At 40.8% G+C, this 72,089-nt stretch overlaps 8 protein-coding genes across 8 annotated transcripts; 4 read left to right on the top strand and 4 right to left on the bottom strand.

Moving 5' to 3' along the window:
* Positions 1–3,828: 3,828 nt before the first annotated feature.
* MELLADRAFT_86012 (uncharacterized protein) lies at positions 3,829–4,533 on the top strand (the record flags this gene model as incomplete). Its single annotated transcript, XM_007409565.1, has 4 exons — positions 3,829–3,875; positions 3,980–4,080; positions 4,187–4,278; positions 4,384–4,533. 4 exons carry the CDS (start codon positions 3,829–3,831, stop codon positions 4,531–4,533), a joined length of 390 nt encoding a protein of 129 aa, XP_007409627.1.
* A 967-nt stretch (positions 4,534–5,500) lies between these two features.
* On the bottom strand, positions 5,501–7,035 carry MELLADRAFT_116363 (uncharacterized protein; the record flags this gene model as incomplete). The annotated part of the gene is made up of 2 exons (XM_007409472.1): positions 5,501–6,481; positions 6,562–7,035. The coding sequence occupies 2 exons, from the start codon at positions 6,874–6,876 to the stop codon at positions 5,501–5,503; spliced, it is 1,296 nt and encodes a 431-aa protein (XP_007409534.1).
* Positions 7,036–15,134: 8,099 nt separating this feature from the next.
* Positions 15,135–15,835, top strand: MELLADRAFT_62841 (uncharacterized protein; the record flags this gene model as incomplete). Its single annotated transcript, XM_007409566.1, has 3 exons — positions 15,135–15,496; positions 15,602–15,689; positions 15,773–15,835. The coding sequence occupies 3 exons, from the start codon at positions 15,135–15,137 to the stop codon at positions 15,833–15,835; spliced, it is 513 nt and encodes a 170-aa protein (XP_007409628.1).
* A 5,129-nt stretch (positions 15,836–20,964) lies between these two features.
* On the bottom strand, positions 20,965–22,550 carry MELLADRAFT_116362 (uncharacterized protein; the record flags this gene model as incomplete). The annotated part of the gene is made up of 3 exons (XM_007409471.1): positions 20,965–21,408; positions 21,491–21,968; positions 22,174–22,550. The coding sequence occupies 3 exons, from the start codon at positions 22,447–22,449 to the stop codon at positions 21,224–21,226; spliced, it is 939 nt and encodes a 312-aa protein (XP_007409533.1).
* A 17,868-nt stretch (positions 22,551–40,418) lies between these two features.
* Positions 40,419–42,901, bottom strand: MELLADRAFT_77672 (uncharacterized protein; the record flags this gene model as incomplete). The annotated part of the gene is made up of 10 exons (XM_007409470.1): positions 40,419–40,691; positions 40,790–41,045; positions 41,151–41,176; positions 41,252–41,413; positions 41,492–41,570; positions 41,604–41,691; positions 41,783–42,008; positions 42,076–42,147; positions 42,213–42,293; positions 42,396–42,901. 10 exons carry the CDS (start codon positions 42,891–42,893, stop codon positions 40,581–40,583), a joined length of 1,599 nt encoding a protein of 532 aa, XP_007409532.1.
* An 11,869-nt stretch (positions 42,902–54,770) lies between these two features.
* MELLADRAFT_116360 (putative carboxypeptidase KEX1 precursor) lies at positions 54,771–57,608 on the top strand (the record flags this gene model as incomplete). Its single annotated transcript, XM_007409567.1, has 7 exons — positions 54,771–55,471; positions 55,554–55,830; positions 55,928–56,215; positions 56,298–56,367; positions 56,438–56,533; positions 56,605–56,651; positions 56,748–57,608. The coding sequence occupies 7 exons, from the start codon at positions 54,817–54,819 to the stop codon at positions 57,307–57,309; spliced, it is 1,995 nt and encodes a 664-aa protein (XP_007409629.1).
* Positions 57,609–57,765: 157 nt separating this feature from the next.
* MELLADRAFT_48189 (uncharacterized protein) lies at positions 57,766–59,192 on the bottom strand (the record flags this gene model as incomplete). Its single annotated transcript, XM_007409469.1, has 9 exons — positions 57,766–58,049; positions 58,126–58,179; positions 58,264–58,325; positions 58,402–58,447; positions 58,536–58,645; positions 58,722–58,760; positions 58,889–58,926; positions 59,011–59,029; positions 59,121–59,192. The coding sequence occupies 9 exons, from the start codon at positions 59,137–59,139 to the stop codon at positions 58,026–58,028; spliced, it is 411 nt and encodes a 136-aa protein (XP_007409531.1).
* Positions 59,193–64,326: 5,134 nt separating this feature from the next.
* Positions 64,327–65,866, top strand: MELLADRAFT_55975 (uncharacterized protein; the record flags this gene model as incomplete). Its single annotated transcript, XM_007409568.1, has 5 exons — positions 64,327–64,724; positions 64,805–64,965; positions 65,063–65,075; positions 65,162–65,562; positions 65,748–65,866. One exon carries the CDS (start codon positions 64,351–64,353, stop codon positions 64,567–64,569), a length of 219 nt encoding a protein of 72 aa, XP_007409630.1.
* Positions 65,867–72,089: the final 6,223 nt, after the last annotated feature.

Below are 72,089 nucleotides of genomic sequence, written 5' to 3'. Positions count from 1 at the left end.
AAAATATTGCGCCTCATCCGCACCACAACATCAAGAGAAAAAATTTCATGTACTGTTGCGGTACATTTTGCAGTGTAATATTGCACCAAAAGCGCAACACAATGGGATTTGGTTGTATGTTGTTGTGTTGCACAGCGGTTTTGGTATTGACTTGGCCACTCTTTATTGATGCCTGTCAGGATCCATATCAACATTTGTAACTGTGAAATTAATCTGATGACATGTGGTTTTTCATAAACCCCTTTAGATTAGATTCCCACAAAACATATCTGTTTTCCATACATACATATAGATCTTAAGATCCAATATGTGACTGGCTTATATGCATATCAGATCTCCTCATCTCAGTCCTCCTTCAAGGACATTTACCCAAGGATCAAACTTCTTTTGATGAAGTTGTATGAAGTATGAATCACATGAAGCAGGAGTTACAAATTCTAGATTGAACACTTTTATAGTACATCAAGACATTCAAAAATCTTGGAAAATTGAAAAACTCTTGAAAAAGCCTTTACTTTTGTGAAATTTGACTCAGTTAACTTACTAAACATTTAGAATAGAAATTCTAAGCAGCACGTGGTTTGGGCGTATTCCTAGGCTGAGTGCCCTAGGGTTCTGAATTACTTGACTAATAATAAAAAAAATGTCCCTACGGGGAGGTAGCGGAAAAACAGCGCTACAAGATAAAAAGATATAAAAAATGAACAATAACTAACACCACTACAGAGACAAACATATCAAACATACTTCACAAAGATCAAATAACACAAAAGAGAATATGGTCTTTAACAAAACAAGTTCTTCAACAGAACACAACATAATAAAGGAAAAACACATAAAAAAGAATCTCCAACCGAATACATAACATGACTGGGAACTAAAGGGTGGGTGGGTTGATAAAAACTAACTAAAGATCTAATACGATGATAGGATATCAGATCAAGAGAAACGGAAGTGAACGCAATGGGAATAATCGAATAAGTTGGTTTGATGGAGGAAAACAACCAATGACATCATAGCTGTAACCACTACAAAAGGAACAAGAAAGACCAACCCGTCAGTAACCTGACATGTATAGTTACAGACCAACTTATCACATTCTATCATCTTTTCAGACCTTCACAAATGTACAGTCTACAGAGATTGGGATGATTTACCTTTTTTTTTTTTAAAAAAAGTGCTTTTGGCTTTATTGCATACAACACTATCAACACATGTAATTTTAGGTAACTAGTACACCTTAGAAGAGCAGCCATCTAGTCAATAACAGGAAACTTGGTGACAATGAGAGAGAAATTTCATACTTTGCGTTCTCGAGATTAGAAAAAGGATTTTGTTGCTCTTGTTTTTTAAAAAAAAAACCATCTTTAGGCATTTAGCCCACCCGCAGGAAAGCAATGGTCCCCTATCAAACTTCCAGAGTGATATTTGGGTCATTAGTCTCAAGAAACTTCTTGTGTATCCTTGTAGGAATACTGTCCAAGTGGTTGTTTAGAGCTAGAAAAGCAGGACCCTTTGAGATGTGTCTCAAACGCCTTTTTCCCAAGGCGGAACTTGGAGGTTGCCAAACCCTTAATGGGATTGAACACAAAACCTTATGTACTACTTGTGTTTTAGAGTCCACTGCGACTTTTGAATATATGTCTCAATAACCTATGTGCCCAGGGCATTACCTGGAGGTTATCGAACCCTCAGTGGATTGAACATAATTCAGTACATAACGGGTGGTAGTTTTTTATAGTCCGGAGACTGTTGATCTTGATGTCTCGGAAGGCTATGAACCCAATCCGTAGAGAGGAGCCAACCAAACCCTGATGGGATTGAACATCGATCCAATGAGCTTTTTTTTTCTTCTTTGAGAGACACTAAGTTTGATTTCCTTCTCTTGTCACTTCGTAAGCCTGCCTCGTGATCGTCTTCTTCGGGACCTTGTCCTTAAGATATGAGTGAAAATGGATAAAACGTCTTGTTTTGAGAATGAAATCGCCTAGTAATGGGAAGAACTTTGGAGTGTCTAGGAGCTTCTTTGCATTTGACCAATTGACCTTGATTTTCTCTTCCCGTATGTTGTTTCGTAGTGTTTTTCTCGCCCTAGAAAACTGTTTACAATACAACAAAAAGTGTTCAGTGGTTTCTTTAACAAGGCATTTGGGACATAGAGGGGAATCTGATAGGTTTTGTTTAAATAAGTGGTCGCTTAAGGGACTGTATCTGGCCTTCAATTGGAAGATCACAGCTGTACTTCCTTTTTCCATGCTCATCAGCTCTTTGGAAATTTCCTTTGGGTGAGTTGAGTACGGATTTTTACTAGGTTCAAGAATGATGTTCTTGATGTTGACTTGTTCATCAGTTCTCTTTTTAAAGCTTCCTAAACTGTTGGAATAAATGATGTATGGTCAAGCTCTTCAAGTTACTCAATTAAATGATATCAAGTTCTTTCTTTCTCGAAGTGTTTCTTTTCTCGTCACGTCTGTTCACTACACTATGATGATTCTAAATCTTATTGATCTTCATGTAGTTAAGTGGCCGGAGGAAGGTGAAGTGGTTCATTGTAATCAAGGTTCTAGTTGATCAAGTGTGAGAGAGAAGGAGGAGGAGTCGATGGTGACGTGAGAAGAAGGAGGACTTAGTTTATTTGTGATTCTCATTGTTCAGTTGTTTTGTGTGAATGCGTGATGCCTGTTTTTCTCTTATATACCTGATCAATCTGTACCTTCAGAATCTTTTTCCTCCTGTTGAAGAAAAATATTCTAAGGTAAGGTCTTTTGTTAAATTCTCTTATTAGCCTTATACTAAATGTCTTCATTGAGTGTGATTACTCTTTCTTTGTTTTCAGTTTCTCTTTTATCATCTTTGTCAGGTCTGTCGAGCTTAGAGCTCCAGTTGTTTCCTCAGCAAGTGTCTCGTCAACACTCAAAGCTGAAACCTTTTGTTTCACCTTTCTAAAGGTGTGTTGTGAAGTGTTTAAATGCTGTCGAAGAAAAAGATTCTAAGTTTCTCTTTTATCATCTTCGTCAGGTCTGTCAAGCTTAGAGCTCCAGTTGTTTCCTCAGCAAGTGTCTCGTCAACACTCAAAGCTGAAACCTTTTGTTTCACCTTTCTAAAGGTCTGTCGAGCTTAGAGCTCCAGTTGTTTCCTCAGCAAGTGTCTTGTCAACACTCAAAGCTGAAACCTTTTGTTTCACCTTTCTAAAGGTGTTTGTAGTCAAAATCCTACATAAACTTGTTGGAATGTTGATTTGGTTGGTTGTGTCAGTTGCTGCCTTTTTGCTAGTTTGTCTGCTTTCTTGTTGAGCTCAATACCTGTGTGACCTGGTGTCCAATGAAATCTCACCTTTGCGTTAGTAGGTAGTTTTTGGAGGTTAGTGCGTATCTTAATTACTAGATGCTGTCCTGAGGATTGTCTTGGGGCATCATGAATCAATCTTAATACTCCCTGGTTATCACTGAAGATCGCGAGGTCAGTTAAAGGTGGGCGGTGGCTCCTGAAGAGGGTGTTTGCTAGCTCCGTCGCCTCTACAATTCCTAAGAGCTCAGCTTCATGATTCGAGAAGTTGGATTTATAATTTATTGAAATGATGATTTACCATACCCGGTCATCTTTTCAAAAAGAAACCCAAGAGTCCGAGTCCGAGCCCGATTCGATCATCAATACGTAACAGTTATATTGCCTTTTATGTAAAAGTAACTTATTCAAAGATTACGTCATCTTCTCAACTCAACTCAACTCAACTCTCGTCATCAAACTCGAACCTGAAAGTTAAACACAAAACCGCTCGGGCGCAAGAAAGAAAAAACCAAAACCCATCCAAGAAATCTACCAGAAAGAATGTCACCTACTATCAACAAAGTGATTTATAAACCAGACTCAATGTCGTAAGTCTAATGATCCAGATTTCTAAACTTCTTTAGGTTTTTGATTGTATGAGAAACGATTGATTGATTGATTGATAAACTATTGATGAATGGTTGGGTTTTAGTACAGATGAATTTATTGCAATTATTTCGGATGTACCTGCTTATAAGAAATGGTTAGGTACAGAAGGAGATAAATCGATTCCATTAGTGGAAATTGTAGACTGTAAGTCATGATCCAGACTGTCTTACTTCATAAACCGAATCTTGCAACTTGTTTAATTTATAAATCACCATGGTAATTTTTGTATTTTTTTTTGGGTGGTTTATAGCTTTTGATGTGTTTCATAGTGGTCAAGGTGCTCAAGGTTTATTAAATAGACCAAGTAAACAAGAACTAGAAACCGTTTTCGGTACATCCAATGTAAACCCCATCTCTCTTTCCATTTCATTCTACTCTCAAACCCATCTTCCAGTCATTAATGTCTGTTTCTCGAATCTTTTCTTTTGGGGGGGTTCGGGGGTTTAGGATACAGAAGTGATTACCATTGTTTTAGAAAAAGGTAGATTAGAATCATCTGATGGTCAACCTTTAAAGTTTGCATCTAAGAATGATAATCGTGGTGGAAGTAATAACATTAACCGTGGTGGTCATGCTGCTGGTCATGCTGGTCGTTAAAAACTATCACCACGACTGGTTTCTTACCTCATCCAAATGAATGAAAATTGAGGTTTAGTTGTATTTGAAAAATCCCAATGTTGTTGTGTGATCTTGTTGTTTTGATGTACAAGAGGATCTCAAGTTTTTGAAAAGGTTTTTGAAGAATTGAAACTCGTTTACCGTTTTGTTCAAAACCTTGATTTTAAACTTATAAGAAAGAATGAGAAGAGATGAAAATTCAATCAAATCAAATTGATGATTTGATTTGAAATTGATCTTGATTGTTGAAGACTTTTCCAAAGACTCAAAGACCAAATCTAATGAGCATTTCATTTGTCTTTCTGGAGAATTTCTTTTCAGTGATTAAATCTCATGATTTCAAAGTCTTAAAATGTTACAATCTTCATCTGGAAAAAAAGATGAAAACAACAAATCAAGAAATGATAAGAATACAATGGTAATACAAAACGAAACAAAACAAACATAAAAGAAAATCAATAAAATTCATACAAGCTAAGAAGAAAAAGAAAAAAGAAAATTTTACATCAAGAAATCATGATGATGATGATGATCTGATCAACTAGATGAAAGATAGAATTAAAAAATTAAAAAAGGTTTCGAAAAGGATTAATTTACAAGTTTTTAAAAAGAAAGCTTTACAAGTGTTTTGATTAAAATTCAAAATGAATGAATGATCAGTTTAGTCAAATCAAGATAAGCCAAGGAAGTTGGTTTAGTGAGATTCAAGAAGATTATACATTTGGAATGAGTGTGATTAATCGAGTTAAAATGAAATGGTTTGAAAGAGGGTGATACATTAAGATAAAGAGAAAGGTAAAGAAGGAAAAGTAAAGGCTACAAAGTGATAGGAATTAAGAAAGTTTTGAAATTCCAAAAACCAATTTCAAGAGTTTCAAAGGGATCTTGAAACCCAAATCTAAAAAAAACGAAGACGGTCTTGAAGAAAATTAAATCTTGAAATCATTTAGACGCCATTATGAGTAGTAGTAGTAGGATTCAAATTCGATTTATTAAAGATCACATAATCTTCTTTTGCAATCTTAACTCTACCAGATTTAGGACGAGAAAGTGAAGGATTGGATTCTTGAATCGACGAAGTTCTAACCGGTAATCTTTCCAAAATCACTTGTTTATATTCTTGATCTTTAGCTTCTTGTCCCATTTCATCCTCTTCTTCATCTTCTGTTTGATCTTCTACTTCGTTTTCTTGAACTAAATTGATTTGATTAGGTTTAGGGCCTATTCTAGGTAAGACTTTGAATTCGGTAGATGTTGAGGTGGTGGTGGTGGTATTGGATGATGAGGTACTACTACCGGCTGTTCGAATTACTTTAGGTGTGATAGGTGTTGAAGAATAATCTGAAGTAGGTTTGGATGATGGTAGTTTGTTGATTGAATGTTCATTGATCACTTGATGATGATGATAGTTTGATGGATTTAAATTGAAATGATCTGATTCAGTGATTTGTTGTAAAGTCGGATTCGAAGTGAAATCTAAATGATCATGTTGATTGTTTATCGGTTCAGGTGGTGTAGAATATGATCTAGGTCTATTTAATGATAATTTCAAATTAGATTGAATAGAATAATCAGAAGAAGATGAAGAATGATCAGAAGATGAAGAAGTGGGATGGGATGAGATCTTTTGATTTTGGTTTGATTTGGGTATTTGTAATTGATAAGTGGTTCTAGGTTTTAAATGTTTTGGGATCGATGAGACTATTGGATGATGATGATGATGATGTGGTGATTGATTGAGTCTAGGTAAGGGTGCTGATCTAGGTATCATCGATTCTTCTTCCTGTTCTTGCTGTTGCTGTTGCGTTTGTTGTTGTTGTTCATGATGATGATATGAATTTTTCTTTGATGATGATAGTTGATCTGTTCTTGAAGTTGAATTTCTAGTTCGAAGTGATGGTTTCAAAAGTGGATTATATATCTTAACCTGTATTATCTCAAAAGATATCCATCATCGATCAGAATCGAATTCAAGAATAAATCAATCAATCAGCGGAAAGTACTTACGATTTCTTTTAATCGTTTTTCATAATCATAATCAGGTGATTTTTGATTCGAATTTGAACTTCTTGGTGGTATATAATCCCAAATGAAATTATTTAAATCTTCACCATGTTTGATTGATAGATTAGTAGAAGCAGTAGAAGGTGTTGGATTGTTAGATTTGTTTTGATGGTTTTTGATTATCGAATTTAGTAAGTTGGTGGTGGTGGATTGTAATTTGGATTTTGAATTTGGTGTTGAATTTGAATTTGAAGTTGAAGTTGATTGAAAATGATTAGTTTTTAATAGATTTAATGATAAATCTATATTCTTATGCATTATTATCAATGAGAATGAGAATGATATTGAGAGTGATGAAGATGAAGATGATATTGTTGATAAGAAATGTAATAATCTACCATACAAGCTGAGGCTAGCTAAAGTCTTGATGATATAATCTTGGAGAATTCTTGAAAAACAAAAAACAAAGAGTAAATGGTGATAGTGATAGTGATGATGATGATGGTGGTGGAATGAAAAAAGATTACCTAATCTGTGTGATCGAATCAAATTGTATGTTGTAAAATTAATAAAAATTAAATCGAGATTAAATTAAGAAATCAGTTGATGATGATCATCAAGTTTAAATTCAAATCACTTTCAACTCTCCATCTTTAATTCTTCACCAAGACTACTCTCCTATTTATCACTTCAATCATCTCATCATCCATCTTTCATAATAGCATTTTATAACTATCAAACACGTTGTAAGACTTATCTAACAAGTTGCACTGCCCAACACTGCCTACCAAACATCACTTGAAAGTTGGATGTTCAATCTCATGATCTACAGCCTTCTACAGCCCAATTACACATAATTACTGCATCTGTATGAAAGTTTGTCCATTTTGTTTGAAACTCCCAAACTTGGCCCCGAATCATATATCTACTCGAAGCCGGGTCTGCTGAATGGGGACTGATCATATCACCCAGCTCCCACCTTTGATCTTGATTGTTCTCAATTCATCACTCCACCACTCTCTCTTTTCTTCCATATCTTACTTTCTTGACTCAACTACTGCCTTGGATTGACTGCAAGCATGGATTTGAAGATCAAGGCAAGTTCCTTTCTTCTTTGATCATTGCAATCTCTTTGATTATCAGATTACCATCTTTACTGACAGTGGAACAAATTTCTTCTTTCCTTTTGTAGATCATAGGACCACTACCTATGGCAACCAATCACACAAAACCTTTTGTATGTGATCTCCACTCCCTCCTTTACTTCAAGTTCAACCACAGTGGGAAGACTCTGAAATAGAAATCACACCAATCAAAAAAAGTGGTATTCCAAATGATATCCCATGCCATATAGATCTCCCTTCATTCAAAGTGTAAGTGGCTAAGGTTTGTAACTCAAAGATGAAATTACTCAGCAAGATAATCACCAAAGACCACTGTGCTTGAACTGATCAAATTGGCTTCTTATATCCCTTCCATCAATTCTGGCTCGCAGCGTAGGCAGAAGCGGAGAGCAGCGCGGAGCGCAGCGCCCGGCGCAGCCGCTCCGTCGACCCGGAAGCTTGGCCCCGGGGTGCTTCGTTTTCAGCTGACATTCCGGCCGGCCCGAATGTCGGTGCTGCGCTGTCCGCTGATAAACCCAGCTCCTGGTTTCCCCACGCTAACCTACAACCTGCCCTGTACCACCGTTCACCTTCTTCCAGTACCCTGTACCACCATTCACCATCCCAACTCCAGCTCAAGCCATCCAATAATCAAGCCACCGCTCGAACTTTTATTTTCTTTTTGATTGATGCCTTTCCATCTCACACCTCTATGAACAACCCCATCCGAATTTATCTCCAGGGATCCCGCCACATGGAGTTTCCATGTGGCAGGATCTCAATATCATATCACCTCGACCATCAGTGGCTCGTCCTATCCCTCCCCTCGTTACCGTGGACCAAACAAGTATCTTATGATATAAACGTACGTTTCTCTTTCAATCTGACAATCTCATCAACTCTCAGTGTTAATCATTGAGCTTATTCTGTCCCTTTTGCCATTACTTGTCATTCGAATTCTATACCAATCACCTTAGTATCTTCTATTAACTCTCCATCCAATCATGAACAAGCAAACCACTCTTACTTCTTTTGTGTCATCGGGCTACGAGACCGATGATGGAACAACCCCCCTACCTCGCCGGTCCTCTTGAGTAGTTACACCAGCTAGACCAGCACCTGGAATGATCGTGCCGTCTTCTGATTCTCGCCGTGGCCTTTTCGACTTAGGGCTGGGTAGGGACGTATGAGATGAACATGTTCATCGACGTCGTGAGCGCTCGGCCTCCCTACCAGGAGGTCTAGATCTTGGAGAACCGGCTCGTTCTTTGGTTTCCATGTTTCGAGTAAGTTTTTTTTATCTTTCAAACTCTTAATAAATCAATACTAATGAAGATTATATTATCTTCATCTTCTTGTCTTTCATCTATCATCTATTATCTTCTTGTCTTTCATCTATCATCATGAATCAGAGCACCGGCACCTCAAACCACCCCCGAAACCGAGAACGCTCAGTCTCTGTCTCGGGTGCAGATGATGAGATTGTCAAGTCTGTGACTACTCGTCCGCGCCGATCGAGGGCTCAGGCCAGCTCACAAGTAAGTGACTCATTTGTTTCAAATTCTTCATCCACAAATCTGATTCATCGTTTGACTTTCCATTACTCCTATCCTTTGTTATTCAGGGCACAGGTCACTCAAAGAAAACTCAAAACCAAGGACGCTCGGCCTCGGTCTCAGATCATGAGATAGGCAACTCAAGTATGGCCAGCCGTCCACGCCGACCAAGGGCTCAGACAACTCAAACGTTGGTTGTAAGAGTAAGTTTTATTCTTTCATACTTTCTGTATATTTACTGATTGATTTCATCGTCGAAACCCTCTAGGATCCAAGTCCACCGCCCCAAGTGGACTTGGCACAAGATTCAGATGAAGATAACGAGCGTATTCGAAAACGAAAACGCAATCAGCCCGCTGAGATCGAATTTGACAGTCCATACGATTATTATGGTCCGCCCGAACATGGTGTAAACCACCTTGGACAGCCAGACGTATGTACCTTTCTTCTCTTTTTCTATCTATAACCATGTTTTCCCTCCGATCCCATCAACTAACCCTGATATTCAAACGGTTTGTAGCCTTTGGATGGACCTCACCTGTCCTACACTTGTCTCATGTGTGCCAAGATTGTTCAAATCAGCGGCAGTTCACGATCCAATCTCAAGGTGCACCGTGATGGGAGCAATGCACCTGGTAAGTCTGGTGCTGGCTGTATTCGTCGTCAGGAGGCGATCGCAAAAGGTGCCAAGCTTCCTCCCACGGTTTCACAACTCCGTGCTCAGCGTCTTCAGGAAAATCACCAAGGGTCCCTTTCAGCTTTCGTCATCCCAGCGCCGGCCTTTACCAATCGAACTCTCAACCAATGCCTGGCCGTTTGGCAGGTGTCTCAAGCGCTCCCGTTCAAGCGAATCAAAGATCCCATGCTCAAATCCATCATCCATTGGTTACGACCTGATGCCCGTGTATTTGGGCGAAAGTGGGTGGCAGATGAGGCCAAAAGTTTGTACTTATCACTGCGTGGTTCAGTGATTGATCAGGAGATCAAGGTGAGTTTTCAGTTATATTTATTGACTCATGCTCAAATAAATATAACTTATCCTAAGTTATATTTATTTTTGCAGAACCTAACTAGCAAGTTTTGTCTCATACAAGATGTATGGACAGTCAAAGGTAACCTTCACGCCTTCATCGGCGCTTTGATCTCTTTTGTTACAAACGACTGGAAGTACGTAGTGCGACACTTGACCTTCAAGCTTGTCGCCTGGCATCATCAGGGGACTTTGCTTGCCGAGCCAATGGTAGCAATCTTGAAAAAGAACAATTTGTATCAGAAGATAAGTCTGCTATTAATTATTTCAAAGTTTTGTATTTTATATTTTTATTTGATTAGATTTTGAATACTGACATAAGTCTGAATTAAACATGCTTGCAAATGTTTCGGACTCAGGCAGCAATAACTTTACTCTCGAGCGGGAAATGCATCGACAGCTGGCCGAACAAGGTATCCAATCAGGCCACGACTTTGTCTGGAATCCAAAGAAGATGGCCATTAGATGTTTTTGTCATAAAATGGGCTTGATTGTTAAAGCCGGGCTTGATGCGCTTGGGATGAAGCCCCATCGTGTCCGACATTCCACTTTAGGTAGGTTTCCACAACTTGAGGTAATGGCTGTTATTCATGAAGACAACGAGCAACTACAAGACGAAGAGGGATGCGAACAACTTGTGCTTGAGGAAGGTGTGGTGGATAGTGAAGACGGCGAAGAATGGGAATCCAAAAGCAGTCACAGCAGTGATCAATCTGACGACCAATCAAACGCCGATCCTGACGATGAGGATGCCGAGCAAGAGGACGAGCCAGAGTATTATGGACGACGCAAGGAAGCATACCTTCTAGGTGATACTTACATGAAGAAGCTGACCAAAGACGTAAGTGCCTCTCTTATATTTCCTACTTTTCATATAAGTTCTAATTTTTCCTTCTGGTTCAGATGGATTCGGTCAACAAAAAACTCACTTGGTCATCTGCTCACCGAGCCGATTTCAACCGGCGCCAAGTTCGAGCAAACACTCAGCGTACATCAGAAGGATTACGCCCACTCAAGGCGCTGTTGTCAGGTCATGGCATACGATGGGGTATTCGCGCCGAACGCTGGGAGAGAATGTGGGCAGCGCGAGAGGTATGACTTTGTCTCTATTGTATTTCTTTCTAAACTCTAACTGATTTCAATCAATGCTTCAGCTGGTAGATAAAGTAATGAGAGAAGATTTGACCGAGGTTCTCTCAAAGAAGCGTCGTCCAAGGAAGGATGGTAAAGGTCACGGTTATTTTGAAGAAGTTACCTTCTCCGTGAAGGATTGGCAAGCTATGAGAGATATTTTGGACATCCTCACAGTAAGTTTTTCATTTTTATTTTTGTTTTTGTAATCTTTTCTCACCATAGATTCCATCTCTCACAGCCAATCAAAATGCTGACTCGAGAGATGGAGGGGGATAAACCCACTGGCTGCATGGTACTGGTTAAGTATGTCCAGCTCAACTCCTCTATGGAGGAGCGATTAAGGAAGATGCACAGTAATGATCCATTGTATCCAATGGTGGACGTGATGATAAGTAAGATCAACACGTACTTGGATGAATCACTGGCTTGTGATACTATAGTTCTGGCAACTGTCTTTCACCCCGGGCTACGACTTAAATTCTTCTCTCATGCATTTCCACATTCATCTCGCCACCGCGATCGAGCTCAAGATTTATTACAAACCGTTTTCACATCACAACGCGACTCACCAGATGTTCGAGAGCAACTTTCTCACTTACCTACTTCAAGTCCAATCAATACTACTGTCAGCAATGATGATGAACCGTCTATAACGGAGTTTCTGAACTTTTACAACGAAGTTGCTGCTTCGACCAAACTCAATGAACTTGAGCGATACCTTCAAGGTATCGACCCAATGGTGTCTCCGGATATGAACAATCCACAATGCGCTTTGGACTGGTGGAAAGTAAGTGATTCATTTTTTTCCCCCAAGTCAATCTTCTTTGCTAATCATCAATATTCAGATTCACGCGGGCAAATACCCAGTTTTGGCAGTACTGGCTCAGGATTACCTCGCCACTCCAGCGGCCTCCGGTGCGCCCGAACAATCTTTCTCGGTCGCTGGACGAGTCTGCACGGCTGATCGGGGTTCAATGGCCCCTCGAATGATAGAGATGACCGTCAGCGGTCAGATCTGGGCCAATGAGGGCATACCTCTCACTGGGGACTTTGGTGAAGTCAGTAAAGTACTCGAGTTTGGGAAGAAGGCACTTAAAAAGAAACCCAGAAACAATAAATTTTAGTTCTTATTTCATTTATTCTCTTTACTTTGTTTACTTTTTTCTCTTTTTCTTTACACTCGTTTAGCGTTTAGAAATCTCCTACAATAAATTTGAGATGTTGTTTCTTTTTTTTATGTTTTCATTTCTTTACGCTCATTGACTTACCTTTACATGCCACTTTCTCTACTGTCTTTACTATCACTCTACTTCTAAGAAAATTTATTATTTTTTTTAAAAAAAAACGTTTCTTTTTTGCTTGCAGCGCTGCGAAACGCTGCGCGAGCAGAGTTGAGTTTTCAGCTGTTTTTTTGTCCCAAACATTGTTCACAGCTGACCTTAGAGCTACCAGGCTCGAGGGTCCTGGGATTCAGCTGCGCTGCCCGATCTACGGCTAGCAGCGCTGCGCAGCGCTGCGAGCCAGAATTGCTTCCATCCACAATTATCTCAAAAATGACAAGTCTTTACTCGAAACATACAACAAAACCAAAACTTGCTGCAACGCAGTGCAACACAGCCCTCAAGACTTCTAAAAAGAAATATGGTGTGTTTCTATTTGTGACAAATCCCAAGGATCAGGTGGATATTGATCAAATGGTAAGCTTTCTTATGTTATCCTTCTCATTCTTGATATGATGTACTGATTCATTTCATTCTTTTTCAAAACCTTTTTTCTGTGTATTTAGAACAATGTGATTGAAAAGACTCTGTGCGAAATCACAGTGGCTATTGATGCAATCAGCTCAGAGGATTCTCCAGTGGCAGCAATGATTTTCTCCCCCTGATATCTTCTGATATCTCAAACTTATTGTTTGTTGGTTAGATTTCAGAACATGAGGGAAATTAGCAATGTAGAGTAAAAGTTATAGTCCTGAGATTTGAACCAGGTTGGTAGCATCATTGGTTAATCAAAACACCTGCACCTACCAGCTACCCAACAATCACAATCTCTATATTTTGATGACCCCTGGGAACTAAGAGAAGTGGGCAAGCACAGTGGGGTGTATGATTATCTTTAATTCCTCACTAGAGTTTGGAGCTAAGCTTTTCTATCTTTCAAGGTCAATCCAGGGCTTCATGGTGTCTCTTTGACCAGCCCACTGTCCAAAATACAAGACTGAGATGGGGTCTCTGGGATGTTTGAGCCCCAGCAGACTACTGTGCAAGTTGTTTGTGGTTCAGCTATGATGGCTGAATACTTCTTGCATCAGAGTAAATTAAGGGTACTCAAAGCAAGTATGTGGCGCTACATATGTGGCACCACATACTTTCAAATTTTGTTTTTGACAGGCAAAATGACCTACACTGACATTACAATTTTCCAAATATAATTCAATATGTCCTTTTCTTCAACTTGTTATGGTAATTTCCGTGTCAAAAATGAAATTTGAAAAGTATGTGACGCCAGATATGCGGCGCCACATAGTACTTTGAGTACCCTTATTGTAATTGATTGCCAACACTGACAGGAAGGGCGTGATCTATGTCTATCAACTTCCATGGTCCATTTATTGGAATAAACCAACTGCATCATACATCTCTATACAAGCATGTGTGATTGGTTGCCCGCTCCCTTATTGCGGGCATGCCCGTCTGTTCTCTAGTAATATGAAATGTAAAACTATTTCCAGATATCACTTTTTCAATCACTCAAACACACAGCCCAAGTGAAATTCCCTACAAGAAAGACTCTCGAGCAATGATCACAGATTTCATCCACACATCCTCATACAATTTCCCTTGCCTTATCTCACATGAACCTGATGGTGGGGAGCGGGTCCTGCTTCTTCTCAACTCAGATATTAGATTCCTCCTAAAGTATAACGAGGTTTAAGAATCCTGTGATGCTTTGACCTCAAGTTGGGACAACGGGTCTTTACTCTCATGCAAGGGGTGTGGCTATGGCAAAGGTCCTTTGGCCAACTCGACTTCAAGCTCCCTGAGAGTCGGTGACCGAGAGATTTAAAAGATTAAAAAATCTTTCAAATTGATGACAGGAAAGGAGAACTGGTAACCGAGAAGACCACGATTAAACTTGTGAGGGTGTAAAGTCACAGCAGGTGTTTTGGACTTTCAAAGTGAAAGGAAAGCCACATGTTGAATTTCAAAATGTTCAACAACGTGATTGAGCAATGTTGGTTAGCAATCAAAAAGGGGCCGAGACTCTTACTTCTTTCAAAGGATTTATTATTGTCGCTTCAAAGACCATTGTCAAGCTAGCGATAGCAACCGATTGTGATGCAGTCGATTGTCAAATCTCGGTCGTCCTCAGCATGAAATCATCGGCATTTTTGACTCCGACAAAATTGGTATAATCATGGACTGTATCCCTTCTATAACGTTTTTACTCGTCATCTATACATAATTCTACATATCATTGTGATTAATTTTGAATCTTTGAAGAAAACATTGAACTTTACTTCCTCGTAACCTAACAAAGTACCTCTCGGCGAGCCAGCCTGCGAGGAAATATTCATAAATCTTTAATTTCAAGTTTTCTTACGCACAAACAAATCAACAAAAGCTTACTCCAGTTTCCTTTTCATACTAAAACGCATCACCAATTCTCTACAAGTGATTTTTGAATATCTTGTGATTTTGTACAATTTTGACAATTGTGGATTTATCAAGATAAGAAAAAAGAACTTCAATCATGAACTCAAACTTCAACTTACGATTCTTAATCACTTTGTTAATTTCATTTGATTTGATTTTAACTTCTCCATTACCAGCAAAAAGCAGACAACAAATCATAAAAGATGCAAATATAGATCCAAAACAAATCACTTTAGGTGCTAAAGTCTTTGAATTGATTAGCAAAATCGAAGACAAAGATGTCATCACAATTCCAAAAGATGCTTTAGAAGTTATAGAAAAATTATCAAAAGATTCCAATCTGTCTGAAAATGATAAGAAAGCTTTAAAAAATTGTAGAGATGCTGCTGCCAAGAATAATTCTGCTGCTAGGGATAGAAATGATAAGAATACCCCTGTTGGTCAAATTTATTTTGTAACGTAAGTTTTTTTTCCCTATTTTCATTCATTTAATCCTTTTTGATATGTTGAAATTGAATTCAAACTTATTTGGTAAAAACAATGTTGTTGTTTTGTAATTTTTAGGAATAAATTAACTTTACGTGCTTGTGGTGCTGCATTGGGTGAAAAGAAAGATCAAACATTGATTGCAGGAATTGTTTCAAATCTTATGGTAAGTTTGTCTTTCTTTGATTCTTTCAATTCTTTTTTCAAGAAGCTCACCTTTTTCATCTTGATATTTCTTTGAAAATATAGATTAGAATTGGTGAAGTCGAAGAAAAAGGAAGTCTTCCTAAGATCCCTCCTGTCTCTTTATGATCTTTCAATTCAACTCAGCTCTCAGAGTCAAACCACAACCTGCATTTCTTGAAATCAAGTCTCCTCCCCTCCACTCGCCTACTCATCTTGCTTTATATCATGTGGTCTGTTTTGTTCTCAATTTGTCCAATCGTGCCAAAACCATGGACACACACCTCACGCACAAAGCATCTAAAACACATCCTTCTTCTTCATGTATATGTATAAAAACGATAATACATATACATACGGACTCTTAATGAACACCAATGCAATGTTATTGAAAAAAACCAAGTTTTGGCAAGCTTTAACATGCTTCATATCATGACTACCAATCCATACAGATTCCCAGACCAAATCAAAGCATCCTTACATATTTGTGCTGTTTGGACCATCGGGGATCATGGCCAGCTTATAAAAGGTGCATCTGAAAGATTATAGAGTTCATCTGCCAATGATTGAATTTTCAGCAACAGATGTCAAGATAGAAGTGATGAACTGCAATGTTTCTTTCATGACTGATTTCCTCTTTACTGTCTGTGGATATATGCGTGTTGTTGTTGTATGCTGTTCTTTTCTCACCAGCCCACAACGCCACCGCCGCTCCGCCCAAGAGTGCGGCAGCGGAGCGGTAGCGGAGCGGCCGCCCCGCTCACGCTTTCCTTTTAGCCTTATAGCGGGGGTTGCGCTTAGCTATAGCTATCTGACATAGTGCTAAATCGCTGTGCTATGATGCGCCATAGCGCCTCAGAGCGCCATACATGTCAAAGCGATATGAGTGCCCCAAGGGCGCCTACAAATACCTTATACAGACCTCACATTTGTATTATACCAATCGGACAACCCCCCGGAACACAACAACCACCTCACAATTCCACCCCAACAAATCAATCACATCACAAACACCATTAGCCCACCTCAGCCTCCCAGATCCAGTCTTGAGCACGGCCAGGCTTGAGCACGAGCTTGAAGCCATGCTGTTGTTTCCATCCCAAGTGGAGCCTTTGGCACTATATGATCGACTTCAAGGTGAGTTATCCTCAGTTTCCCTTACTCGATTTGTCTTATCGATTCTCTAGATTGGATTCTTATTAGAATTGTTTACTCATTCATCCTTTAACCTCTCCACTTTCATCTGATCTTCTTAGAACCTTACTCGATTTCTCTAATTGATTATCTAGATCGGATTCGTAGATCATTTGTTTACTCATTCATCCTTGAACCTTTCCACTTTCATCATTCAATCATGTGTCCACCTGCCGCCGATACTAGAAGTTACACCCAAAGCACTTTACAGCTCCAGTCTAATACTCTCTCTTTACCTTTACCTGCCACGACCTCAGCTCGATCCCTTCGAGTTCGTAGCCCGGTTTGCCCTCGTCCTGGCTATGTCGTGCAGTCACCGGACTCCCGACGTGCTCTTCAATTACCAAGTGACGAACCTGACGAATCAGGAAGCGACACGACTGACGGATTAGATCCTGCTCCCATGGAAATCACCCCTCTGCATCTGAAAAAAAGGGTTCCTAAAGGACCTAATCGAAACGCTAAAACCGGAAAAAGAAAAAGCACCATTTCTCGTAATTGTTCAAACTCGTCTCAATCTTCTTCAGCACCAGTGAAGAAGAAAAACAAGGTTACAGTACAAGAGGTATGTAGTTGTTCTTTGTTTGTTTGATTTCACAGGCCGTTCATCCTTTTTCTAACTTTTTGTATCTTTTCTGTCTTTGTTATTCATTCCTTCTCTTTCAAAGGACTACAAAGTACCCTCCGGACTCGATCTGAACCAAGACTCTGATATAGAAGTAGTCCACTCACCTGGTGTCAAGCGTGAGCAAGGTCGGGTTTGTAAACTTTTGCTTTACTACGATCCCCCTATTCATGTGAAGGGAGAGGTAAGTACCATTTTGTTTGATCATCAAACAAAAACTTTAAAGGTCTTAACTAATATCTTGTATTTTCCTATGACCTGCTTAGAACGGTGATGATCCTCGTAAGTATAGGTGTAAGTATTGTCGAGAATACTATGTACGCGGTAGGCGCAGCTACTACAATCTTTATTCACATCGAGACGGTGCACAAGATTGTCCTGTGTGCCGAATGTGACACCTTGCGAGGCAAGATGGTCTCGACTTACCTCGAACCTGGAAACAACAGCAAGACGAGATCGTCCGTGTTGCTTCAACCAATCCACAATCCACTCTGGATTCTTTTCTGTCTCAATCTACTTTTAGTGTTGACCTCTTCAATACCGTCTTAGTGATATGGCTCCTCCGCCACGCACTTGCTTTTGCTCGCTTCAATGACCCGGCCCTCAGAGCTGCTTTCAAGTTAACAAACCGTGCAGCCAATGTGCGAGGAACTACCTGGGCGTCCGAGACTGCCAAGGCAATCTATACGGAGCTATCTACCACCGTCATTGAACAACTTCGTGTAAGTCATTTAGTTTCAATTCTTTATTGTCTTTTCTAATCTTTTCATTATATTGATCATATCTCGTCCTTATCTTACAGTCGAACAGGGGTAAGTTTAATCTAATATATGATGTATGGACCACCAAGGGTCGAAGTAAGGCTTTCATCGGCGTCTCGGCGACCTACATCGATGACAATTGGAACTTTCGGTGCCGTCATCTCACTCTCAAGCTGGTCACCTGGCACCATGCTGGCCGACTCCTCGCTCAACCGGTTGGGCGATTCCTGATTGCCAACGGACTTCATAAAAAGATACGTATTATTTCATGAATTTTCATGATTTGTTTCTTTAAAACTAATTTGATATTTCTACTCTTACATGTTGGCTCAGACAACCGACTCTGGAAGTGCAAATGGCACCATGGCTGCCGAACTATCAGCTATGTTTGCTGAAGCTGACGACCCAGTGACTTGGGATTACGATGTCAATCAGGTTAAGTGCTACACTCACAAAATTGGGTTAGTTGTTAAAGCCGGCCTGAAAGCTTTGGGAATGAGCGCAGGACACATCAAACCTACGACACCACCTGGAGTTACCTTAACCATGCCTACTATGATGCTTAATGAGGGTGATGAAGATGTCCAGTTCGATTCTTCTGAAGACGAACAAGATGATCAGGAACTCGATGAAGATTTGACTGATTGCCATCTCGTCAACACTTCTGACCACGGTTCTGATGACGATGTCCCCGTTCCGAACTCTACAGTGGCTCGGGCTGTTCGAAAAGTAAGGGTTCTTTTATCCTACACTCTACATCGATATCAATCTAATTAATCTTTTCATTCCCAGGCCAAGAAGTTCAACTCTCTATGCACCAGGAGCTCTGCTAGGCGTCAAGAGTTCATGGCAAAGGCCGCGCAATTAGATTACAAAGGACCCTCTCCTATTTCCGGCTGGGGAGTGCGGTGGAACGTTGACGCTGACTACCTCAAACGGTTGAGCGATGCAAGAGACGTAAGTTTTAATAATTTCACAGCACTCTTTTTTTATCTTTTGCTGATCCAATTGCCTCACGGTCTGCAGGTTGTGGATGCGATCCTTCTCAGCAATCGGAAAACTCGCTACTATCAAGGAATCCATATAACAGATGATGAATGGGAATCGATCGAGTGCTTAGTCAAAATACTCCAGGTCAGTGTTTGTCTTATCAAAATTTTGTTTCTTCAACAATTTGTTCACTTTGTTCTATACCTCCACAGGTGTTTCTGTATGCTACCAAACGGATGGAAGGCAACACACCAACGGGCTGTGTCCTTCTAGCCGAGTACTCACGCATCATTCTCGAGGTCGATCGGCTCGAGGCGACCTGTCACGAAGAAGACCTCAAGCGCATGTTCAATGTGATTCGAACCAAACTGGAAGGTTATCAATCAGAGGCAGTTGCCTCTGATGCAGTTGTCTTATCTACCATTCTTAATCCGTGTTTTTGTCTCAAGTTTTTTGATCTCAATTACCCTGAAGAGGCTCCTAGAGCCAAAGATCTGTTCTTACATGCATTCGAAGAAGCTCTTCGAAATTGGCCGGAAGATTCAAGCTCAGAAAAGATTGCAACTCCACCTGCCCCCTCTTCTGTCTTGCCAGTCTCAAACTTTGATGATTTCGACGTCTTCACAACCCAAGTGACATCTCAGTCGCCAGCGGATAAACGCCAAGACGAACATGTGGATTATATAGAAGGTGCACATTTGTTGCTTGCTGGTCAAAGCGAGCTGGATTGGTGGAGTGTAAGTGCCATTATCTCTTATCTGTCTCCTTCAAGTGACTTATCTGATTCTTTTGCTTGCTACTTGCAGGAGCACGAGAAAGACTTCCCTGTCCTTGCCTCGATGGCTCGTGATTATCTAGGCTTATCGGGTACATCTGCGCCATGTGAACGAACGTTTTCATCTGCGGCGGATATTGCGGTTCCTGGCCGTGCATCTTTAACGGCCAAGATGATTCAAAAGCTTGTTGGCGTCCGCGAGTGGTTGAAGGCCAAGATTCCTCTGTCAGGAAAATTTGCTGAGGCTATAGCTTTTGTCCAAGCTTATGAAGCTTCCAGCACCAAGGCTAAAAAGAAAAAGTAGTTTTTTTTATTTCAATTTTTATTTCTATCTCCTGTTCCCTACAGTTCTCTCTTTATGAAACTTGTGTGCGTTCTCTTTTCTTCTCTCTAGACTTCTATTATTGCTTGTGATCATTGATCAATCATCTCTTGAAGAGATTTGTGCACGTTTTATTTCTTTCTACTCTTTTTTTGATTTTTATTGTTCTTGATCATTGATTGATTCTCTTAAAGAGACTTGGGCTTTTGTTTTTTTTTATTAGTCTTTCATTCAACATCCCCCCTCTGCCAACAATGATAATGTAATTGCACTGGCCAAAAAAAACCCTGATCGCGCTTTGGAGCGCTACCAGAGCCAAAACTTGTGCATAGCGAAGCGGAGCGGAGCAATTGGCCGCACCGCTTTAAAAACGTATAGCGACTCTGAAAATAAAGCGGAGCGATCTGCCACTATTCAATAGCGCCGGATCGCTCCGCTGTTAAAAAATTCATTTAGAGCGCAGCGGAGCGGAGCGCGGTGGCGTTGCAGCCCAACATCCAATGAGCACAGTAACTTTAAGCTCCCACCCCAAATTCCAAGTCCAATCTGATCCCCCAAACTTTATCCATTCCAAACATCTGTCTAACTGATATGTTCAAAATGATTTGATATATATATTCCCAATCAGAAAAATCTAAAGAGTCAAGTATAGAATCCAGAAATTCAATCATACGTATATATTGGTATCGAGTACAAAGAAATCATCTCCAGAATTCAATTCTTTCAGCACTCATGCACACGGTCATCAAGGTATAGTATGGATATGAAAAATGATATCACAAAGAAGCTAGAAGTGAATCAAAAAAATGATTGAAACGAAAAGAAGGATTAAAAAAGAAATGGGTATCATTCATTGTGCACGGATTTGACCAGGTCTTTTAGCAGGACGATAAGGACCACGTCTAACAGGATCTAATGAATGAGGATTATGAGCTTCACCATAAGCGGGCACACTACTAACTAAAGAAGAAAGTGGTGGTCTCATTGGAAAAGGTGATGCAGGTCCTACTAAGGTATGAGATAAGGTTGGAGGTGCTAGAAGTAGGAAAATGAAAAGACCGAAATACCATTAGTCTCTGGCTGTAAGTGCGAAAGTAAATTGAAGAAAAAGACTCACCAGCATAAAGATCAGCATGTGAATTACGACGTTCTTCAATGTTGATTTTTCGTGAGATTTTACGAGCTAGACCGGTAATAGATCGATTAAGTCCATTGTTGGGAGTGGGTTGAGTGGGATTGATGATTTCATGTTTTGGTGCTGATAAACTTTGGGTTCTTTGAAGCTCATATGAGCCATTTACTTGTGGTGAAGTACGAGAAGCAGAACTTTGGAATCGATTAAGAGCTGCACCGACTCTTTCTCTTAAACTTTTACCTCTTTTCAAATCATTGGTAGATTTGTGAGCTGCATTAAGTGAATCGATGTCTGCTGGTAATGAAGAAGCTAATGTGACACGACGAGGTGCTGGTGTAGAGGTAGTAGTGGCTAAGTAGGATGGTGGCGGTGGTACTTGTTGCTGCATTCTTGAAGATTGTTGATGTTGATGTTGTCGAGCTAGTTTGCGTTCGTGTCGTCTTTGTCGTCGCTCTTCCATCTAAATAAGGGGAAGATCAAGTTACCACCCCGAAATGAAAATAGGTCAGTGTCAATTAAAGCAATTCATGAAGCGGGGTACATGATACAAGCTGTGGCGTAAATCTTCGAAAAATAGAAAAGACGATGGACTTGACAATATCGCTTGGCAAATAATGTAATTTTATGGATGTAAGTATGAATGCAAAGAGAAAAGAAAAACTGACCTTTCTTTCATATTCCGTGTCTCTTTCAATCTGTCTATCGTCTCGACCTCTTATCCCACCGATAGAGCCTGACCAACCAAATTCTTCTTCTCGAACCGATACCCTTCTAACCCTTTCGCCTACTTCATCAAATGGCGAGGTAAACGTTCGATTTGTTTGAGCTGCTGACGTAGCTGATCGTCTTAAGCCAGATTGACATGGTAGTGGGGTAGGCAATGGAGCTCTAGGAGTGGCGGTATCATCTGAAAATAATGATTCAGTGTAACCTGCAAACATATTGAGATGACCTTGATGAAGTGTTTCGATTGATTAGTTATTAGTTCAGGTACAATGGGATCGTTCGAAAGAGATAATGAGAAGATGAGTTGAGAAAAGGAAGTGGTATCTGATGAGAGTGAGAATGAGAATGGGGCAAGTTATTGAAACCCTATTTATTTAAAATCATTCAAACTGTATTTTTTCTATTTTTTTTTCTTATTTTTTTTTAGAAATTCTTCTTCAAATAGGGTGTTCAAACCTGTGCAAGAAATGTGCAAGACCGACGTGCAAGATCCGTGCAAGATCCGTGCAAGATTTTTTGCACTAATCTTGCACAGTAATTTTTTTGACAACCCGAGTTATTGTGTTCCAAACCGTGCAAAAACCGTGCGAGACCGACTCTTGCAAGTTTTGTGCAAGATCCGTGCAAGTTCTATTCATATCTTGCACAGAACTTGCACAAAACTTGCATGAATTGATTTTGAGGTTTGAACACCCTAAAAGTTCAAAAACTGTAAGTTTCAATTCTAATCATCATGCTGTGCTGTGCAATCCTTCTGTTCTTGGCTGTTTTCTTGGTCATCCTGAACAATTATTCATGAATTGGTGTTCAATCCTTATTTGTAATCATACTGTAATGCTTAAACCAATTCGAACCCCACGATATGTGGGTGGCGTAAAAGGGATATCGTACATACAATTTTGCCTTTCCTTTCTTTTGTTTTGATCACATCTTCTCACCTTATGGATATTCAAGTATGTGACTTGGCATCCCATTCCTGATCAAAGCCTCGGCAATTCTCACCTGGCCAAGGACATTTTGAGCTAAAGTGTACATACTCGGTTCTGTAAGACTATCTTGGGAAGCTTCTAGAGTGTGTCATGCAATATCATCACATATCCATTCTTTCAACTCATGAATGTTCTTTCCAAGTGTATGAAGGTTTTTCAAAGTTCTTTTGGTTGAGCTAGAAACGATGAAGTGACTTATCGAGGATGTTAACAGATATGTAATCATATAGAATGGTATGAAACATTTCCTTTTTGTTATCAAACTAGATCCACTATCAAACCTTTTGTACGTTTTGCAAGAGATAGGATACATAAATTCCTTCCGGATCTCTCTCGGCCATTGTATCCTAATCATACATGATTTATCTAATTGAGCTTTGAAATCGTTGAAGTGGGGGATATGCATGCGAATAATACAGCTGAAAGCAGAAATCGTTTCAGGAGGCAAAGTTAGTCAACGGATGTGAGATTCGTCTCTTTGGATCTATCTATATGGTGCGGTGATGGTGCAGATTCTGCATCAATTCACTTACTCTACTCCTCCATTCATCTAAAGTATAATCAATATCCCTATAATGTGGATAACTTCTTGAGTCATCTTGACTATCAAAGAGTCTTTTAGTAAAAGTTCTAACAAAATTAATTCCATCCTTTGGCCAAATTTCTGTGGTAGGTTTGTATAATAAGATTTCAGCTACTCTTATCAGTAAGAAAACTTTGTTATGAGGAAATCCATAGGTGATTGAATCTTTTTTTGTCATCTTACTACTGTATTACTATCATTCATCTTTCAAGAGATGGACATTCTAAAGATTTAAAAACTTAGCCAGTATTGATAACCTTTTGATAGCTTTTCTTCAGTCTGGGTGATTGAATCTGATCAGAAATACTTGACGATACCATCATGCAGAGGCTTGAATATCAATAACAAATTGGTATAAGTGATGTTGGGCATTGGGATTGTAGTTGGGCCATCACAAGATCCTGCCAATTTGCAAAAATCTTTCTACCATGTCTTTTTCCAAACAAGCTCAGAGGATTTGAGATCTCACCCTGGCCCGTGTCTGGGAGCATCTAGACTTGATGAACAACTTTGTGGTACATGATGACAAAGAGCCTGGCTTTCCAATCAATAGCCAGCCCTTGTATCTTGACAATACAGAAGAGGCCAAGCTCCAAGATCCGCTTTTCAGTCAAGATGATGAACTGGTCAAGCTACTTGCATGGGTCAGCAAGACTTGAGACCTCATTCCAAGTTCAAAGCACCTCACACCTCTCTATCCAACTCAAATGATATGCTATGTGAATGCCGCAAAGGCTTTTGACAAGTGGTGTGTACCACTCCTGAATGACTCAAAGCATTGAGGAACTTGATGAAGAACCACCTCAGTTTTGTTTCAACCAGAAATGACTCCTAACCTCCAATCAAACATTGTGTATCTTTCAAATTTTCTTAGTGAGGGAAAATTACTAGCCATTGTGTCTATGTCACACATCATTGGGGCTAGGTTGGATACCCTGAGGTTTAGCTGAGATGATACCAGCCGGATCCAAATGGCCTTTGATTTGTTGAAGTCTTGAGTAATCATCAGAATGAAAATGGAAGCAAGAGTTTCCATTTCAGCTTTGTTGGCGGGAGGGGCAAAGCAGAGAAAGAAAATGTTTTCATTGGGTCCTCACAAAATATCTACTTACCCTTCTAGACCACTGTTCTTGGTTATAAGCACTATCTCTATAGTTTGGACAACTCCAAGGGTTTTTTGACCATTGAATAAAGGTTTAGTAAAAGATTGCACAAAGCTAATCACCATGTAAGTTTTCTGGTAGCACGTCAACGTGCACACACCAAAAACAATGCATAGAGGGATGATTGATGCTTTGAAGAGGTCTTTGCATCCAAAGACCCATTCCCTTTGTCCAGGTGCTCAGAAAGCAAGGTCAACAAAGGGGTACTGAGATTGTCACTGAAATTCAACAAAATTACAGAAACCTTTCTTCATTTGTTTTTTCAAAGCTCTTTGTGTGTGCACATTGACATGCTACCGGGAATTGTACATGGTGAATCCCATTGCTGGCAACGCTGCCACAATTACTTTACCAGTATTGGTATTGTAACGGTATTGTAGTTTTTTTAGTATGGTATTGTCAGTATCAGTATTGCAGCCACAATACATTACTGCCCGATCCTCCTGGCAGTATCGTGTATGGAGTTACTTTACTGAGTATTGTATTGTACCCCGAGTATGATACCGCAATGGGCCCAGGGAAGTATTGAGTATACAATCTCTGGTGTTTTTGTGTCTGGGAGTGCAATACTATGATACAGTATCAGTATCTGATTGGTATTGTGAAAAGATATGCTACTAGGTAATGGGCGGCAAAGTATCACCATTGCAATACTTTACTGAGTATCATATTGTGGGTACAGGTACATTACTGAGGCTTGGATTTCTGAGTATCGTAGACCCGTTACTATACTGAGTATTGTTGATACAATACCAGTATTGTATTTGTGGCAGCATTGTTGCTGGGCCTAGCTTCAGAGGTCATTGTATTTTTGGTTGCTCTGTCAGCTCTAAACAGTAAGAGAGCCTTGTTGTGTGAAAAATTGTAGGCCACTTCATCCTTCTTAGTCATCTTACTGCTATACGGTTTGTATCCACCCCATAAATCAACAAACTGTTGCATCCTCTGACTTCTGGAAGACCGCAACTGAATCAGTCACCCACAAATAACAATCAAGGAGATAGCACTACCCACAAAGTCTATCAATTTCTTTTCTCCGCATCTTTTCATCAAGTTCAAGATGTAAGCTTGGTTTGTTTTGTTTGGGTAGCGGGTGAATAGCAAATAAAGAATTGGTATGAACCACAGATTTATGCCTCATAGAAGGTGGACCAACAAGAGGTCCTGTGAGTGAAACTGTGATTAACAAACCTCAGACTCATCAAATTTGACTTATCTGTGAAGAGTAGGAAATATTCATAAATATTATTGGATTTCAGTCTGACACATCTAATATGAAAGATACCATGATGATGGAAAAGAAATTTGTGGTATGAGGAGTGGCACACATATGTCACATTGGAAAAATCTGGTGGTGTCAGTTGGATGGATAGGGGTTTCATGATGGCCTTGAATGTCTTCCTAGCTCCATAGTATATGCCTGGAAACAACAAGCAGGGGCAAAAATAGATGCTCACATTGGGGTGAGCATTGAAATTTTCTTGTTCTTTTCAATGTTTGTTCAATTTTGATTCCAAATTATTTCCCTTTTCTTCCTGTTTTCTTCCTGCTTGTCAGCTGTTTACATCATCAAAAGGAACTGAGCAGATGAACTAGGCCTTCCTCAGGCTTCATTCCTTAGCAAGCTGATTCTCAGTGGTATGCCTTGGAGCCTACTGATCCGGGATTTTGGACAAGGTTCTGAGCTGTTCTGAGTATGCAGTGACTCATGAGCTGATTCCAAGTGCGTATATGAGAGACTGAGCTCAAAGAATGCTCAGCCAAGATGGGTAGTGTCAATTCAGGACACACTCATTTGGTGCAATATACACCAAGTGTAATATGTACAATGAAACTTTGGGTTGAAGTGCAAGTATCATAACTGACTTCAGTGCATCATGCATGAGGCCAATAGAGGCCACCATTTTTGAGTAGAAGGACATTCAATGTCCACACCATCCTGGAGATCCAGAATCTCAATCTGCTTGAAGCTCTTCATGTCTACAACTACTGCTCCATCTGTGCCTCCCAACCAAAAATATGTATATGGGCGACCTCCACCAAGAGGTTCAAGGCAAGTTCCAGGAAAAACTCTTGCACAAGCCATTGCATCTTGAACACTGGGAACATTGTTGGGTTTTACAATGAATATTATTTAGGAATAGGTGCAATCCTTGGGTTATAAGGTCCTATTGACTCCCCCCACTCTGGAAAATTGGGTGGTAGGATGTAATCTCTGTTGTTTTCAAGCATGTAAATATATTGGGGGATTTGTCTGGCTGTTTTTGGTATGTGTGTTTTGACTGAAAATACACCACAAAGACACTTATTTGTGTCAGGGCATCAGGCATGTTCAAGATTGGGGACGCAACCCAACATTCATCAACCAGGAACTGGCTTGATGTCTGAGTGTGTATATATCCGCAGTGCATCCTGAAGATGCACTGGAGTTGTCTCCTCCCAGGTTGTGTGTCCACCTGGTAATCCAATGTCTGGTGCCCACATGATGCAGGCAGGACAGCCACCCGTAGTCTAAAAAATTGGTGTCCAACAAGCACCACAGCAAAGGACATGAAGCAAGGACAGTTCAATTTGAAGATTGATTTGGTCAAAGGTATTACATGACATCATCATCATGTGATGACTTTGACAATTTGACCAGTGCCAAAGCATTTTCATCCTTCTTCATCTCTTTGCTTCCTTATTTTTACTTCTTCCACTTTCATCTTGTTTGATTTTCATCCCATTCTTCCTTTCTTTTCATCTCCTTCTCCTACCATACAGTCACAGTGATTTACCTTCAAACTCAATGCTTTTTTCTTGTAGGTTCATCCTTCTCTTGACTATTCAAGGTAATATCCTAACAATCCTCACTTAGATATCCCGTAGATCTTGCCAAATATCTGGTTCCACAAAAAAATCAAAGAGCCTCAACTCAAAGTGTCAAATCTTGTTCCTCTTCTTGGACACATAGATCAGCAAGAATTTGAATGGAAGTGATAAACCGGTTATCTCAGTAACTTGATATCTCTTTGATATCATACCAAAAAGTGTTTTGATGGACATTGTCAAATGTATCTTGATTCAGTAATCTAGCTGACCATGCCACAATCTACACAGCCTCTCAGCTCACACCAGTAATGGAACAACTTGCATTGAGAAATATGGCACCTTGCGGTCTCACTTGTCCTAAGGTTACCTTTTGAAGTTTTGGGCATGGTAGGTCCGTCAAATTGTATATCAATCATTGTACTGATTTTCTCTCACAATCACACCCTTTATCAAGTTTACCCATCCTTACCACCTTATCACTACAAAAATTGAGTTCCTGTAGCAATACTGGGAGGACACTACGTTTACCATAGCAAAGAGAATCAGTGAATCCCTGTGACAGGAAAAGTTCCCAAAAACACTCAAGCAGAAGTGAAATTTATGGCTAAATTTAGAAGGATTCAAGCAAAAAAATCTGAGGTAAGCATCATCTGATCATCTTAGGCAAGATTGGGGTATGAGTTGATGTTTTTGTGCTGCAAACTGTTAGTTACTCCTAAAACATGACAAAGAGTCTTCAGTCCTACCTCACCCATCCCACATCTCATTCAGCCTCACTTGGAGCCTTTTCTCCAATCAGACCCAATTCCAAGTCAGGGAGTTCATCTTCCAGAGCTTTTGGTGTTGATCAAAGACAAATAGCTTGGTGATTCATGATCATTTTTTCTTGAACCATTATTTATTCTTATCAGCTTTTGGTGATAGAACAACTCGTCTATCAAAGGGTCGGCCAGTTCTAACGCTCCAGCGGTGTTTGACGTCGATAAAAAATGACAGTTAAATTCTTGATTTGCCAATTTTGGAGGCAGTCCAGCTAAAGTGAAATAGAAAGCCATATGTTTGTTCCATCTCTTCGACACGTTACCCGACAGGTCATCACAGTATAAGACCAAAGGAACATGCCGAATTATTTGACCTTCTGCCTTTATTTGCCACGGGTTGATGAAAGGCACTTCTATCAAATCCAATCCTTTTCGGGCTAGTGCATTAAAACAATAATGAGTAATGAATGCTCTTTGGGCCAATCATTAATGTGAATGTAAACTCACCATACATAACTTCACAACAGTATTCTTTCATCAACTGACCATCAGGTAATTTGATTTGGTCGTAATTCCTCCAGAATTTTTTCACATTGATAGTTGAAAATGAAGGTGAATCAAATTCAGAGACCGACTTGAATTCAGTCCTGATTTTGGAAGATCTCCCTTCTTTTACAAACTTTTGGACTGCAAATACACACTTTGCAAGAACTTCATCACCATGTTTATAAAAATACAAAGGAATTACAATCTTCTTAGATTCCAGTTGAACCAGTTCATACAAGTAGAAATGTGAGTTTCCTTGTTCAACCATCTGAACTCGCAGGTCTTCATCAAGTTCTTCACACCACTTCTTTGACTGGGACATGCGATAGACTTTTGAAGTCGCATCTGGCAGTTCAGGTATGAACTCAAGGAAATCCACGACATGAGGATTTCCAAGTTCCTACAAATAGTTTTTAACAATTAATAACTGGTGTTTTAGGTGACATGGGAGTTATTCTTGCCTGTCTCAAAGTCTCCTTGACAGTTAATCCAAAGCATGGATTCTGCAGCGGGCTCAGGTTTTTGCAAACTTTGAAATTAAATCTTTTCTTAAGTCGTAGGCGTAGATTTTGAACAGTCTTGTAAGCTGGAATCAACACCGCAACCGCTACGCTCCGCTCAGGTTTTCGACCTATTTTGGGAGCGGAGCGCAGTGCTGCGCTCAATCTCACTACGCACAATATCGCTCTTTTTTATTTTTTTTCTTACTTTGGTGTGCGTAGTGCAACACCAGTGTGCGGCGCTCATCACTACAAAAGACCTGAAAAGTCTAAAAAAACCATAAAAAAGAGACTCGAGCCCTGGCTCTGAGCGGAGCGATATGCTTCGCTCAGGACTTTCCTCTCCTTGGAGCGCGGTGCGCAGCCTCCGCTCTGGGTAGCGGAGGTTTGAGCGGATGCCAAAACCGCTCCGCTCACGCTCCGCTCGCGCTCATTTGAGCGGAGCGGTTGCGGTATTGCTGGAATGTTTGCTCCAAGTAGGCCAATGAAACAGCGTAAACGCTCGTAATCCAACACAGACCTTGTGGTCCTTGTGGAACCAAGGATAAGCAAGCCTACCATTTGCTGTTGAAGCCAATGATTGCCGTCTGTCAGCAGAAAGAATATGAATTGGACTGTGTCAAATCGGACGTGCCTCAAGATCTGAAAAAGGTGCCCAGGACGAATCCTCTTCGTCTTTGTCCTTGGCGTCGTTGTCGTCGTTGTCGTGGAGATTTAGGTCTTCTGAAACCACCGAACCCTCCAATTCAGGATCAGACTGATTCCGAGTGTCATTTACAACCACATCGAGTGAGTTTTCATTGCTGCTAATGACACTTAAAGCCGGAGATTGAAAAAGGACTGATAAGTCCTGAGTCCAAGAGTCTAACAACCTTTTTCGCCGATTTTCTAAGGCCTCCTGATCTGCTTCCACATCAGTAAGATCAGGAATGTAAGCAGGAGTATCCTCGACCGGAGTAGCCAGGTTAGATTCAACTTCCGCTGTATCAAAGTTTAATGAATCAACTTCTGCGGCGCCTTCTTGTTGTTTAGCCAGCCACAACTTGTGATTCTTTCGATGATTAGCAGATCTACTATGCTTTCCTATTGATGTTGATACCATGGAATGACTGAGCGGGCAAGCGACACAAGTAAACAAAGAGTTTGTGCCATCAATCGTCTCGACAAAACCTTCATTATAACAACGTGTCAGTCAGCTTCTCTGTTATAATTTGGTGTGAGACAGGTCAAAACTTGTCACATTCGTCAAAGCCATTTGTTGAATCCATTATTTCCAGTTGAATGATTGAAATGGTTTGATTTTGATTCAAGCAACGTCGAATAACGATTTGATTCGAGATCAGAGGGAGATTTGAACATCAATATTTAAATGAACAATTCTTTGTGTTGACTGATGATGACTCGTCAATTGATCAAAGCCAAATTGGAAAGATGGGATTGGGGTCTTCCTTGAAAACGCCAAGGGCAGTAACTTCCTTCAAAAGGCTCGAAGGGAACTTCAATGAAACATCTTCTCTCATTATGAGAAGGCAATTCATCAAGTCTCATCTGATCAACATTAACGATCATCCAACCGTTGAGTCCGAGTTTTCTCCGCGGAGATCCATCACTCGTAAGTAAACTGGTTCAAGGTGACTACGCTTTTGCGCGCAGCGGACTGAAATTCGGTTGTTCAACTACTTCGTGAGTGGTTGAACATCTGTATACGGCCTTACTGCATGGGATGCGGATCACGGCCCGATGACCCGCCAGTGACATGCCGGGTTGTCAGCGGGTCATCTGCAAAACCTTCCGAAACCCGTTTTTCAACGAAAACAGGGTTCGTGGTGTAGAAACTTTATCACCAGGATTAAATGAAGAAGCTACCATTCCATCTGCCCTGTTGATGGTAAAAGAAAAATCATTGATGGGTCCTAAGATTTCATCTACTTTACCGATAGATGAATTATTGGGATGACTTATTGGCTAATAAATTGGTGCGTTGAAGTATGGAACCTGAAGTTGCAAGATTTAAATCATGATTGATCAAAAAAAAAGTTGATGTGATTTAAAACGATTTGGTTGGTTTGAATACGATTTCAAAAGTCTTGAAATCCACTCGTTTTGAAAATCGAGAGATGGTCCGTGCGCCCGGCAGTTAAGTTGTGACAGGTGTCAAACTTACCTGCCTAATCGAAAAAAATACATACAAATACATACCATTCTAGCAGAATCGATAAACCCAATCTCCTCGATGTTCAAAGCAGGGATGCAGGAGTGAGTATGAGTATACTCAACTCATACTCACTTTGTACGGGTTTTGGCCCTGTGGGGGAGTAGCAGTACTCCCAATGTCTACTGAAGTGAGCATATTCCGATTCGGGGTACTCACTTGTCGGTGTAAAGTGGTTACACAAGACTCACATGCGCCCTCTCTCCGCGCCCCTTATACTCATGAGTGGACTCATCCAAACAAGGTTGTGTCAAGTAAGATCTCTTTTGCTTATGATATCAAACAATTAACCTATCATCAACTCTGGATCTAATCAATCCGCTTCAGGTACGATTGTAGCAAGAAGGACAGCATTCAAAGGATCCGAGTTTCACAGATCAATCAAATTAACTTTACACAAAAGAAGCCTTTCTTTTGAACAAATCCAACATGAAGAAACATCGATTACATTGCCATTTATTTAAAATCGGAATGAAAAAGAATCAAGACAAGATAGTTGAGTTGACTAGTAGGTAGTCGAAAACATATTGTACCGGAATCAGCAGGAGTTTTATTGAGATTTTCAGATGTTCAATTTCAACTTCTTTCAACAAATCATCAAAATGAAGATCAACTCTCAATTGCACCTTCTATCAAACCTGATGGACATTTAAAATATCATAAACAATATGATCAAAAACCTAATAGTATTAACGGTGGTAGATTTTGGGTTGAAGTTGGTTTGGTTGAGTTGTTTGAAGGATCAAGAGAAACTGGGGTTTTTGAAACCAGAGCGATTAGAAATGAAATTAATGGATTAGGTGACCAGATGTCAACTATCCTCATACATGTCATCCTCATCGGTCACTTAGTTGAAGAGTCAAGTAAAAGGAAAGAAAAACCTTTTGTCTTGATTGCGATCATGTCCCACCAAAATGGAAATTACCAACCACAGTGAGTGTATTCATGAGTGGTGAGTAATTGCGAGCTGTATGGATGTGATCTACTCACATGTGAGTAGACTCACAAGAGTTAGTACTTGCGGAGGGGTCCATGTTGGGTACCCTCCTCAAGGCGTACTCTACGCCAAAATTGAGAAAAAGTACTGTACTCTCACTGTTGCTGCCTCCATCGGTACTCAAATTGAGTCCCGCGGGGTTTGCACCGAGCAGGTGAGTCTGAGTAGACTCACTCCTGCATCCCTGGTTCAAAGGCATTATGGCTTGTTCCACCCCGGGCAAGGACGTGACGCTGCGCAGGATGCGTCACGCGGACGCCGACCCGGGGCCAAGGGGGGGGTCTTGTAAAACCGCGGCGCATATGTAGCGTCCGCGCGACGCATCCCAGGATGCGTCACGTGTTTGCCCGGGGTGTTCGGATGAACGACTGCCTGATGCGCTGTGTGGCTTGCCTCACGGAGTGTCACCTGCACGAGTTCAACTCTTGCTTTTGCTACTATTAGAACTTTTTTTCGAATAAGTTTCTCGTTTTTTCTCGCCTGTTGTCCTGAAATTAAGCAAAGAAAATAGCAACTTTTGTTGCTGCATGATCTTTTTGTTTCCATTTTTTTGTTAGCTGTCTTGAAAAAAACAGAACATCGACAAAAAGGAATGCGGCGAATCGAACTTAGACCCCATCTGCGAGATGCCAAGCCGCACCTACTCGTCTACCGCTACACCACCAATGAGATGAGAGGGGAGTCGAGTTTAAAGATTTTCATCTTGGGTTTTTCGATCTCAACATGTGTATTTTGTTTGATCCGGCAGGTAGGTTTGACACCTGTCACAACTTAACTGCCGGGCGCACGGACCATCTCTCGATTTTCAAAACGAGTGGATTTCAAGACTTTTGAAATCTACTGTAATTTCCTTTACTTGTGCTAGTTGAAGTAGAAAGTAATTCACCCTCTACAGCATGTACACATGTTCCCATCTCTAAAACCAAAGAAATAACATTCAAGTCAACATCAATTTCCAACGAGGTGATCATATCTTTGTTTGTTGGTAATGCGCCGACCCGGTCCCAACCCGATAAATTTGAGTTGGACCGGGGCCGACCCCCCCTTAAGGCCGGGTCGGCCCGGTCCGGTAGCCCTAACTAGGTGAGACTCGCTTGAAAACCCAAAAAAGCGCTATGCGCTCTTTTGATATAGAGATTTACTCCAAAATCAATTGAACCCAGAAGATCATACACCCACGTACGCGCTGACAATGCCGCCAAAACGCCCTCGGCAATCTCCATGCCCTTCTTCCACGATCATCCTTTCGGACTCCGAAGAACTTTCCCAATCAACAACTTCTACCACGTCGAAATCGGTCAAACTAACCCAGAATCAAAAATCCTGGGTTTGGAAATATTTCAAGACCGAATCTCGTCAAGGTGTTGCTAGATACGTCTGCCAGGCTGCAAAACCTGCCGGTAGTAATCGGATCTGTGGCGCCGTGATGACTCCCGATCGAACTCAGAGTACGAAGTCTTTATCTCGTCATCTTGACCGTTTTCACAATATCACTTCTACGGTTGAACCCCAACAAGGTGCAATCAAATCCTTCCTTCAAACTGGGACAATTCAAAAGGTATGTTTGTTTCATTTCCTTGTGTTTCTATACTTTTATCTTTCATCTCTATTCTTTTATCTTTTATCTTTTTCGTTTTCTTTCTCATATCTTGATTTTTTTCTCTTTTCTATGCTTTCTATCCACAATTCTTCATTTTTTTGGTCTTTCAGCTTCGCACTCTGTCTCGCGATTCTCTCAAGTATCAACTGGTGAAACTTATCACCAACGGCGAAATGCCGGCCGCCGTTGTTGATCGCCAAGAATTCAAAGATCTTCTTCGTATCTGTAATCCGGACGTTGGGCCTCTTCTTGTTGGTTCCGATTGTGTGTTGGAAGCGGTTAAAACTCAGTTTCGAGTGTGTCGTGTTCTTCTCAAGGACGTATTGGCCAACTCTCTTGCTATCAACTTGACCTGTGACGAGTGGTCCTCATCAAACAATGTTCCAATTCTTGGAATTACTGCTCATTGGATCGATGAAAAATTCAGATTACAAGAAGTCATTTTAGCTATGCAGGAGATCGAAGGTCCAAAGACTGGTATCAATCTTGCAAAGTACTTTATCGAGTGTCTTCAGAAATTCAATATCAAATCAAAAGTTTATTGTGTCACCGCTGACAACGCATCAACCAACGGAGCAATGGCACGAGAAATAGCTAATGAACTTGAACACTTTCAAAAAGAAACCAATTTGCTTGGTTGTGTTGCTCATGTTATAAACTTGGTTGCTCGAGCTGGTATATCTGTATTTTCAAAGAACTTGGGCGAAACTACTTCGGTCAACTTATCTGATATACTTGAAGAAGATTCCTTCAATCAAATCAATGCATCTGGAGCCATCAGTCGTCTCATGGGATTCATCACTGCCATCATGAAGACCCCAAAGCGCAAGAGAGCTTTTGAAAAACTTGTTGAAGCCGAACTTGGTCGTTCTCTTGGCCTTATCCGAAATGTCGAAACTAGATGGAATTCCGATCTCAACGCTATGAAGAGAGCTCTGGATCTCAAGGAGGTCATTATCTTGAAATGTTCAAGAGACCAAGATATGACCAAGTTTCAACTCAATTCAGCCGAGTGGGACCTGATTGCCCACCTCACTCGATTCCTTGAACCCTTTGAAAAAGCCACCAACATGCTGTCTCAGTCGACTTACACCAGTCTTGATGCTGTCTTGCCTGTCTATGAGTGGCTTGAGTCTCAACTCGAAAAGGTAAGAAATTTTCAACTTGTGTATTCAATTTTATGATCAAGCTGACAGTGATTACAATCCCCTAATAGGCTTTAATCATGTTAGAAAACCATCCGATCCGGCCAGCCATTGCTCCAATGAAGACCAAGCTGACCGAATACTTTAACGAAGCTGTTCTCAAACCCGTTTATCTTTGTGCTCACCTATTGGACCCTCGCAGCAAGGACCAAGAACTTTCTTCGGTCACTCTCCTGCGAGCTGGAATTATCAATCAAGACGATTGGCGAGACACCTTTTTGAAAGAGGCTCGCCAATTCATTCCAACCACCGAGCAAGATGATGAAGATATCAATTCATTCACCCAAGCTGAAGATGATGGACCTCGATGTTTTATATCAGCTCCTAAGACGAAGCGAACTTTAGATGTAGAACTTCTCTCTTACCTTGCTGAACCTCGAGAGCCAGGCAATCGTGATCCCTTGGAATATTGGAATGAAAATTCCAAGAAATATCCTTTGCTATCCAACATGGCTCGTATCTTCCTCTCGGTTCCAGCCTGCAGCACTCCTTCCGAACGCGCCTTTTCAGCTGGAGGAAGAGTTCTCACTAAACGTCGCCACGGTCTGAAATCAGATACATTTGAAGCGCTTGTATGCCTCAAGACTTGGAACAAGGTGTTCACTACAATTGGTTTATTTTTTTCAATGATTTTCTTTTCTATAACTTTCTATATCTAGAATTGTTTAGTTAACAGTATCTAGCCTACAACTAAGAAACAAAAGTGTCTTTTAAAGTGTCTTTTATACATGATTTTTGAAGAAATTAAGATGAGTTTCGTCGGTTTTCAGCCCTTTTCACCAAAACTTGCCCCCCCTACCAAATGAGCAGGTCGGTCCGGGTTGACCCGGATCCAGCCAAATCCTTGCCGAGACCCGCGTGACCCGGTCCCGGCCCCGGTCCCGGACCGGTTTTTCCGGACCGGGTCGGCGCATTATTCGTTGGTCTTTTGTTTTGAAAACGAGGTGAAAGAACCAAAATCTCAAACCTAAAACCTCACACCGTAAGCAGGGTAGTGACGTTTCCGGGGCTGCGACAGTTTGACGCTACACAAGCCCCGGATTACATATGAGCTGCGACATGTCAAATTTGGCCAGCGTCAGTACCGGATGTACAGCGACAGCATAGCCTGATTTCGTAATAGGCTGCGACAGTTCACGCCCTTCCACTAACCTCGACCAACCTCACCCTTATCAATTGACACACTGACACAATCAACGCTCATCCGACGCCTGTCAAAGATCATTCGAGAGATTTCTTCTGGAACCTACCCATTGTCAGCTCATGAAAATGAATACAAAAGGAATTCCAAACCGCTAATCAATTTACACTGATCAATCTTCCGTTTTTGATTGACCAGGGTCCAGTACAAGACAACAACCCAAAGGGATTCACTAGAGACAAAGGAGTCAATGGATTTGGCTCATCAAGACCCTTATCAAGAATGGGCTGGGAATCTATTGGAGAAGGTCAGGGTTCTATGTTCCTTCAAACGCATACCTGAACACCTATAAGAAGACTTATTTTTCTTCAACCCTTCCGCGCCTTGCTTCCCATCATAGAACTTTTTTCAATCTTGTCATCTCAACATAGATATACCTTTTCACAATTACTACACACCCATTTTCTTTATTGTAATCTCTGTGTCTTCTCATCAGCTTACGCTCTACATCAAGATGCAATCCGAGTCAAATACCCCGAGATGCAAACCCTGCAACCTTACGCATGCCTACTGTGTCACCTAAAAGCGACAATAACTTGACGCGGACAAGTCGACCATCAGGGAATTGACGAGTTTTGATTAAAATCCCACGTTCGAGCAAGAGTAGGTCGTCGACAAGTGATTCGAGTACGTGAGAGATGGTCGTCATGTCTGGGGAGTTTGGGCCTGGTGTGATGCCCGCCACGCATGTGTTGTGAATCAGGTTTCGTGAAGAGGGAGGAAGATTCAGGCAATTGAATGCCAATACACCCATTGACTGCTGAGCTCCGCGTTGGGTATTACCACGTGGGTTGAACCAGTCCACAAATAAAGAGAATACAAGGTTCAAGGGCTCGGGCCCTGACGAAGGAGGAGTTGGCCACGTTACATCCTTCCATGCTGCGGACTGTTGAATATCAAAGATTTTATCCTCGGTAGAGGAAGCAACCTCATCTGACCAGTTTAATATGTCGGCCTCGGTAGTCGACTTGGAAAGAAACCAACTGAGCCACGAAGATAATTTCTGAGTAACATAGACGCTGCGAGGATAACCAACTTCTGATGGTGGAAGGTCCTTCAATATGCTGGGGTATTTTTGAGATGTCCCCTGGTCACGGATGCCTCGATACACAGTCTTCAGCTCAAAGAGCTCTTCATCACATACTCGAGCCATTGGAGATTTCTTGTACTTGCAGCGCCAAGGTGCGTTGGAGAGATCGTACAGAGTGAAGCATACTGGACAGCAAATTTTTTTTTCCAATTCTGGATTGATTTGTAGATTTTTGAGCGTAGTGCGGATATCCTTCGGAAGTTTTCGATGATCAGTATCGTCTAGGATTGGGTGATGCCGAGCCAGGCCTAGAATTTCCAGAATGAAATCCCTGGCCATCCTGCACTTTGCACGACTGACTCCGCAGAATAAGTGCAACCATCCAAGAAAAAGGGCAACAAGAGTCATGACTAACGAGCAGAAATTAAGTTAGTGTGGAATATACAAGCTGTAATATCTGATTTGATATGAATGGTGAGATCAAGACAGGTTACCTGTTAGTGACGGGTCTCGCCCATCCAGTTGTAATTCTTCAAATGCTGAATCCAACGCAGCATAGTGGGAAGCTTGATCATCGTCCAATGGTTGCGGTTCTGGAGAGGCCTCACGGCTTGGAGTATGGGCTGAAGGGCCTTGTAAGTCGTCGAGATGATGTCGCAATTGAACTTGACGAGTGACGAACTGGCCATTCTGCTTGTGTCCATCTTTGGTGGTACATGTCTTGGTCATGCAGCGTGAGCACGTACACACAATCATTGTCGTTGATTCTGATGAGTGTTGATGGATGAACGTTGATGGTGTGTCAATTGGAAGGGTCAATACTGATAGGTCAAGGTTAGTGGACGGGCGTGAACTGTCGCAGCCTATTACGAAATCAGGCTATGCTGTCGCTGTACATACGGTACTGACGCTGGCCAAATTTGACATGTCGCAGCTCATATGTAATCCGGGGCTTGTGTAGCGTCAAACTGTCGCAGCCCCGGAAACGTCACTACCCTGCTTACGGTGTCAGCAGGTGGTTCATTATCAAATTGACCACCAAATCCGCTTCTACCACCTCTAAACCCACCTCCTCCTCCTTGACCTCTCGGTGCACCTCTTCCACCACGATCACCTCCTCCACCACGAAATCCTCCCCCTCCTTACATATTTTGTTATATCGGTTAATGAATCAAGGTTATAAAGTCAATTGATTGATGTATGCGTTAAAGCTTGTCAACCAAGTTTGAAACCGTTTGACGTTGTTGCCTCGATTGGTATGATTCAGTTACTCGTGTCTGCAGTTCCGAAGTATTGAACTGATAGATATAAGTAGTAAGTTGTCTATTTGCAGAGGGTGTAGCATTTGTCACCTTTCTTCAATACCCAAATATCACCCTCCTCACCCCCACTCTGCCAAACAATGATAATATAAATGAACCGGCATAAACAATACTTGACCGCGCTCTTGAGCGCTAATTGTCCCAAATTTTGCGCATAGCGGAGCGGAGCGGGACAAACTATTGCTCCGCTCTGAAAAGTCATAGCTACACAAGATTTAGAGCGGAGCGATTTGGCCACTAACTATAGCTCCGGATCGCTCCGCTTGCAAAAATCGCGTTTATAGCGCAGCGGAGCGAAGCGCGGTGGTGTTGTCTCTGTCCTGTTCAAAAACATTTGTCCCCCACCAAAAAAATCAGACATCTGTCGGACATCCAAGTGTCCATGGTGTATGCAGGAAGCTCCAATCCAAGGAGCAAAAGAAAAACTAGATGGAAAAACATATTTCAATGAAAAACGTGGGCTAAGATTGGACTGAAGAGAAGTCAAAAGCGCGGTGAAGCCCAAACTCAAACAAGTCCCAGCTGGACCTAACCACTGACTGCCACCCTGATAGCTTTTTTATGCAAGTTAATCATTCAGGCGCCCAAACCGCAACTGTGTGAATTCTGCCACCACACTGTAAGACCTTTGATCTTCTTGAAATCATGAACTTTTTCAAATCAGTTTTTGTGTTTGTAATCAACGCGTGCTGCGTAACATTGCGCAGATGGATGTGAGCTAGACACCTTTCCGCAGGCCAGCATCTGTCAGCATCCAACCAAAGGGCGGACCTTAAGAAAACCTTGAAGTGATGTGAGTAGCTTGATGGATATAACACGACACATCACGATATGGCCTTTACCAACGCAGTTCCGGTTATTGACGTCTGACCTTGCAGATCTTGGCAGAGTGGTCAGCGGTCATCAGGTTTTCCCTCTTTCCCTTTTATAGGTCACTCATGTTGAACATCCAGCTAAGAAGTATATACCAAAGTTTATAGGAATTCAAGTTGCTCTCCCCACAGAGCAGAGCTTGTCACAGTTATATAGGTTTTAGAGGAGCTTCCCACATTCATCAAAGCAAATAGGTGACAGGCTCAGTTGGAATTGCTGACTTCAATGAGAAAGAGATGCGAGTAAGATATTTGATTGTAGTGTGCCATTCTCCCATGACAAGCATGGCGTGCACCCACAATTTCTAAGAAGATAACGCGCGTAACACAGCATCCCAATAAATCACACATCAACACTCTTGAGCGCATATAGCACACAGATAAAATGTCTTGTCAGAACTTTGGAACATTTTATGATTTTCATAATCAGATAAACTACCAATCAAATAAAGATGGTAGATGAAAACATGAGAAAGACATTGCAACAAAAAAGTAGTTCGAATAGCTTTTAATTCTTCTTCATCAGTGAGAAGTATAAGCTAATGGTGTCCATCTTAAACACCACCAGGGCTTGGTTGAATACTCTGAGGATTAGCTGACATGATACCTGCTGGGTCCAAATGAGCTTTGATTTGTTGAAGTTTTGGGTATTGATCGGAATAATACTGAAAGTGAAGGTTTGTAAGACAGAATTCTTTAGCAAAAGTATTGAAGCCTCCAGAGTACAGATCTTCATCGGGCTCTTTGGGGATTTCATGCTTACTCTGCTAGACCACTGTTCTTCAGTATAAGCACTATCCCTATAGTTTATATAACTTCTAGGAGATTTTTGACTATCGAACAAAGGTTTGGTAAAAGATTGTACAAAGCTGATTCCATCGCTCGGCCAAGCCCCAATATTGGTTGCATTTTTTAGCACTCCATCAGCTCTGAACACCAAAAGAGCCTTGGTGTGTGGGAATGCGTATGTCCCTTCATCTTTCGCTGTCATCTTACTGTTGTAGGATTCATATCCACCCCTGGCATATAGAAACGTAGATTCATAATCGACAATCAGCTAGTGGTTCATGACAACATCTTCCCTCAAATGTTTCAACACCTGGATTCAATGATTCTGCGCTTACCATAAATCAAAAAACTGCTGCATCCTCTGATTGCCATAGAGAAAAACACGAATCAGCTATCAGCGAAGGATTGTTGACCAGATGCCAGTAGTAGTACCCACAAAATCTATAGATTTCTTTTCTTCGCTCCTTGCCATCAGGTTTGACATGAACTCTTGGATCGTGTTATCTGGTATGGGCTCGAACGTCAACAGAGAGTTGGTATACGTCGCAGCACTAGGTCGAGTTGCTGGTGGGCCGTCAAGAGACCCTGAAAGCGTCACCTGTGGGTTCAAAGGAGAACCCCCGCATTGGGTGAGCTCTTGCAGACAAGAGAGACCAAAAAACGTCGTGTCACTTACCTCAGACTCGGCATACGTCACTGCTCTGCGTGGGAGAAACAAGAGGTGATTATTATCAGCCTTCAAAACTGAGCATAAGCTGTAAGACATAACACGTGGCTGGTACACGTACGTAGCATTTGCAACATCAGGTGGCGAGAGTTGGCTGAGTAGGGGTTTCATGATGTCTTCGAATTGTTTGATATCACCGTAGTATACCCCTGGAAACATCAAGGTAAGACATGCGCAAAAGTTGGTAATGTCATAGACTGAATGGCAGGACGTCACGAACAAAAAGCTGTGACTACAAACCTTCATATCTCACGTTACTTGGAAGGGCCGTTCCCAGTCGTATGTACAACTCAGGTGGCGCCTGATTTATACCGTAGTCTTGGAAAGCTTTGAAAGTCATTACTGATTGATTGAGTGTAGGTTTGTCCCATTGATACTTGTATGTCACTGGATTCGGGTACGCTTCAAAGACTTTGATATCAAGTGAGGTGATAATACCAAAACTTGAACCGGCACCCAACACGGCCTGTCGTGACAATACTCAGCACATTAAGGTAGCTGAGTGAATCTCGCGATATCAAGTGGAAGCTTACAAAGAAAATATCTGCATTCTCTTCAGCTGTTGCATGGGTAAGGTTGCCGTCTGGCAAGATTATATCGAGCGCCTGTGCAAGTGATGTATCATCAATAGATAGCACAGTCGCTCCTAGAGGCCCACACAGCAACTAACCACAACAGTGTCTAGGGTGCTTCCTATGAGCCTGGAGGCGGTACCCACAGCTCCGCCTATGGCAGAACCAACGATCCCGACCTATAGATAATAAAATGTGTGTTCAATAAGCAAAGGTCATTTTGATGACAAGAACTCAAGGTACAAAGACAAAAATACAATGGTGCGAGAATCGGAACTAACTTCCGAGCCTCTTGCGTGAGCCCACTGAAGGCCACCATTGTTGAGTAGAAAGACGGTCAACTCTCGCACTAGGACTCCACCACCGACTCGCACAACGCGAGGTGTCACCATCTGAATTTTCTTGAAGCTCTTCATGCTTACGACTACTGCACCGTCGGTGCCGCCTAGACCATAAGACACGAAAGAGTGACCGCCGCAGAGAGGTGAAAGTCGAGTCCCAGGAAAAAGCCTTGCACAAGCCATTACATCCTGAGCACTTTTGACATCCTTGGGCGTTATGACGGCTGCGGGAATAGGTGCAATTCTTAAATTATAAGGCTTTATCGCCTCCGTCCACTCTGGAGATTCTGGCGTTAAAAGCGGGTCTTCGATTGCCTTCAGGCATGATACTACGTCGGGATATTTGTTCTCCTGTTGTCGGTTCGCGAGCGTGTTATCATGAGAAGCCGTAAGGAGCTTCAAGTCAAGGATCAAAAGGAAGATTCGATAGAAAAACATATTTTGATGAGAAGTTGGGCTGAAGTTTGAACGCTGGGTCCAGAATAGATGGGGTGGAAGTCCATGCTGAAAGAGTTTATAATATACGTCGCATAAGGATTGAATTCGCACTCAGTGCCCAAACCGCAGTTAAGTCGTGCGAGCTTCATTACGCATGTCGAAAGGATCTCTTGACATATCATCACGCACGCGATTCAGCCGACATGATTGCCATTGAGATATCCTAGGCGCGCAACGGTGGGGACACGCAGGCCTATAGTGATTGGTGTGGCTTATGGCCCCATGGGCACGCGGATCAGTGGGAGGATCAATAGATGATGAGTGAGAACAGGCGCAGTTACCTATGTACTAGTGTACATGAAGTAAACGCATCAACCTTCATCAACCCTCTTGTGAATCTTCATTCATCGTGGATTCGTGACCGGACTTGCTCTGGCTGCGCGAAGTGATTATCTGACTGTGGAAGGAATTTAACGCGAGAGCATTTGAAGGGTTGCCAAGTTTTCTAGCAGATCGCAATTTGTAGCCGCTTGTACGCAGTGTTGTGTCACATGAGTTGTACACGACTGCGGCACAGCAGCTCTCACGCTGTTGCTACATAACAAAACTCTGTCTCATCTCTAACTTAACAGTCCCTCTCGGACAAACGTGTAGCTATCGAGGGAGGGGGACTTATACCTTGATAGAGACCAGGCGCAATTTCGTGTTCTTTTTGTTATCACGAAAATACGATATGTGGCTTGTTTTCCACTTTGTTTATGTTTTACGTCTCATATGGTAGTTAATTTGGACTTCGAAACGTGTTGTGCAGTCTACATAATCGACTATTCTTCTTGTCAAGCCTCATAAGGTTTGAGTGAGAACCACCAGGACCCACACCTCTGAAAACCAACGTTGTTGCACATCTCTACTTGATCTTGCATGCTTGAACCAAAACTGGAAGATTTTCAAAAAAATAGAAACTCGTATGTCTAAACTTGAATTTTTCTTACTATGCAAGCAGGTCTCATACGGATTTTCAAGCTGTTACCAATCAAAGAGTGCTTTATGTTGCATGTCTCTTCATTTGGGTTTCTTGGTGCCTGATTTTTGACGTGAAATGACGCCTCAAAGTTATGGATTTGGAGGAATCCTTGGAGAACTGGTTGTACCTGGTTTTCTGTGAAAGGTCAAGGAATGTATGATTGGGTATATATGTGCTATGCATATAGTGCTCTGGTGTTATCTTTCCTCGCAAGTCATAAAAATTGATATCCATCCTGATTGGTGTGTTTTTTCTACGCTGGGGAGATGAACTGTTATTGCTATGACAAATCCAAGATGCCATTGGTTGCAACAACTACATCAGGACAAAGGTCACATTGGGTGGAACATTCCAAAGATGACATGGGTTTAGATAGGTCAGCTTATGACACCCTGTTTACTCAAACTTAAAGGAACATACTTGAGCTTAAATGAAACTTGTGCAGTGATCCCAAATGCTAAATCCACCCGAAGTAGAATTTCAGGTAAGAAAGTGGGAAATTTGTGCCTGGACCTTATACCATGACTTTGGCGTATGAGTCACAGAATGAGTCACAGAAGTTTGGCTGGGGACTTTTTCAACGCTCCATATCTGTGTGTTCTGCAAACAGATATCCTTGTGACCAAAGAAAAAAGCTGTGTGCCCGCTTAATGTACACACATGTGTGTAGCCTGCTTCTAACTTGATTCAAAACTCACAGAGCACTGCAATTGTGAAGTTTGCAAAAAACACCAAAATCAGGCGGAAAGCTGACAAACTTGTCAGCCCTGAGTACATATGCATGTACCCAAAGACTAACTTGTAACATATAACCAACCCTTAAGAAACCTAATTACATTCAAATAAAGCTTAAAGAATATATGTAACATGTAATAAGACATGTACACACACTAATTACATATACATGTGCACTCAGAACCACATGTAATATGTAATAAAATATCAATTTCACCTCATACAGCTATTCCATTATATGCACCGCCAACATAGCTATCCTCGGATTACAAAATCTGAGGTATCCTCGGATGCAAAACCTCGGACAGAAGCTTCCCGAGGTTTTGATCCGACGTAATTCTCAGGGCAAAAAAATACCTCGGGCAAAAACCTCGGACAAGGTCTGTCCGAGGATTTGCCTCCGATGATGCCTCGGATTTCTCAACCCGAGGCATCTATGCTGGCAGTGATGTTGGACATTGAAAAGAAAAGAAAGTTTTTTATTACCCTAAAGAAGGTTAAACCTCAAAATTCACCACTGAAAACAAAACAATACAGTGTTTGCTGTGTTAAATCCAGTTAAAAACACAAGCTGTAACTTTTTCCATTTTTTCTCAAGCTCAAACATATAACAAAATAGTAGTAACTCAGTGTCAAGAGTTGAAATGCTTATACTACATAATATATTTGACACGTATATGTAATTAAGTATAAGTAATAATAACAATATTAACGGTTAATACTAAACTCCTGAACCATTGAATTTGTAGTGATATGAACAAATTACACTACGTTTAGGTTTATGTTATGAACTGGTTCTATTTCACTTGAGTGACATATTCACATTACATGTCACAAGCTCGAGAACCATCTTATAGTTGTAGATACATTGCCTGTACAGATTTTCCCTCATCCGACAATCCACATAGGAAGACTGGTAATAGATACAAATCCTCACCAGAACTCCCTTGACCCTCGTCGCCGAAAACCCCCAAGTCTGTCCATAACATATTGTCGGATCTATAGACGAGACTCAAGGACTATAGATAGATCACCAAGAAGAAACAAGTAGAATTGACTTAAATCGAAAGAAAACCGAACCTCAAGATTCAGAATACTAGCGAATCTCGACCTCATTAGAAAACCTTATCTAGATCTCAGAAATTCAAAGTTGAAAAGACCCAAGAAACTATTCGAAATCGAAAACCTTATTAACTAATCTGCATACGCTGAAACCGAATCCACCAGAACCTTATCTTACTTACTAAAAACTCTGTCGATCCCGACTGTGATCCCTGGACTAGCAAACGCAACCACGTCTCCATCTTACCGTGCTCCTTTAGAGGAGGAGGACTCTGATAGTGAAACTCCGATCCCTTTTCTCGACGCCGATTCTAGCCTTACCGGTAGCGAGATCGATATGTCTGACACCAACATGACCTCTCTCGAAGACATACAACGCAAGCTTGCGGAGCTTTCCACCTCATTGGCTGAAGAACGCCTGATGCGAGGACAAGCTGAAGCCAGATACCAGCAGTCCGAAGCTCGTTTAGCGGCGTTGGAATCCCGAGGCCCATCTGCACCTGCTGCAGCCACTCAACCACCCACTGCGCCACAGCCACCACCAGCTGAACCGGTCCTGAAGGGCCCCAAAGTCTCGACGCCCGATAAATTCAACGGCACTCGAGGCGAACCCGCAGAGATCTTTGCGAGTCAAGTCCAGCTCTATATGCTGGCACACCCCTACCTCTTCCCCGACGACCGAAGTAAGGTGGTTTTCTCGCTGTCTTACCTCACGGGAGCAGCCAGCAGTTGGGCGCAACCCTTGACAAAGGAGTTATTCGACCCCGCTACCGCCCACCTCGTAACCTTTGAACGCTTCGTTACAAATTTTAAAGCTATGTATTTCGATACTGAGAAGAAATCGAAGGCGGAACGCGCGCTGCGAAACTTATCGCAGAAGACCACCGTGGCCGCGTATACCCATGAATTTAACATTCACGCAACTTCTACTGGCTGGGAAACTCCGACGCTCATTAGTCAATACGAGCAAGGTTTGAAAAAGGAGATTAGAGTGGCAATGGTTATGACGCAAGAGGATTTCACGTCAATTGAACAAATCACTAATTTAGCTATCAAGATAGACAGTAAATTACACGGCGCGACCAACCCAACCTTCCATACGCCAAGCACGAGTGCAGGAATCTCAGACCCCAATGCCATGGATTTATCAGCCGCCTACGTTAGATTGTCCGAAGAGGAACGAGCACGACGTATGCGAGCGGGTTTATGCTTCCGCTGCAATGGCCAGGGTCACATCTCCAGCGCATGTCCCGATCGTAGAGCTAGTAGGAAAGGGAAGGGTCGAGGTGGTTATCAATCAAAAATAGCTGGATTGGAAATTAAAGTCGCAGAGTTGAGTAATCAGAGGGTGAATCATACCAGTAGTTTAGAAGGAGTAGGACGAGCTGAAACTTCAAAAAATGGAGAAGCTCAGGATTGAAGGTTGTGCCCATCCTGAGCCACCTGGAGAATTTGTCATCAATTAATGTGGGATCTAGTAGAATGAACTTGTGCAATACAAACGACCCGCGCATTTTTTTACACACCACATTATCCATGTCCCAAATTCCCCGAGCCACACCGTCCCAAACATTTCCCGCTACGTTCCTCATTGATTCAGGTGCTACGCACGATGTGCTCAGTGAATCATTTGCCTACCACGCTGGCTTGATAGCCGGTGCTGATCGACATGACCAATTGATCACTGGATTCGACGGCTCTGAGAGCCAATCTTCCTTCAAGACCCACCTTTTTATCAAATCCGACCCATTACCGACCCCATTCATCATTACAAGACTCAAAGACTCGTACGACGGCATACTTGGCATGCCATGGATCAAGAAAAACTTTCACCTGATTGACTGGAGTAAAAGTATGGTACACCCAGCCGAGACTCACGTTGCAACCACTTCATTGGTTTCGTATTGGCCGAAAACACCCTTATCTGGCCACTCGTTGGACCCCATGAGGGACGCTAGGCACAATTACGAGGGGATGTGTGTCAATTCTGACACGTTAGCATCCCCGCAATGTGAGTTCGAGAGTCCAGTTAATCCTAATCACCTTGAAACAGATGACAACCCTCTATCTCCCGATAGTTCCCCCCTTATCACGATTACACCCACCACGAACAACGAAAACCACGAACACATCACGACACAAGACCCGGATACGAGCATTGCGGCCGTAGTGAATACGGCCTCGTCCGTCCCGCCACAGAACCCCGACGATCCCAAGGAGGAGCCTCAGGGGCACGCAAGGAACAGTGACGAGGGGGCTAATGTCTTTTTAGATATATCAACGCCCCCGCAATGTGAGTTTATTACTGATTCCAACCCATGTTCAACCCGAACAGCTGGCAAGCCTGTTTCTCCCTTGAATAACACATCAATCCAGGTCACAGCAGCCAAGACGTCCTGGTCAACCTCAGCACGACTCGCCGCCGACAAAACGAAACTCGAACCCGTCAAAGCTCTAGAGGAAATTGTCCCGTCTAGGTATCATAGGCACTTACACATGTTTAGGAAGTCCAATGCCCAACGCCTACCCCCGAGACGCCGCTACGACTTTCGTGTCGAACTGATACCAGGAGCTCAACCGCAGGCTAGCAGGATAATTCCATTATCACCAGCCGAGGACGCTGCTTTGGAGGAATTGGTGAATTCAGGCTTAGCCAACGGGACTATCCGTCGAACCACTTCGCCATGGGCTGCCCCTGTGTTATTCACAGGGAAGAAGGACGGCAATCTGCGCCCTTGTTTTGATTACCGTAAGCTCAACGCCCTAACCGTCAAGAACAAATACCCACTACCGTTGACTATGGACTTAGTCGACAGTTTGCTGGATGCCGAAGACTTTACCAAGCTTGATATGCGCAATGCGTACGGTAATCTTCGAGTAGCAGAGGGTGATGAGGATAAACTGGCCTTTATATGCAAACAAGGCCAGTTTGCACCTCTGACTATGCCTTTTGGGCCAACAGGCGCCCCTGGTTATTTCCAATACTTTATTCAAGATATCTTATTGGGACGTATAGGTAAAGACACCGCGGCCTTCTTGGATGACATTATGATTTATACAAAGCCTAAAGTAGATCACGAAGGCGCTGTTGATGGCGTACTTGACGTCCTATCCAAGCATACACTCTGGCTGAAACCCGAAAAATGCGAGTTCTCGAAGAAGGAAATTGAATACCTTGGCCTTATTATCTCTAAGAATAAAATCAGAATGGACCCGACGAAAGTGAAAGCCGTCAAAGAATGGCCAGCACCCCAATCAGTATCTGAACTCCAACGCTTCATTGGATTCGCCAATTTTTACCGACGTTTCATTGACCAATTTTCAAGAACCACAAGACCACTTCATAATCTGACCAAGCTCAACGCGCACTATGTCTGGGATGAAAAATGCGAAAAAGCCTTTGAGAGCCTGAAGACCTCCTTCACCACCGCACCCGTACTGAAGATAGCCGATCCATACAAGCCGTTTACTCTGGAATGTGACTGCTCCGATTTTGCATTAGGAGCAGTGCTATCACAACGCAGCGAGGACGATGGAGAACTCCACCCAGTAGCTTACCTGTCCAGATCACTAGTCCAAGCTGAAAGGAACTACGAGATCTTTGATAAGGAACTACTGGCGATTGTCGCGTCTTTCAAAGAGTGGCGCCACTACCTGGAGGGAAACCCCAACCGCCTAGATGTGATAGTCTACACGGACCATCGTAACCTGGAGTCTTTCATGACAACCAAGCAGCTTACCCGCAGACAGGCTCGATGGGCGGAGACACTGGGCTGTTTCGATTTCGTGATTAAATTCCGACCCGGCAGTAAAGCTACCAAACCAGATGCCTTATCTAGAAGACCGGACCTGGCGCCTACTAACGAGGAAAAATTGACCTTTGGCCAGTTGTTAAGACCCGAAAACATCGGCCCAGACACGTTCCCGGTCGAGCTTGCTAGCGTAGAGGGGTTCTTCGAAGATGAAGTGGTTGCACTCGACAATTCTGAGCACTGGTTTGAGGTGGATGTATTGGGCATTGCTGAAACTGACACTAAGGCACCGGACATTCCTACGGATGATCAAATTATACAACGAATCAGAGACGCAAGCAAAGAGTGTGACAGGATAGGGGAACTGATGAACGCAACCTTGAACCCGATATCAGCCAAGACGAAAGCAGCTTTGAAGCATTACAAAGTACAAGATGGTATCCTCTACAACCAAGGTAGAATAGAGGTACCTGACGTCGACGACATCAAATACTCAATACTAAGAAGCAGACACGACTCATTGCTTGCGGGCCACCCAGGTCGAGCAAAGACTCTCGGATTGGTCAGGAGAAGCTTCATCTGGCCATCTCAGAAAGCGTACGTCAACAGGTACGTGGACGGTTGTGACTCTTGTCTAAGGGTTAAATCAACCACACAGAAACCCTTTGGGACTCTGGAGCCATTACCGATACCGGCTGGCCCGTGGACGGATATCTCATATGACCTTATCACCGGCCTCCCTGCATCAAACGGCTACGACAGCATATTAACCGTGGTGGATAGATTAACGAAAATGAGTCATTTCATTGCTTGTACTGAATCAATGTCGGCTGAAGACCTAGCAGATCTCATGATGAAGAACGTATGGAAGCTTCATGGAACTCCCAAGACAATAATCTCAGATAGGGGTAGTATTTTCATTTCACAGATCACGGAAGAAATTGACAAACGCCTAGGTATACGCCTTCACCCGTCAACCGCTTTCCACCCACGTACAGACGGTCAAAGCGAGATCGTCAATAAAGTAATCGAACAATATTTACGACATTTCGTTAAATATCGACAAGACGATTGGGAAAGTCTACTGCCCACAGCTGAGTTCTCGTATAACAACAAAGACCATGAATCCACGGGCATTTCACCGTTTAAAGCTAACTATGGATTTAACCCATCATTCAACAAAGTACCATCAGCTGAACAGTGTGTGCCAGCAGTAGAGAAGAGGATGCAAACACTCGCCGAAGTGCAATCTGAATTAAATCAATGTTTAGAATTAACTCAAGAGAAGATGAAAGAACAATTTGACAAAAGAGTACAACAAACACCAAGATGGGAAGTAGGAGACCAAGTCTGGTTGAACGGACGAAACATTTCGACAACTAGGCCAAGCCCAAAATTAGAAAATAGATGGCTAGGTCCTTTCTTCATTATCCAAAAGATATCAAATTCTACTTATAAATTGAATCTCCCTCTTTCCATGAAAAGCGTCCATCCTGTATTTCATGTCTCTGTACTCAGGAAACATAACCCGGATACAATACATCAACGAAAACAACCCCCAGTCGAACCAATCATAATACAGGATGAAGAAGAATGGGAAGTCAACGAGATACTAGATTGTAGAAGAAGGTACAACAAGAAGGAATACTTTGTGAGTTGGAAAGGATTTGGCAAGGAAAACAATTCATGGGAACCCGAAATCAACCTCAAGAATAGTCAAGATTTAGTTAATGAGTTTAATTTAAAATATCCCGACGCAACAAATAAGTACAAAAGGAGAAGGCTGAAGAAGTGAGAGGGCTATGCTTTTTCCCACTGGGTTTTTTAACGCAGCCCGTGGAAAGAATGCAGAGCTTGCAAGAGGAAGCTTGGGCATTAAAGGGGGGATAATGTTATGAACTGGTTCTATTTCACTTGAGTGACATATTCACATTACATGTCACAAGCTCGAGAACCATCTTATAGTTGTAGATACATTGCCTGTACAGATTTTCCCTCATCCGACAATCCACATAGGAAGACTGGTAATAGATACAAATCCTCACCAGAACTCCCTTGACCCTCGTCGCCGAAAACCCCCAAGTCTGTCCATAACAGTTTAGAGAGGAGAGTATATAAACCTCCCCTCTCTCAGCCTTCAAGCAGGATCCCCCAAGCATTTTATTAAACACCTCTTTTCAAGAACCCTTTAAAGTTCATTTGAAGTACATAATCAAAAGTCTTATAATTATAAGACTAGTGATTCACTTCATATCTTTAAAGTAGTTTCCTGACTAAAAGATAAAGTAGTTTCATTCTTCATTCCTTGGGTCCCCTACTTTCCCTAAGTAGACTCTTTAGAGGTTAGTGACACCGCGGGAATCATTGAGTTAAAAACCCGATTGAGCAGAATTGCAGTGTCCGAGTCCGCAACTTGTCTCAATCAAGGATCTAGTTCACATTACGTTCACAATACGTTCACAAGTTGCCCTTGAGCTGTAATCACGTGGGACCGGTCAGGCTTCAGCCTTTGCCATCATCCTGACTCCATTGGATTTAAGGATGCCACAGTCATCAAATCTGGATTTGCCAAACATTCTTGAAGGCATGTCTATGGCAAGCGTAAATAGAGAGGACAGGGAATGTACTATGAAAGACACTTGTCAGTCTGGAAGGGGCCTTTGTATGTCTCATGACAAAGGGTTATCAGAGAAACCCAAGGGAAACTTGTGAACGTATTGTCAACATAATGTGAACTAGATCCGCAATTGAGACAAGTTGCGGACTTGGACACCACAATTCTGCTCAATCGGGGTTTGAACTCAATGATTCCCATGGTGTGACCTATATCAACTCACAGGTTAGTGTACAATTGAACAACTGCAAGTTGGTGACTTTAGAACAACTAGACTGGTGACCTATACCTCACTCTTTAATCTGTTACCATAAAGATTGAAGGAGGGCCTTGGATCCAGCCTTCTTACTTGATAATAATTGTCAATTATATTACAAACCTCCTTTTAAGGAGTCATCGAACTGTAGTCTGTCTGGATTTATTCAAACAGACTATTAGTCTTTCACTTTTTCTTCTTTATTTCAATTTGTAAATACAGCTATTTTGTTATACGTTGGACATCAAGAAAAAAGAAAGTTTTTTGCTACCCTAGAAAAGATTAAACCTCAAAATTCACCACTGAAAGATACAGTGTTTTCTGTGTTAAATCCGGTCAAAAACACGAGCTGTAACTTTTTCCATTTTTTCTTGAGGTCCAACATATAAGGAAATAGCTGTACTACTTATTTGAAATAAAGAATAGAATTTCCTCATTACAATAAACATTTTCCAAATTTAGTGAGCATAGAGTACTCTTTTGAATACCCTACCCTCACAAAACCTGTCAAAAGCTCACACCAAACATGGTGAAATGTTACACAAAAACCAATTCTTCAAGTCTGTTTTTGAGGGCTTTCCTGGAGGCAAGGGACCCTGGAGACAAGGGAGGGATTTGAAAAAACATGTGTGTGTAGGATGATCAGGCGCAGAGGACTTTTCTTTGCTCCAGAGAATATTTGTATACAGGCTATGGAAATATGGAGGATTGAAAAAGTGCCCAGCCAAACTTTTCCAGCTCATACACCAAAGTTTTGATATAAGGTATAAGTCCCTCTCTTGATTACTTGTTTGTCCAAGAGGGACTTATTTGAGTAAGATCTTATCTCCGGTTCAAGACTCCACAACTTTGTGTAATCAGATTATCATTTTTCATACTTATGTGTTTTGTTTTGTGTTTTACTCACAATAGGTAGATGACAACTATGTAGAATCAGATTATCATTTATAATACAGTAGATTCCATCTGTTATTCTACGCAAAGAATAGAACCTTTGCTAAAACCACATGTTTCTCCAATGTATCTTGTGAACTGATTTAACCTCAAAGGTTAGTCATCAGGTGTTGTGACGGAAGTGCTTGATGCTCACTTCCAGGTTTTGTCATGAGAAAACTTAGGTGTATCACAACTAGAGGAATTCATTGCTTTTCAGTACTTTGCTACAATATGGCTTGTATTAGTAAGCATAATCTGACATCAATTCCATGGCTTTGTTGATCATCAAAGTATTTGTTTGGTGCCAGGGTTGATTGTATCAATCAATAACATGGGGAAGCAAGATACAGATCAATATATGGAGCAAGACAAAATATAACAAATATTTTTTATTTTTGCTTGCACAGAGGGGAATCCCTTAGCTATATGAACATTTAGGGCATTGGCTGTGGATGCTCTATAACCCAGTTTTGAGACGCAATTATGATTGAACGTGAAAACAGGGTCATTTTAGCAATGAGAAAGCCGGGAATTTTGCGCCCCGTTGCTTTAAAAAAAGATGTTCAACACCCCCATGCTGTCAAGGAGTGAAATACAGTCGACTCCCTTGAAATCCATATCCCTCTAATCCCATACTTCCAGCTAACCCATAGAAATTTGGGTCCATAAAATTTATGGGCAGGGAAAAGTGGCCCAAAACCCATACCTCGCACTATTCCCATGACCCATAGGTTTTTTGCAGTAAACCTAGGTCAAAAGCCATAACCAAAATTTGCCACAGCTTGAAAAAAACCTGCATCCTTGTGTATTTTTCAGCATAGCCAGTCTCAAAATGCTTCCAAAAGACCTTTTGCAATTCAGCATGTCAGATATCAAAACAGGTTTCAATGCCCTACAAACAGAGAATAACAAAAGATTCAAGCCTCTCAAGCAACCTATCAGTGGAGGGAAGAAATTGTTGTAGACAGATACAAGGCTCATAGACTGTGCTGGAAAGGTAAAGAGTTGTTTTGGGGAAGATCATAGCATAATAAAATGCGGCTAAGGCTGCCAGTCAACTCAACAATGATGAGCTGAAGAGACTTGAACTTTTGGTTGGGAAATTCAAGTACAAACGGAATGGTTGCAATCATCTAAGACTGTGTGCCACTTTGCTGCAATCTATTCCAAGTTGAATATGAAGAAATGATTTTTTTGATTGGCCTGTTAATTTTTTTATCTCCCTCTTCACCCATACTTTGCCTGCCAAACCTTCATCTATGGGCTATGAGGGAGATCCTCCAAAACCATACACCCATAAAACCCATAGTTTTAGGCTTCCATAGAATGGTATGGGTTTGGAGGGAGTTGACTGTACTCGTGACTGTTTGTCCCGATTCCAGTGAGTCGATCAGTGGGAATGAGATGTGACATGGGATGTGACAGATTCAGATCGATTGAATCATCAACCACCATCACACCAAGTCATCCTCATCTCATTTCACCTTCGACCTCAACCTTCCACCTCAAAGTCAAACCAAATAATCTATCCAATTTCAAAAACCATGTCAAGCCATCCTGTCTCTGGTCCTTCAACTGTCACTGGATCTCGTAGACAATTATCATTAGAATCAGAAATCAATCAAAGAAGAAATACACCACCAAACCAATTGAAACGTCAAAGTACTTCAACCAACTCAACCCCAAGTGCATCAGACTTTTATATTCCTTCTTTACCTGGTCAACCATCATCTTCATCATTAGTTTTATACGGAGGTCATTTATCATTTTCTCCATTAGGATCAGATATATCACCCGAATCTAAAGATGAATCATATGGATTTTTTTTCTTAAATAGAGCAAGACATATTGCCAATAAACCTATTTTGATGGTCTGGTTGAATGGTGGTCCGGGTTGTTCTTCATTTGATGGTGCGATTATGGAATTAGGTCCTTTAAGAATGGTATTGAAAGGTGATGGTCAATTAAAAGAAGTAGATGGTGCTTGGAATGAATATGTTAATATGTTATTCATCGATCAACCTACTGGTACGGGTTATAGTGTCGGAAATGAATCAACTTGGCCACATGAATTAGATGTTTCTTCTGATCATTTAATTAATTTACTTTTGAGATTTTTTGCTATCTTTCCTGAGTTTCAAAAAATGGACCTTTACCTTGGAGGAGAAAGTTTTGCAGGTCAATACATACCTTATCTCGGTGAGTGTGTGGCTATTCATTCATTCTCATTCATTCTCATGATACTTGTCTCATCTCATACTGATAATTGCATTTTCTACAGCTGATGCAATTCTAAAAAAGTCGTCATTTCAAGCCCCTCTTAAGGGTATCCTCATTGGTAATGGTTGGGTGGATCCGGTTGCACAGTATCTTGGTTATCACGAATTTGCCTTTCAAGCAGGTCTAATTGCCCAGTCTTCACCCGCCGCTAAGACTGTGATGACCGCCGTTGAACAATGTAATCGGACCATCAACGAGATGGGTATAGACAAGGTACCAATCCACATTCAAGCTTGTGAGGGCATTCTGAGCGCGATCACCGATTCAACAGTCCAAACGTAAGCCTTCTCTACTACGTTTGTTCCAAATATGATCTGAGTACAGACAAAGGAATCATCCAAACTGATCACATCTTCCTCTGTTTATGAATCATAGAGTAAATTCACAGAAAATGTGTTTAAACATGTACGATATCCGATTAGTAGACACATATCCAGCATGTGGAATGACATGGCCACCAGATTTAGCCGATATGAAACCATATTTATCTAGAAAGGATGTTAAAAAAGCTTTTCATGCAGATCGGAAAATAGATGATTGGGTTGAATGTAATGGTAGAGTAGGATCTAGTTTTTGGACTAGATCTTCTCGTCCTTCAGTTACTTTACTTCCTGGTTTACTTGAACGTTTGGAAGTTTTGTTATTTTCAGGTGATCAAGATTTGTGAGTTGATTCCTTTAATTATATGTTTCATCATCATTTATGCTATCTTAAAATCATTTCTTTTTGTAATTCGAATTTAAAGAATTTGTTGTCATACAGGTACTGAAAAGATGATTGATAGTTTAACTTGGAATGGTCATAAAGGATGGACAGTTTGAGTTGCTCTCTTATTCTTTCCATTTATATCATATCTTTCAAATATTGACTTTTTTTTGTTTTCAGTCAAATTCTGAGTTACAAGAATGGAAAGTTAATGGTACACATGCAGGTCAATGGCGTCAGGATCGTAATTTGACTTATGCTCTTATAGCTAATGGCGTTAGTCCTCATGTTCCGATCATCACTTTGAAAAATATGGTACTTACGAAGACCTTTTGTTGATCTTATAGTCTCATATGGCCCCGTATGATGTTCCGTTCGTAGCCCAAGATATGATGTAAGATGAGATTTTGAACGAATTTGACGCGTTGATCCAAAGTCCACGTGTGATCTGTCCGCTGACTCTGTTATTTGGAACATTTGTAAATCATAGTTTAAGGTTTCTCCATCTAGATGTTTTAGATGCAGCTGGTCCAGCCGCCGACGTTTCAAGTGGAATAGGAAAAGAACCCGAAACAGTGCTACATCGAGTACATTTAAACAATACATTATTAGAAACCACTCCATCTTCTGCTTCATTACCGCCATCTATACCCAATACACTTGGAAGTACAACAACCGATTCGAATTATTATAATGCTTCATCTGCAGGGATTATAATAGTGATGTTAGGAGGTGCATTAGGATTGTTATTTTTGTGGAGAAGGAAGTTAAGAAGATCTGGTACAGGAGATTTTGCTCAAAGATCTGGACCTGAAATTACAATTCATGATGATTATTCTTCTCATCATCTTCAAGAGAATGAAGGAGGAGGAAATGGAGTCAAGTTTATGAGAGTTCCTTCACATGATAATTTGAATGAAGGAAATGAAAGGAATGTTAAACACGAGGATGATGATGAACACGAACTTGATGAACTTGTGGTGGATAGGAAGTCGAAAAAGAATGGTGGTGATTATTATGATACGATTGATCATGAAGGCAAAATTCGATGATGTGATAATTTTGTAAAGATTCTTTGAGGAAAAAAGTACAGATAAGAAAGTGATGAATTTCAAATAGAACAATTTCTTTTACCTAATTTTCTCTTGAGCTTGTTTGATTATTTTCTCTTCCTTTTCCGTTTTTTTTTGATGTGATAACAAATTTAATTATTGTTTTGTTGTTATTTATTGAATTTATGCAAACCCTTTTCTTTTTCTCATTCAAAGATTTGTTTTTATACATTTTTTATCTTTTTCTTTGAATTAAAAATAGCAAGTTCTGAAATTAAGAGATGAAAGAAATCAATTAGAAAGAACGACCATGCTTCGATTGTTTTCAGATGAGCAAGTGTTGGTAAGTATAAGATAAGGATCATGAAGACCAACTTGACCATTCAACTCTCTAGGGTTTTCTTTATCATCTTGCTCAGTTTTTACATAGCATATCAATTGGATTTGTGATGAAAGTGTATCGGCATAAGATCATTATCTAAACGCAAGATTGCATCAATTCGCACAATTTCTAGATAACAAGGTTTCATTAACTATTCATGTACGATCAGTATCACAGAATGAAATCATCCTTGATAGACATTTTCAATCTGGACAATTTGGAATTCAGGAAGCGATAAGACACTCGGATCAAAGCAGTCATTATTCAATTTGAACAAAGATCATGGTGACATCAAGAAAACTGAGATCTGTGATGATTTCCAACACCTGAGCATCTATTGTGGCATGCCATCAAAAGGCTTTAGATAAACAACAATTTGATAGATTAGATCGTGAATCAATATGAACAATCTTATTCAATAGAGGAAAGCTTACCTTCTCCAATTTTTGGGTAAGGAAAGGTAATTTATCTTGGCAGTAAATTTCCAACTGATAATCGAATGAGACAAATCAAATTCAAAGATGGATTTAGTAACGTAAAGTAAAAAATGAGGTCTTTATAGGAGACTCAACAGTTGGTTTTAATCCTTGTTTGATCTCCTTGGTCAAACAACCAGCTTTAACAGCAGTGATTTCTAATTTTAATGAAACATATTAAACCGTTAGTCCTGATAAGATCCAATTTGTATGGAAAGATTCAAAACAGCTTACCAGGAGCCGCATCTGGTTGATGGGCAATAGGAGAACCGCAGTCTGACTATGACACGAAAGTCGACGAGAACTTCGAATTAGTGGGATAATATTTCAATTCGAGAAGCGATACAAGATTTGATAGGTGAACTTACGCAAAAGAGACGAGCTACATCCTTTCCACTGTCTCCTTTCTTCTTGTAAGTTTTGACTGGTCCTTTGATAGTGAGTTTATCAGTAGGAACGATAGCTACTAAGGAGAAAGCTATTTTGAAGATTTTATTGCCGTCAGTTGTCTCGATCATGATGATAAGACATGGTGAAGGAAAAATAAGCTTTACCACTACCGGTTTGTCGTTGACAAGCATCGCAATGATCGTCTATGAATTGAACAAATTCATTGTGGAATCATTAACCATCAAGAAAACATAAGAATCAAAAGTCAGATATGAGATAATCTGATAGATAAAGATGTATAGAAAAGGATAACAGATGGAGGAAGACTAACATCCTACCGCGTCGGGTTTCTCAACAGCGATTTCAAAGCTAGATTCATTGGAAAAGGATTCATGAACGAACTTTGAATGACGACATGAATGGTCAACTTCGCGTGATTTTTATGATACTTACGTGGTTTTACCACATAGACCTACAGATTGAGCCCATTTTCAATTGAAAAGGAGAAAGAGAACAGAGGTTAGTGACTGTTAAATAAAGGGTTTGTAAACAAAACAACTAACAATGTCCAGAGAGAGTCATGATGAGAGTTTTGTTTTGTTTTGTTTTACTATGATAATAAGATGTTGAAGGTTGGCGAATGATCCTGACCATTCGAGAGGCAGAATCTAGAGTTTATATAGAATTGGAAAGGTAAAGAGTGACGTCATAGCACTGCTACATTCAAGGTTTTAGACTATGATGTGGACTCAGGGTTGGTGTTCTGAATTTCGGTGATATACGCTGATATACGTCGTAAAAGAGAGGCCAAGGAGGCAAACTCAGCAAGACTGTTCAAAGATGAACTTTCATGAGACAATTCTTTGGCAATTTGAAATTTGGGCCCGAAAAGATCGCTAGACCACAAAACTTCACGTCTCAACCGGCCGATTGCAGTTCTGGAATGCTCTCATTCAGAGCATTACATGCATATCTTGTTTTTTAAAAAACGATAAATACATATCAAGATGGCATCTTTTTTCATAAAAACTCTTTGAAAGCATTCCATGCAGATCTCCATTAAAGAAAAACAATGATTCTTTTTTTTCATAAAAACGCCCTCATATACTATTTCATTTAGTAATTAACATTGTTTTTAACATAATGAGTTGAGGTGGAATGCAAATTGCATTTGTGTTTCAAGCTTGGAGGCTTGTGCAACAAAAAAAACAAGGATAAATGGTAGTTTACCCCAAGCTTGCGACGGTAAAATATAGTCCAATGCGACGGGTATGACCAGGGACGGGTAGAGATGAGACCCGGGGTAATCTCGGGTCTCGCAACCACAGAAGTGGTGGTGCCTCAAAGAAGAATTTGGAAGGAGAAAAAGTTTTTCACCTCCCGCACTCCTCTTCATAGTTGCTCTCTACTTGTCGCTGCTCACATTTCATTAGTAATACAATAGCTCACTATAGTATTACGAGATTTCTTTTCTTTAAAAGCATTTAGAAAATTATTTAGACAATCATATAAACTCCAAAAAAAAAAGAGAGATATCTTAATCGAATGAATAAAACTCAAAAAGAAAAACTTTTAACCAAGAAGATTCAAAGAAACGAGATGGTGTCTACGTCGAAACAACAAGAAGAGAAGAAAGCAGTGAAGTTAACAAAAGAACAGGAGCAAGCAGAAGAGAGGCAACAGAGAGCACAATCACGCTTACCGAAGTCAGGAGAAGAACAGGGGCAACAAGAAGCTCAAGAAGGTGACCAAGGCTCTCAAGAGCATCGTAGTGAGCGAGACGAAGACAGTGATGGTGAAGAATCCGACACGGAAGATGTGAAGCCTCTCGAAGTTAAGTTGAAAGAATTGGAGGAGATGGAGAGAAGGAAGGAGGAAGAAAACGTCAGCAGGAAGAAATGAGGAAAGGGAAGGAGGTAACTTGTGAGATGGATGGCGTACCTCTAGATGGTGTGTTACAGTGTCCGATAAAGTTCCCTTTTCCCTTCCCTATCTTTCCCTACCTTTTTATCTCTGAGGAACTCTCTGAAGAGTTTGTCAACGGCGAGATTGTTCTGGGCTGCTGTTAAGCGCCTGATTGGAATGTAGGCCGGTGACTAGATGCAGGCTGCTGTAGCGCCGTAAGACATAGCTGGGAATGCTGGCTGCTGTAGCGCCGTAAGACATGACTGAGTTCCCATGGTCGAGGGCAGCAAATCGCCTGATGAAGACTGGGAGAAAAGTGCCCCAGGGTCAGCAATGTTGTTGCAGCTAGAAGCGCACGAGAAACATCTTGGACAAACCTAGAATACTTTCCTAGAGATAAGAATTTGCTAATCTCAGAAGAGAACATGTCCAAAGATGCAGTCTGATCCACACGTGGCAGAGCTCGGATGACTCAGTTCAGCAATAACCTGGTAGAGATACACAGGGGCCAAAATAGATACTCACATACATGTGAGCGTTGTAGACTTTTTGGAATTCTCCAAAAAAGATTTGTTTTCTTTCAGATTGATTCAATTCAAAATCTTGGTTGTGTTCCGGTGATCAGCCTGTGGTGGTCATATTTTACTTGACATTTGTTGAGACGGCTCATTTCCATCTTGGATGAGCAATATCTGATTTCCGATGAGTACTCAGGATCAGCTCATGGGTCACTGAATACTCAGCAATTTGTTCAAAATGAAGATGAGCACATGAACTATACCTTCCTGAGGCTTCATTTTTCAGTGAAGAAGCCTGCACAGGGGCGTCCCATTTGAGCTGCTCAGCAAATACTGAGTAGCATCCCCTGACTGGATCACTGATGGGCCAGACTTCCCTCAGACTTCCTTGCTAAGGAATGAATCCTGATAAAAGTGCCATCCCATCTGCTCAGTTTATCTCAGTTGCTCAGCTAATCCTCAGTGATATCCCCGGATAAAGTTTTTCACACTGAGGGGCTGAGATCAACTGAGCAGCCCCTCAGCCAATACTCAGTGACATCCTTTGGATCCTTCTGATCCGGTTAGGAATGCCCCTGAGGACTAGCTGAGCAGCTGAGCAGAACTGAGCAGCCCCTCAGCCAATGAGCAGTGAGTTCCCCCGGGGCCTTCTGATCTCAGGAATGCCCCTGAGGAATAGCTGAGAAGCTCAGTTGAGCAAGCAGACGGGCCTCAGGCTTCATTCCGGAGCCATGAAGCTTGAGGCAAGCTTGGTGTGAGGGCTGGGTGCTCTTTGTAGGAGTACTCAGTGCTCACTGAAGGGTAGAATGGTAGGTTTATTAAATTTACCTTCTTTATTTCAACTATGTAGTAGTTACAAATTGAAGTAAAGAAGGAAAATTAAAGAGAAGAAAGGAACTGACTGTCTGTTTGGACAAATCCAGACAGACTTCAGTTAATTGACTCCTAAGAAGGAGATTCAGTAACTATAATATGTTGTTTATTATAATATATGAAGGTTGGATCCTGGACCTTCCTTTAATCTTTTATAGTAACAGATCAAAGAGTGAGTTAGTTCACCAATCTGGTTGTCCTTAAAGTCACCAACTTGGGGTTATTCTTAAGGTCACCAGCCTGAAGTTCTTCTTAAGGTCACTAGCCTGGAGTTGTTGGAGGTCACTAGCCTTGATTGGGTTTCTACTTAGGGGAAGTAGAGGATCCAGAGGGAAATGAAGAATTGTATTACCTACTTTTAATCAGGGATCTGATTAAAGTTGATGAAGCTTATCACTAGTCTTATTTGTATAAGACTCTTGATATTTTACTTCAGTGAACTTTAATTGTTCTTTAAAAGTAGTGGGTAATAATTGCTTGGGGGATTCTCTGAAGGCTGAGAGAGGAGGGGTTTATATACTCTCCTCTCCAAACCTAACTGTAGTGACATTTGTTATTATCACTACATTGGTTCAGGGTTAGTTATTAACATGTAGTCATGATTGTTACTAGTAATGCTTAATTACATATACTTCTTGTGTGTGGTATGTAATATAAGCATTTAACTCTTGACACTGAGTTATGAGGTGTAAATGGTGTTTTGTTACATATTACATGTTGTTTTACAGGTTCATGTATATGTAATAAAGGTTTTGATACATTGTATTACATGTTACATACAGTCTATGCTCAGTATGTAACATGTAGTTAATCTTATACATATGTTTTTTACTGTTACAGGTTAGTTTTGGGTACATGTATATGTACTCAGGGCTGACATTCCCCACCCTCAAAGGAGGTCATTACTTCTTTTCAGAAGGTTTATGAGCTCTTTTTTGTGCTCTGAAGTCTCGCAAGTTTGTCTTGCCGTTGGGTACTTTATCTGCTGGCAGCCATTCATCTTCATCTGCACTCCTATTTTTGTACCTTACAAGATAGAGAGTTGTAGATTTACCATTAACTTGTGTTTCTCTTTGTTTTATTATATGTGAGAAAACTTTTTCTCCATTAGTTTCAAACCTGATTGGAGTTTTCTTGGGTATTTCCCTGTCAGGGAATTTGCTTTTATCTGAAGCGTGAAATTTCTTGATTAATGAAATTGGGAAAACTGGGTGTTTTCTCCCAAACTCCTCAGTTAATGCTACTTCCACTGCATTGCTACCATGAAATTTCAATATTATAAAAGGTCCTACAAACTGGTCTTGAAGTTTCTTTGGACCTTGCAGATTAGTAAAATTTGTAGTGGAGAGTAGTACTTGTTCTCCTACTACAAACTTAGGTTCTTTGTGAGTTTTATTCCATCTTTCTTGATTATAAGTCACAGCATCTTCAATACATTGGGCTGCTCTGGCCCGTGCTTTACCTAGCATGTCAAAGAAACTCATAGAAGTTGGATGAAATTCAACATTCTTGTTTTTGATTTGGTCCTTTGGCAATCTTGGACAACAACCTCTTTCTACTTCAAAAGGTTTCTTTCCTGTTGTGCTATTATTATATGCTAATTCTAGAGCTGGTAATAGGGTATGCCAGTCATGTGTGTGTCCATTATTATCTGTGTAAGAAAGTCCTTCAGTGCAATACCTTCTAATGATTTCTGTCAAGGTACTGATGTTTCTTTCACTTAGGCCATCAGTCTGTGGGTGGTATGCTGTGGAAAGGGCTAGTGTTGTTCCAATGAGCGTATGGAGGCTTTTCCAAAATTCAGATGTAAATTTTGGGTCCCTGTCACTGATGATTATTCGTGGTAATCCTACGTTGTAGAACTCCTACGCTGTGTGGCGTAGGCTGAGCCGGAGAGGGGAAGAATCACCGCGCAGAAGAATAACCACGCGGATGAAACTATGATTTTCGTAGACTGCCCTCAACCTTGGAATAAAAAGTTCAAAAATAAAAAAATAACACAGACGCAATTCTCTAACAATTTTATATCTTCACAATTATAACCCGCAACCCTATTCTAATATTTCTGAAAGATCCACAAGAACTGGCGGAGTACAATGATATTCCACACAACCCTACACAAGGTTGTGATGTAAAGCTAAGTTGAATTCTAGTTCTATTGTAATTCTTACTACGTGTAATAGAAAAAAATAAAAAATAGTTTTGATATTTGAACAAAATAACACCTAGATAACTTATGAGGTAGAGAGAGAGAAACTTGAGACAATAAAATTTTCTAACACTAAGTATGAGTGTTAGAGGAACCACACTAAAAAAATAAAAAATTCCAAAAAAGAAACTGCCTAAGGCCTATAAGGGGTTTGAACCCAGGATCAGATTTGGCCCTGAGTAAAACCTTTCACGTATTGTGAAATGTAGCAAAATAAAACTAATAAAAATAAAATAAAATAATAAAGCACTATTCAATTCTTTACTCAACTCAGCAACCACCAATCCAATGCTTCAAGGTACTAAGAAGGTCAAGAACACCAACTTAAACAACTTTAAGATAACTAAGATCAACAAATCACACTTCAAAGCTTCAAGAAAGATCACTCTAACTAATTTTAACTATCTTAAAAAACCTATCAATAATATGCTTCACACTTTTAAAACGAATAACTCAAAAACTCTTATATTTCTTAAAACGACTAATCCTTTCTTTCTTTTTTTTTAGATGAATCACAAAAAAAGAAAAACACACAAAAAAAAACCCCCCCCTTTTACTTCATTTCCTTGATCCCACCTCTTTACTTCGATCACGCTCAACCCGGCTCAAATCTCGTCAAGCCTTTCTCATCCGATTTTCAATTAAGTTCCCATTTAATTCAAGTGAGTATCACATTCTTCTTGCTCATCCTTTTCCTTATCACTAACTAACTTGCCTTAATCCCTTCCTGTCCACACCTGAGTATTGCTTCCATCCTGATCACCTCACTTCAATTTCCTCCCCACCTCTTTACTTCGATCCAATCTTATTACCTAGTTTTAATCAACAAGTCCTTCACCAATTGATCGATTCCTTCCTCCCCTATGCAATCTTCATCTCGATCTTCACTTCCTCGATTTGAAGGTAAGTTCAATTTCTCTTCTCTTCTTCTACACTATCTCATACTTGGCCTTTGTCATTTTAAATTTCAATCATGACCTCTTATCATTTTCGATTTTAGGGTCTTTAAGTAAGTAAGTTCAAATCATTTTGTTTGTCCTTGTTTCCTGACTTTATCAACTTTGTTTTGATGTTGATTCCCTTCTCATCTCACACCTAGGTAACTAATCAACCCATCTTCACTCGGTCCGATCGATCTATATTTCGATCTCATCCCCTGATCACCTCAACTTTCTCCTACCACCCTCATTTAAAAGCTACATTTGAGCTATCAACTTTGACTTTTTTATTGATTCTCAATTCAATCTCTAAATCTTCTTCTCATCAATCTCGTCCTAAATTCAGTCCACTCATTCAATTCTTATCTACTTTATCATTAATCGATGATCATCTTTTCCTCTCCATCAAAACCAAGTCAACTTATCAAACCACTAGACACTCTATTAAACTTGATAGACTCTACTCAACCTCATCTCAATTTGAATATCGATTGATCTCCATCACGCTATCGATTTCAATTTTGATCTTGTTTGTCTCGGTCCACTTATAATTTATTTCGAGGTACGTGCTTTTTTATTAATTTCGTTTTCTGATCTGTAGTACTGATACTGATTCTTATCACTTCCTTGTTCTCGACTGCCTCAATATTGACTTCTATCCCCTTTTTTTAACTTCTCTTCTCCTTCTCACATCATCCTTTTCTTTCTAAACTCTCCCCACTCGCTCTTGATTTGAACTCTTATTAGTACTGAGGTTCTTGTTTCCTAGTTTATTACTTTTCCATCCAACTTTCATTCATTCAGCTCTCTTTATATTAACTTAACTTGTAATTTAAATAACATGTGATTTCTTTGAACTAGCTAATATAATATATGTTCAATCATGAACCTAATGAACCTTGAGAGGACCCCCCTTGCACTCGGATGAATGTGAGTAAACTAAAAAAATCTATGCCTTGCTTGATAAAAGAGAGCAAAGTTGGGATGGATTCTGCTCTCCACAACGTCACTTATTATTCTTTCCCAGAATAGTAAAGCAATATCCATGGCTGTTGCTTCCTTGTAGCATGGCAAAAATCTTGTTCTTTTTGAGAATCTGTCTACAATCACCAACACACAGTTGTAATTGTTAATCAATGATGGTGGCAGACCAGTAACAAAATCCATGTTGATGACTTCCCAGGCATATGTTGGTTCTTCTATTCTTTGAAGTAAACCAAATCTTTTACCTGTGGCTTTGTTTGCTTTTTGGCATCTTTCACAAGTCTTCACGTATTCTTCAACATCTTGTCTCCAATTTGGCCACCAAGCTGTACTCTTGATTCTGTCTACTGTCCGGTCCTCAGACAGATGTCCTGACATAAATTCATCGTGACATACATGTAAGGTTTGTTGAATATGTTCTGTAGTTATTATTACTAAAACTGCAGTATGTTTCTCTCGGAAATAAAGTAGGTCAGATTCAAGAGAAATCTTGCCTTGGGCTAGTCCGTCTTTCCAAGGCTGCTCAAGTGTGCTTGATAGGCTCAAATCATTGTTCCGTGCTGACAATATTCTGGTAAGTTTGGCTGTGTTACTATTTTTTTCATAGCCAGCTTTTACTTCATCAAAGAATTCCTCAGATAATTCACATAAACTAATCCCCATCACAGGGATATCTCTTTCCATTTCTTCTGGTTCCCATGCTGGGTTACTGGAGTCATTTGGCAATGCCATTCTACTAAGCCCATCTGCATTGTTGTGAAATTTTCCAGGTCTATGAGTAATTGTCATGAATGGGTTATACTCTTGTATTGCCATCATCCATCTCAACATGTGTCTGCTGGGAGATTTGAGATTTGTTAAAGATCTTACTCCAGTACAGTCTGTTATGACTTCAAAGTAGCTACCATCAAGGTAATAATGTAATTTTTCTAATGCCCAAACTAGTGCTAAGGCTTCTAGTTGTGGTGAAGAGTATCTGCTTTCCGTGTCCGTTAATTTTCTAGATATAAAAACTATTGGTCCTTCTTTTGGTTTGCCCTCAATTATTTGTATCTGATGGAGTGCTGCTCCTAATCCTTCAATTGATGCATCTACGTATAGTTTGAAAGGTTTTTCAAAGTCAGGATGAAATAAGATTGGTGCCGTTGTAAGTATCTGTTTTATTTTATTCACCGCCTCAATTCTTTCTTTTGTCATTTCAAAGACAACACCTTTAGCGTAAAGCTTGTAGAGGCTACGAGTAATGATCCCAAAGTTTGGAATGTGAGCTCTGTAATAGCTTGTAAAACCTGAAAATGAACTGAGTTCTTGTTTATCTTTTGGACAAGGTTTATTTAAGACTGCTGCTACAGAGTTTTGGTCTACTGCTACCCATAGTCCTGATACACGATGACCTAGGGCTTTACATTCTTCAAAACCAAAATGGCATTTCTTCAAAGATATAGTCATACCCATGGCTTTAGCTCTTAGTAATACTTTCTCCATTGCTTCTAGATGCTCTTCCCATGTAGTATGAAAAACTATTATGTCATCAATATAGACTTTGAGCCATCCTTCTCTCAATTCTTTTGAAAACTCCGTGTCCACCATTCTTTGAAAGAAAGCTGGAGCATTTTTTATTCCAAAAGGCATCCTGATATATTCAAATATTCCTAAATGGCAAATGATCCTGAGATACTTCCTGCTACATATTTCCACAATGTTCTGATGGAACCCTTTCATTATATCCATCAGAGTGATATGTTTTGCATTGAATAGGTTAGTCAAGGATTGATCTATTCTTGGCAGAGGATATCTGTCAGGCTTGGTGTATTGATTGAGAGCACGGAAATCTCCACAGAGTCTGGATTTATCATTATGCCATGCTATCAGAACAGGTGATGTTATATCAACTTCTTCATCACTACCTACTTTTTGTATTACACCCATACTAAGTAGTTCTTCAATATGTTTTTCTATTTCTTTCCTACTTCTTGGGCTAGCTGGATACGCGCCTTTCCTTAAAATAGGAGGGTAAGGTTTATCTATTGTAAGTTCTATTTTGACTGGATGGTTTTTAATGACTCCTAGAGGTTGTTTTCCCAAACCAAATTGATCTTTGTATTTAATTACCATCTGAATTATATCTTCTTTTTGACTGTGAGTAAGATTGGGTCCAAACTCAGCTTCTAATATTTTTTCTCTAAGTTGTTTTATATTTTCATTTTTTGGAGATTCCATTGTAATCTCTGGTTTAATTGATAGAATTTCTTTATGCTGCATTAAAGCAAACTTAATGCTTTTGTTATTATTTCCTATAGTAAAATACCTTTCTTTACTATGAAATATGTCAAACCCATATTGGCTCAAGTTTTCTGCTCCTAATATCAACAATGGACCAGCTGCGCTTTTTTGCGCTTTGGGCCTGGCAGCTGGAGCGCAGCTGAAATACGCTGCGAGAATTTTCAATTTGCTGCAGCGCAGCTTTTAAACGCTGTGTTCCAAGGCGCAGCGCAGCATTTACATGCCTCATTCTGAAACTCCAAGCTGCAGCGCAGCGCCCTGAAACGACCGCTGCAGCTTTTCAGCGCGCTGCAGTTGCTTACCTCATCAGAGAGTCACAAAACACAAAAAAAATTATTATTGCAATTTGAAACCAAAGATGCAAAAAACATCATAAATAGTCTTTTTCTCAAACACAAACAGAAGCAAAAGCAAAAGATAGAAAACAGGTTTTTCTAAAAATGGTGAACAAAATCGCAAAAAAGAAGTTCATTTTTTCATGGTAAACAAAGATAGAAAAACACATCGACAAAAGGGACCCTTGGGAGTCTTATACTCTAGATTACGAATTCAAAAAAATTGGTTCACCTAAGCAAATCTTCTGATCAACTTGATGCTGAAGCCGTAACCCTTTCCTATCCAAAGATCTGCCTCTACTTCTGACATCACCATCACCAAACTGGTGATCCAATAGATCTTCATCATTAGTAGTAGAAAGAGAAGGATAAACCAAAGATAAAATATGTTGTGAAGGTTTTTGATTATGATTTTGATGTGGATTAGGTTTACATAAGAATTGATTTGATAAAGATCTTGCAAATCCAGTCAAATTGTATGAATGAATTGGATGAATCAAGTCGATCCTTGATTTTCCAGTTTCTATTTCAATTAGATGATGATGATCATGATCATGTTGGATCGATTGGATAGTTTTGTTTGATGATATGTTGATTAGTATTACTTAGATAATGATGGCTTCTTTTTTTGATTCTGCTTTACTTGATGATGATTTTGATGGGGTTTGATCTTTCAAATATGATAAACATGTCAGAAGTTCCAGAATCGAGTTAGATGGCTTCAATCAGTGGGTTGAAAAGTAGAGAGTCAATTGAGGATGATTCTTGTGAACTTTTTTGACTGTGTTGTGAGTCTGATTTTGCTTTTTCAAGATTTGAATGTCATTCAAGATTCACCCAATTGTTCAAGTTGATAGTCTTGACTTGGAGAAGTTTATATAAGTTGATGATGGTGTTTGGATTGATTGAGAAAGCAATAAAAATTGAAATCCGACTTGCAAACTGACTGCTTTGAGTCATAGATGGCAAAGAGAAGATTGTGACTTGATTGTTTGGTCCAACAGTCACACGTAGTCCTGAATTTATCGGACCTTGAGCGACAGTCAATAGCTTGATTTGAATCAAATGACCTTTGCATGGTTCCTAAGTTGCACACCAAGAGTAAGATAATCGAATTTCATGTGATTGATGTGTATGCTTCAAACGATTTGAATGTTGTTGAAGAAGTTGGTAAAGTTGAATCTTGATTTTGATCATAAAGCATAGTCAATGAAACTCTTGATGCTGTTGATTGCTGAGCTGGAATTTCAAGTTTGGACTCTTTACCACAATTACCCGCTGACACGCTTTTTAGCGGGTCAGCGGTCCGAAGCGCAGCTTGTGCAGCGGTTGGGGCCAGCTGCACAGCTGGAGCGCAGCGGGCCAAAACAATTGGCTTTTGGCTGGTCCGTCAGCGCAGCTCACTTGAGCTGCGCTTCTGGGCCTCAGAAGCGCGGCGGCCCGGCGCTGCGCAGCAGCTGGCAGCGGCTGCCTGCAGCGCAACTGGTCCAACATTGCTAATATGAAGTACTTGTTGTTTGCGTTCTCCATTACTACAAATTCAGCATTTATTCTAATTGATTGTTTAACATGTGGGAATATCACAGGTAAGCTGATTACGCCTAAAGCATGCAGTTTACTACCAACTCCGGAGAATTTCACGTGACTACTGGGCATGATTCTTTCTTGCCAGTCTGGTATTATTTCAGACAAAAAATGTTTTCCTACAATTGAGCATGATGCTCCGCTGTCTAGTAGCATTGGTACTTTGCAATTATTTACTAATGCTCGAGCCATTGTATGGTGTCCTAGTGTATGTGCCATTCCATCTGCTGGTTTAGATTTTAGTAATCTGGCATCAATTGTGTTTCCCATTTGCATGTCATCCTGCCAGGAATGAGGTACATTTGCTTCTGCTTGCAGTATGTTGATGTCCTTCTCATCACTTTCAAGAGTCTCAATCATGCACACATCTTGTTGTTGATGAGTGTTTTCCCCTTCACTATCCGAAGTTGATTCATCTGATAATTTTCCGCCTTGAAAATCATATTCATCATTTGTTAGAACTGTCAGAGCAGGGAGAGATAAAGTTCAGAACTGAACCTATGAACTATCTCAAATCCCACGAATAGAGTACACACCTGTCAGAGCAGGGAGAGATAAAGTTCAGAACTGAACCTATGAACTATCTCAAATCCCACGAATAGAGTACACACCTATCACCCAAGAATGATTAAGAAGATCTTGGATCAGCATTTAATTCCATCATACTGAATATAAATGAGAAAAAACACAAAGTTGAAAGCATGAGAAAACAAATTTAAGCTACATACCTGTCAGAGCAGGGAGAGATAAAGTTCAGAACTGAACCTATGAACTATCTCAAATCCCACAAATAGAGTACACACCTATCACCCAAGAATGATTAAGAAGATCTTGGATGAGGAAGGAAACTCTATTCGTTGCTCTTCGAGGTTATACATTATGATTCTAAGCGGTATATAGGTTAAGAATGATGATAACAAACAAAAAGATAACTGTTACAAACACGGTTACATATGCAATAATAATGTGAAATGAGATATGAAATATATAACACAAACAAGTTCAACTCGTGATATGTAAATGAAACATGATTGACACTTTTACTTTAACATCCCCCCTATTTCAAGATCATTTCTAACTCATATTATTTAATTTGAGAGCATGTTGAATGGCCTGAGGTCCTAAAGGTTTAGTTAAATGATCAGCTAACATTTCCTCGCTTGGAATGTGATGTATTTCTAATTGATTTGTTTGAATTAAGTCTCGTATATAATGATACCTTCTATCTATATGCTTGGATTTTGATTTCAGACTGTCCCCCGTTGCCGTGAAGATAGCTGAGGTGTTATCAATGAAGAATGGTGATGGTTGTTCAATTTGATGCATGATATCGAAATAGAACGATCGCACCCATGCCATGTGCTTTGAACACTCGGTGGACGCTAGGTATTCTGCTTCTGAGGTTGATAAGGCCACTACCGATTGCCTTTGAGATTTCCAACATACAGCTCCATTCAATACTTTGATAACGTAACCAGTGACTGACTTTCTAGTTATTGGGCATTGCGAGAAGTCCGAGTCTGAGTATGCTTCCGGTTGATCAGTCCCCCCAGAGTAAGTGATTGATAAATCTTGAGTTCCCTTTAAGTAACGTAAGACATGCTTTGCTGCCGTCCAATGAGAAACTGTCCATGCCGAATTGTATTTGGAAAGTTGAGAGACAGCATACGATATGTCCGGACGAGTACAAGAAGCGATCCACTGGAGGCACCCGACAAGTTCTTGATAGGGTATGTCTTTAGCTTCTTCAATTTCCTCTACGGTTCCAGGGCTTAAAGATGTTCGTTGAGGAAGCGGAGCTCTTGCAGCTTTGCAGTTTACCATGGTGAAACGTTCAAGGCAGGATTTGATGTAATGAGATTGTGAAATACTAATTCGAGATCCATCCTCGGCGATGTCAAGT

This window comes from Melampsora larici-populina (assembly GCF_000204055.1).
Source record: "Melampsora larici-populina 98AG31 unplaced genomic scaffold MELLAscaffold_16, whole genome shotgun sequence".
NCBI lineage: Eukaryota > Fungi > Basidiomycota > Pucciniomycetes > Pucciniales > Melampsoraceae > Melampsora > Melampsora laricis-populina.
Note: the sequence above shows the minus strand (reverse complement) of the source record. Positions and strands in the feature narration are given on the sequence as shown.